The following is a 71,677-nucleotide window of genomic DNA, read 5'->3' as shown; positions in this document are numbered from 1 at the left end:
TGGGTCGGGGACAGGGTGAAGTCTAGGACCAGTGTCAGGTTTACGGTCAGGATCAGGTATTGGTTTAAAGTACACATTCGGGCCAGGGACAGGGTTAGGTAGTGGTCATTGTTAGGTTCATGGTTAGGTTAAGGGTCAGGGCCAGTGTCCGGTTTAGGGTCAGGGTCTGGTATAGGCAAAGTTCAGGGTTAGGGTTATGATCTTAGTCAGGTATAGGGTCAGGGTTATTGTTAAAGTTTAGGGTTAGTTTTATGTTTAGCGTTAGGTTGACGGTTAGGGTTAGAACTTGTTAGGGTCAGGGTCCGTGGTAGGGTTTGGGGTTTGTGTTAGGGTTAGGTTCAGATATAGGATTCGAGGGAGGGCCCATGTTAGTGTCAGGGTCAGGGTTACATTTAGGGTTTGACTAGGGTTCAGTCTCACAGTCAGGGTCAGGTTTAGTGTTCAGTTGATTGTCGGGGTCACTGTAAGGGTCAAGGTTAGGTTATCGTCATGGTCTGGGTCAGGGTCAGGGTGAAGTTTAGCACCAGTGTCCTGCTTAGGGTCAGGTTCAGGTATTGGTTTAAAGTCCACATTCGGGTCAGGGACAGGGTTATGTAGTGGTCAGAGTTAGTGTCAAGGTTACGATTAGGGTCAGAGTCAGGGTCAGGGCCAGGGTCAGGTTGAGGGTCAGGCTTTGGTATAGGGTCAATGTTTGGATCAGTGTCACAGTTAGGTTTTGGCAGTAGGGTTTGGGATTGGGGTTAGGGTTAGAGTTAGAAGTAGGGTTATGGTTAGGGTTAGGGATAGACAGCGGAAGGTCAGGGTTAGGGTTTTGTTTAGGTTAGGGGTTAGTGTTAAGGTCAGGGTCAGCATGATGTGTAGGTTCAGGGTCCTTTTTAGGGTCACGGTTAGAGTTACCATTAGGTTTAGGGTTAGGGTCAAGCACACTGTCACGTTCAGGGGTAGGGTTAGGGTCCGGGTTAGGTCAGCATCAGGGTTAGGATTAGGGTCAGGGTCAGGGTCCTGGTTAGGTTTGAATCATGGTTTTGGTAATGTCAGAGTTAGGTTTAGGTTCAGGGTCCACATCAGGGTCAGTGTCAGGCTTAGGTTAGGTTTAGGGTTCAGGTCAGGATCACAGTCAGGGTCAGGGACAGGCTCAGGGTCAGGGCTTGGGTTAGGTTTTGGGGCAAGCTCACATCAGTGTCAGGGTCAGGGTTAGTGGTTACTGTTAGGATTAGCCCCGCTCCTGTGTCATGGACCCGTCCTTCAGGGTCTCAGGATAAACCCTGGGCAGAATGGTATAGACCCTACACCCGATCCCACTTAACCAGCCTTAAACTGGGGTGTGAACATGACTTGCCCACGAGACATCTACCCCCCTCATCAGCCTGATCCTGCCTGGGGCATCTCCACCCAGGATGGCATGGCCAGGTCCTCTTTACACACAGACACACAGACACCCAGAGGCACACACACACACACACACACACACACACACACAGAGACAGGGAGGAGACCTAGGGCTACACAAGCGGATAAGAGGTGTGGGACTCTCTGACTCTGAGCCCCCTGGTGTCACCTTTTAAATTTATTAGCCAAAGAGCCTGAGGTGATGGGGAAACCTGATATGACCTGCCAGGTAGGGGACGTGTCAGGCGGGCCAGCTCTCTTCTCCCTGCATCCTCTCGGCTTTAGTACAACAGAGAACATGTCGCTTCCTTTAGGTTGTGCCTAGAAATGAGCTGGGCATGGCGGTTTTCTCTGTAATGGGGTGCCTGGATATGTGGGTTCCAATTCCCTTGGGCTCGGTCATCACGGAAGTGAGGTCACCACTGCCTTGGGGCTCCTTACCGAACTTCCTGCTCCACCAGAGCTCTCTGAGCCGCCGGTCCCCAAGCTGCTCAAGGCTCACACTCCACTCAATGCAGTGCCCATCCTGTGACTCCCATACAGCCTCCCCACAGCCCCTGGGAGGCCTGCGTGCAGCTGTTTTCCCCGTTGGAGGGAACAGAGCTGGTTTTAGACCAGGTTAGTGTTAGGGTTAGGGTTAAGAATGACTTAGGGTCAGGGTTAGGGTTAGACGTCTTTGGGGTCAGGGTTAGCGTAAGGCTTAGGGTAGGGGTCAGGGTTAGGGTTAGGTTCATGGTTAGGTTAGGGTCAGGATCACAGTAGGTTCAGGGTTAGCGTTACAGGCAGAGTCAGGCTCAGGGTCAGTGTTAGGCTCACAGTTGGGTTTAGGGTCAGGTTCAGGGTCATGGTCAGTTTTAGGGTCAGGTTCAAGTTTTGGTTTGGGGGCAAGGTCATGTCAGGTCAGGGTTAGGTTTGGGACAGGTTTAGTGTCAGGGTTAGGGTCAGGATCAGGGTTAGGTTCATGGTTATGGTAAGGTCAGCTTTATGTTTAGGTTCTGTTTTATGAGTAGATTCAGGATCAGGGTTAGCTTTAGGGTTACTAATCTGTTCAGGCTCACGGATTGGGTCAGAGTTAGGTTTACAGTCAGGGTTAGGGTCAGTGTTAAGGTCAAGGCCAGGGTCAGTTTAAGGTTAAGTTCTGACATAGGCAAACTTCAGAGTTAGGGTTATGATCAGGTTCAGGGAGAGGGTCAGGATAATTGTTAAAGTGGGGTTAGGGTTAGGGTTAGAGGTAGGTTGAGGGTTAGGATTAGACCGGGTTAAGGTCAGTGTCAGGGATAATGTTAGGGGTTAGTTTTAGGGTTATGTTCAGCATTAGGTTTCGGGTCAGGGCCCGTGTTAGTGTCAGGGTCAGGATTACGTTTAGGGTTAGAGTTAGGTTCAGGCTCACATTCAGTGTCAGGGTTAGTGTTAGGGTAAGGGATAGGTCTGCGTCAGGGTTAGGATTAGGGTCAGGGTCTGGGTCATGGTGAGGTGTTAGTCATATTTTCGGTAATTCAGAGTTAGGTTTAGGTTCAGGGTCCACATCAGGGTCCTTGCCAGGCTTAGGTTTCGGTTTATGGTTCAGGTAAGGATCACAGTAAGGGTCAGGGTCAGAGTCAGGGTCAGGGCTTGGGTTAGGGTTTGGGGCAGGCTCACAGTCAGTGTCAGGGTCAGGGTTAGTGGTTACTGTTATGGTTAGCCCCGCTCCTGAGTCATGGACTCATCCATTCAGGGTCTCAGGATAAACCCTGGGCAGAAGGGTGTAGACCCTACAACTGATCCCACTTAAGCAGCCTTAAACTGGGGTGTGAACATGACTTACCCACTAGACATCTAACCCCATATCAGCCTCATCCTGCTTGGGGCATCTCCACCCAGGATGGCATGGCCAGGTACTCTTTACACACAGACACACAGACACCCAGAGGCACTCGCACTCATACACACACACACACACACACACACACACACACACACAGGGAGAGAGACAGGGAGGACACCTAGGGCTACACCCATAGATCAGAAGGTGTGGGACTCTCCGACTCTGAGCCCCCTGGTGTCACCTTTTGATTTTATCAGCCAAAGGGCCTGAGGCGTTCGGGAAACCTGATATGACCTGCCAGGGAGGGGACGTATCTGGCGGGCGAGCTCACTTCTCCCTGCATCCTCTGGGCTTCAGTACAGTAGAAGAACGTGGTGCTTCCTTTAGGATGTTCCTAGATAGATCTGGGGAGGGCGTTTCTCTGTAATGGGATGCCTGGATACGTGGGTTTCCAATTCCATTGGGCTCTGTTGTCAGGAAAGTGAGGTCACGAATGCCTGGGGGTTCCTTACCAAGCTTCCTGCTCCACCAGAGCTCCCTGAGCCGCCGGTCCCCAAGCTGCTCAAGGCTCACACTCCACTCAATGCAGTCCCCATCCATTGACCCACATACAGCCTCCTCCCAGACCCTGGGAGGCCTGGGTGCAGCTGTTTTCCCCGCTGGAGGGAACAGAGCTGGGTTTAGACCAGCTTAGTGTTAGGGTTAGGGCTAAGAAAGACGTAGGGTCAGGTTTAGGGTTAGACATCTTTGGGGTCAGGGTTAGCATAAGGCTTAGGGTAGGGGTCAGGGTTAGGGTTAGGTTCATGGTTAGGTTTAGGGTCAGGATCACAGTAGGTTCAGGGTTAGCGTTACAGTCAGAGTCAGGGTCAGGGTCAGTGTTAGGCTGATGGTTAGGTTTATGTCCAGGCAGGGTCATGGTCAGATTTACGGTCAGGTTCAAGTTTTGGTTTGGTGGCAAGGTTCATGTCAGGGTCAGGGTTAGGTTTGGGACAGGTTAGGCTTAGAGGTAGATTGAGGGTTAGGGTTAGACTGGGTTAGGGTCAGTGTCAAGGATAATGTTAGGGGTTTTTTTAGGGTTAGGTTCAGCCTTAGGTTTCGGGTCAGGGGCCATGTTAGTGTCAGGGTCAGGGTTACGTTTAGGGTTAGAGTTAGTGTCAGGCTCTCATTCAGTGTCAGGTTTAGTGTTAGTTTCAGGGTCAGGGTCATTGTTTGGGTCAGAGTTAAGTTTATGGTCTTTGCCTGGGTCGGGGTCAGGGTGAAGTCTAGGGCCAGTGTCAGGTTTACGTAGGATCAGGTATTGGTTTAAAGTCCACATTCGGGTCATGGACAGGGTTATGTTGTGGTCATTGTGAGGGTCATGGTTAGGTTTAGGGTCAGGGTGAGGGTGATTTAGGGTCAGGGTCTGGTATAGGCAAAGTTCCGGGTTAGGGTTATGATCATTATCAGGTATAGGGTCATGGTTATTGTTTAAGTTTAGGGTTAGTGTTAGGGTTAGCGTTACGTTGACTGTTAGGGTTAGAACTTGTTAGGGTCAGTGTCCGTGGTAGGTTTAGGGGTTAGTGTTAGGGTTAGGATCAGCGATAGGATTCGAGGAGGGCCAGTGTCAGCGTCAGGGTCAGGGTTACATTTATGGTTCGAGTTAAGGTCAGGCTCACAGTCAGGGTCAGGTTTAGTTTTCAGGTCAGGGTCGGGGTCACTGTTAGGGTCAAGGTTAGGTTTATGGTCATGGTCTGGGTCACGCTCAGGGTGAAGTTTAGCACCAGTGTCTGGTGGAGGGTCAGGTTCAGGTTGGTTTAAAATCCACATTTGGGTCAGGGACATGTTTATGTAGTGGTCAGTTTAGTGTCATGGTTTGGATTAGGGTCAGTGTCACGGTCAGATGAAGGTCAGGGCCAGGGTCAGGTTGAGAGTCAGGCTTTGGTAGAGGGTCAATATTCGGTTCAGTGTCATACTTAGGTTTTGGTGGTAGGGGTTCGGATGGGGTTTGGGTTAGATTTATAAGTAGGGTTATGGTTAGGGTGGGTGAGACAGCATAAGGTCAGGGTTAGGGTTTGGTTTAGGGTAGGGGTTAGTGTTAGGTTCAGGGTCAGCATGAGGTGTAGGTTCAGGGTCCTTATTAGGGTCATGGTTAGAGTTACCATAAGTTTAGGGTTAGGGTCAATTCAAGTCACGATCAGGGTTAGGGTTAGGGTCGGGTTAGGTCAGCGGCAGGGTTAGGATTAGGGTCAGGGTCAGGGTCCTGGTTAGGTTTGAGTCATGGTTACGGTAATGTCAGAGTTAGGTTTAGGTTCAGTGTCCACATCAGGGTCAGTGTCAGGCTTAGGTTTAGGTTTAGGGTTAGGTCAGGATCACAGTCAGGGTCAGGTTCAGGGTCAGGGTCGGGGCTTGGGTTAGGGTTTGGGGCAGTCTCACAGTCAGTCAGGGTCAGGGTTAGTGGTTACTGTTAGGGTTAGCCCTGATCCTGGGTCATGGACCCATCCGTTCAGGGTCTCAGGATAAACCCTGGGCAGAAGGGTGTAGACCCTACACCCGATCCAACTTAACCAGCCTTAAACTGGAGTGTGAACATGCCTTGCCCACCAGATATCTAAACCCTCATCAGCCTGATCCTGCTTGGGGCATCTCCACCCTCGATGGCATAGCCAGGACCTCTTTACACACAGACACACAGAGGCACACACACACACACACACACACACACACACATACGGGGAAGAGACCTAAGCCTATACAAGTGGATCAGAAGGTGTGGGACTCTCTGATCTGAGCCCCCTGGTGTCACCTTTTGATTTTTTTAGCCAAAGGGCCTGAGGCATTGGGGAAACCTGATATGACCTGCCAGGGAGGGGACGTGTCAGACGGGCCAGGTCTCTTCTCCCTGCATCCTCTCAGCTTCAGTACAGCAGAAGAACATGTCGCTTCCTTTAGGATGTGCCTAGATAGAGCTGGGGAGGGCGTTTCTCTGTAATGGGATGCCTGGATACGTGGATTCCAATTCCGTTGGGCCCTTCGTCAAGGAAGTGAGGTCACCACTGCCTGGGCGTTCCTTACCAAACTTCCTGCTCCACCAGAGCTCCCTGAGCCGCTGGTCCCCACACTGTTCAAGGCTCACACACCACTCAATGCAGTGCCCATCCTGTGACCCCCATACAGCCTCCCCACAGCCCCTGGGAGGCCTGCGTGCAGCTGTTTTCCCCGCTGGAGGGAACAGAGCTGGGTTTAGACCAGGTTAGTGTTAGGGTTAGGGTTAAGAAAGAATTAGGGTCAGGGTTAGGGTTAGACGTCTTTGGGGTCAGGGTTAGCATAAGGCTTAGGGTAGGGGTCAGGGTTAGGGTTAGGTTCATGGTTAGGTTTAGGGTCAGGATCACAGTAGGTTCAGGGTTAGCATTACGGTCAGAGTCAGGGTCAGGGTCAGTGTTAGGCTCTCGGTTAGGTTTAGGGTCAGGTTCAGGGTCATGGTCAGTTTTAGGGTCAGGTTCAAGTTTTGGTTTGGGGGCAAGGTCATGTCAGGTCGTGGTTTGGTTTGGGACAGGTTTAGTGTCAGGGTTAGGGTCAGGGTCAGGGTTAGGTTCATGGTTATGGTAAGGTCAGCTTTATGTTTAGGTTCTGTTTTATGAGTAGGTTCAGGATCAGGGTTAGCTTTAGGGTTACTAATCTGTTCAGGCTCATGGATTGGGTCAGAGTTAGGTTTACAGTCAGGGTTAGGGTCAGTGTTAAGGTCAAGGTCAGGGTCAGTTTTAAGGTTAAGTTCTGACATAGGCAATGTTCAGAGTTAGGGTTATGATCAGGTTCAGAGAGAGGGTCAGGATAATTTTAAAGTGAGGTTAGAGTTAAGCTTAGAGATAGGTTGAGGGTTAGGGTTAGACTGGGTTAGGGTCAGTGTCTGGGATAATGTTAGGGGTTTTTTTAGGGTTAGGTTCAGCCTTAGGTTTCGGGTCAGGGGCCATGTTAGTGTCAGGGTCAGTGTTACGTTTAGGGTTAGAGTTAGCGTCAGGCTCTCATTCAGTGTCAGGTTTAGTGTTAGTTTCAGGGTCAGGGTCATTGTTTGGGTCAGAGTTAAGTTTATGGTCTTTGCCTGGGTCGGGGTCAGGGTGAAGTCTAGGGCCAGTGTCAGGTTTACGTAGGATCAGGTATTGGTTTAAAGTTCACATTCGGGTCAGGGACAGGGTTATGTTGTGGTCATTGTGAGGGTCATGGTTAGGTTTAGGGTCAGGGTGAGGGTGATTTAGGGTCAGGGTCTGGTATAGGCAAAGTTCCGGGTTAGGGTTATGATCATTATCAGGTATAGGGTCATGGTTATTGTTTAAGTTTAGGGTTAGTGTTAGGGTTAGCGTTATGTTGACTGTTAGGGTTAGAACTTGTTAGGGTCAGTGTCCGTGGTAGGTTTAGGGGTTAGTGTTAGGGTTAGGATCAGCGATAGGATTCGAGGAGGGCCAGTGTCAGCGTCAGGGTCAGGGTTACATTTATGGTTCGAATTAAGGTCAGGCTCACAGTCAGGGTCAGGTTTAGTTTTCAGGTCAGGGTCGGGGTCACTGTTAGGGTCAAGGTTAGGTTTATGGTCATGGTCTGGGTCACGCTCAGGGTGAAGTTTAGCACCAGTGTCAGGTTGAGGGTCAGGTTCAGGTTGGTTTAAAATCCACATTCGGGTCAGGGACAGGTTTATGTAGTGGTTAGTGTAGTGTCATGGTTTGGATTAGGGTCAGGGTCACGGTCAGATGAAGGTCAGGGCCAGGGTCAGGTTGAGGGTCAGGCTTTGGTATAGGGTCAATATTCGGTTCAGTGTCACACTTAGGTTTTGGCGGTAGGGTTTGGGATGGGGTTTGGGTTAGATTTAGAAATAGGGTTATGGTTAGGGTGGGTTAGACAGCATAAGGTCAGGGTTAGGGTTTGGTTTAGGGTAGGGGTTAGTGTTAGGGTCAGGTTCAGCGTTAGGTTTAGGTTCAGGGTCCGTAGAGGGTCATGGTTAGAGTTACCTTTAGGTTTAGGGCTAGCGTCAGGCTCACAGTCACGTTCAGGCTTAGGGTTAGCGTCCGGGTTAGGTCAGCGTCAGGATTAGGATTAGGGTCAGGGTCAGGGTCCTAGTTAGGTTTCAGTCATGGTTACGGTAATGTCAGAGTTAGGTTTGGGTTCAGGGTCCACATCAGGGTCAGTGTCAGGCTTAGGTTTAGGTTTAGGGTTCAGGTCAGGATCACAGTCAGGGTCAGGGTCAGGGTCAGGGTCAGGGCTTGGGTTAGGTATAGGGCAGGCTCACAGTCAGTGTCAGGGTCAGGACTAGTGGTTCTGTTAGGGTTAGCCCTGATCCTGGGTCATGGACCCATCCGTTCAGGGTCTCAGGATAAACCCTGGGCAGAAGGGTGTATACCCTACACCCGATCCAACTTAACCAGCCTTAAACTGGGGTGTGAACATGACTTGCCCACCAGATATCTAAACCCTCATCAGCCTGATCCTGCTTGGGTCATCTCCACCCACGATGGCATAGCCAGGTCCTCTTGACACACAGACACAGAAACCCCGTAGCACACACACACAAGCACACACACACAGAGCAGAGACAGGGAGGAGACCTAGGGCTACACTGGTCGATAAGAAGGTGTGGGACTCTCTGACTCTGAGCCCCCTGGTGTCCCCTTTTGAGTTTATTAGCCAAAGGGCCTGAAGCGTTGGGGAAACCTGATATGACCTGCCAGGTAGGGGACTTGTCTGGCGGGCGAGCTGTCTTCTCCCTGCATCCTCTCAGCTTCAGTACAGCAGAAGAACATGTCGCTTCCTTTAGGATGTGCCTAGATATGAGATGGGCATTGGGGGTTTCTCTGTAATGGGTTGCCTGGATACGTCGGTTTCAATTCCCTTGGGCTCTGTCATCAGGGAAGTGAGGTCACCACTGCCTGGGGGCTCCTTACTGAACGTCCTGCTCCACCAGAGCTCCCTGAGCCGCTGGTCCCCATGCTGCTCAAGGCTCACACTCCACTCAACGCAGTGCCCATGCCGTGACCCCCATACAGCCTCCTCCCACCCCCTGGGAGGACTAGGTGCCGCTGTTGTCCCTGCTGGAAGGAACAGAGCTGGGTTTAGACTAGGTTAGTGTTAGGGTTAGGGTTAAGAAAGACTTAGGGTCAGGGTTAGGGTTAGACGTCGTTGAGGTCAGGCTTACCGTAAAGCTTAGGGTAGGGGTCAGGGTTAGGGTTAGGTTCATGGTTAGGTTTAGGGTCAGTAGGGTCACGGTTAGCGTTACGGTCACAGTCAGGGACAGGGTCAGTGTTAGGATGACGGTTAGTCTTAGGGTCAGGTTCAGTGTCATGGTCAGATTTAGAGTCAGGTTCAAGTTTTGGTGTGGGGGCAAGGTTCATGTCAGGGTCAGGTTTAGATTTGGGACAGGTTTATTGTCAGAGTTAGGGTCAGGGTCAGGGTTAGGTTCATGGTTATGGTAAGGCCAGCTTTATGTTTAGGTTCTGTTTTATGAGTAGGTTCAGGATCAGGGTGAGATTTAGGGTGACGATTCTGTTCAGGATCACTGATTGGGTCAGAGTTAGGTTTACAGTCAGGGTTAGGGTCAGAGTTAAGGTCAATGCCAGGGCCAGTTTTAAGGTTAAGTTCTAACATAGGCAATGTTCAGAGTTAGGGTTATGATCAGGTTCAGGGAGAGGGTTAGGATAATTGTTAAAGTGGGTTTAGGGTTAGGGTTAGAGCTAGGTTGAGGGTTAGGGTTAGACCGGGTTTGGGTCAGTGTCAGGGATAATGTTAGGGGTTAGTTTTAGGGTGAGGTTCAGCGTTAGGTTTCGGGTCAGGGCCCGTGTTAGTGTCAGGGTGCGGGTTACATTTAGGGTTAGAGTTAGGGTCAGGCTACCATTCAATGTCAGGGTTAGTGTTAGGGTCAGGGTCAGCATCACTGTTAGAGTCAGGGTTAGGTTTATAGTCTTTGCTGGGTCAGGGTCATGGTGAAGTCTAGGGCCAGTGTCAGGTTTACGGTCAGGTTCAGGTATTGGTTTAAAGTCCACATTCGGGTCAGGGACAGGATTATTTAGTGGTCATTGTTAGGGTCATGGCTCTGTTTAGAGTCTGGGCCAGGGTCAGATTTAGGGTCAGGGACTGCTATATGCAAAGTTCCAGGTAAGGGTAATGATCATAATCAGGCATAGGGTCCGGCTTATTGTTTATGTTTAGGGTTAGGTTTAGGGTTAGAGTTAGGTTGAGGGTTAGGGTTTAGCCCTCGTAGGGTCAGGGTCCGTGGTAGGGTTAGGGTTTAGGGTTAGGGTTAGTTTCAGCGATAGGATTCGCGGAGGGCACGTGTTAGTGTCAGGGTCAGGGTTACGTTTAAGGGTAGAGTTAGGGTCAGGCTCACATTCAGTGTCAGGGTTAGTGTTAGGGTCAGGGTTAGGGTCAGTGTTGGGGTCAGGGTTAGGTTTATGGTCATGGCCTGCGTCAGGGTCAGGGTATAGTTTAGGGCAGTGTCAGGTTTAGGGTCAGGATCAGGTTTGGGTTGGGAAAAGGTTATGCAGTAGACAGTGTTACTGTCATGGTTAGGTTTAGGGTCAGGGCCATGGTCAGGTTAAGGATCAGGGTCCCTAATAGCAATTTTAAGGGTTAGGTTTAGGGTCAGTGCCTGGTATAGGCAAAGTTCAGGGTTAGGGTTATGATCATAGTCAGCTATAGGGTCAGGGTTATTGTTAAAGTTCAGCGTTAGTGTTAGGGTTAGCGTTAGGTTGATGGTTAGGGTTAGAACTTGTTAGGGTCAGGGTCCGTGGTAGGTTAGGGGTTAGTGTTAGGGTTAGTTTCAGCAATAGGATTCGGGGTAGGGCCTGCGTTAGTGTCAGGGTCAGGGTTACATTTAGGGTTAGAGTAGGGTAGGCTAACAGCCAGGCTCAGGTTTAGTGTTCAGGTCAGTGTCGGGATCACTATTAGGCTCAGGGTTAGGTTTATGATCATGGCCTGGGTCAGGGTCAGGGTGAAGTTTAGAGCCAGTGTCAGGTTTAGGGTCAGGATCAGGTATTGGTTCAAAGTCCACATTTGGGTTAGGGACAAGGTTATGTAGTGGTCAGTGTTAGTGTCATGGTTAGGTTTAGGGTCAGGGTCAGGGTCAGTTTTAGGGTCAGGGTCTGGTAGAGGCAAAGTTCAGGGTTAGGGTTATGATCATAGGCAGGTATAAGGTAAGGGTTATTGTTAACGTTTAGGGTTAGTGTTAGGGCTATAGTTAGTTTGAGGGTTAGGGTTAGACATGTTTAGGGTCAGGGTTCGAGGAAGGGTTAGAGTATAGTGTTAGGGTTAGGTTCAGCGATAGGATCTTCGGAGGACCCGTGGTAGTGTCAAGGTTAAGGTCACGTTTAGGGGTAGAGTTAGGGTCAGGCTCACATTCAGTCTCAGGGTTAGTGTTAGGTTTGGGTCAGGGTCACTGTTAGGGTCAGGGTTAGGTTGATGGTCATGGCCTGGGTCAGGGTCATGGTGAAGTTTAGGGCCAGTGTCAGGTTTAGCGTCAGGATCAGGTATTTGTTAAAGTCCACATTCGGGTCAGGGACAGGTTTATGTAGTGGTCAGTGTTAAGGTCATGGTTAGGATTAGGGTCAGGGTCAGGGTCAGGTGAAGGTCAGGGCCAGGGTCAGGTTTAGGTTCAGTCTTTGCTTTATGTTCGGTTCAGGTTCACAGTTAGGTTTAGGGGAAAAGTTTGGGATGGGGTTAGGGTTAGAGTTAGAAGTAGTGTTATCGTGAGGGTTAGGGTTAGACAGGGTAAGGTCAGGGTGAGGGTTTGGTTTAGGGTAGGGGTTAGTGTTAGGGTCAGGGTCAGTGTTCGGTTTGGGTACAGGGTCCATATTAGGGTCAGGTTTAGGGTTACCTTTAGGTTTACGTTTAGGGTCAGGCACACAGTCAGGGTCAGGGTTAGGGTTAGGGTCAGGGTTAGGTCAGCGTCAGGATTAGGATTAGGGTCAGGTCAGGGTCCTGTTTAGGGATGAGTCATAGTTAGGTTATCTCTGACTTAGGTTTAGTTTCAGGGTCCGGATCAGGGTCAGCATCAGGCTTAGGTTTAGTTTTAGGGTTCAGGTCAGGATCACGGTCAGGGTTAGGGTCAGGGTCAGGGTCAGGGTTCGGGTTAGGGTTTGGGGCAGGCTCACAGTGTCAGGGTCAGGGTCAGTGGTTACTGTTAGGGTTCTCCCCGCTCCTGGTTCATTGTCCCCTCCCTTTAGGTTCTCAGGAAAAACCCTGGGCAGAAGGCTGTAGACCCCACACCCGATCCCACTTAGCCAGCATTACACTGGGATGTAAACATGACCTGCCCACCAGGCATCTAACCCCTCATCAGCCTGCTCCTGCTTGGGACATCTTCACCCACGATGGCATGGCCACGTCCTCTTTACACACAGAGCCACAGACACCCAGAGGCACACACACACACACACACACACACACACACGGGGAGGAGACTTAGAGATATACCGCTCAATTAAAAGGTGTGGGACTCTCTGACTCTGAGCCCCCTGGTGTCACCTTTTGATTTTATTTGCCAAAGGGCCTGAGGCGTTGGGGAAGCCTGATATGACCTGCCAGTGAGGGGACGTGTATGGTGGGTGAGCTCTCTTCTCCCTGCATCCTCAGGGCTTCAGTACAGCAGAAGAACATGTCGCTTCCTTTAGGATGTGCCTAGAAATTAGCTGGGCAGGGGGGTTTTCTCTGTAATGGGGTGCCTGGATACGTGGATTCTAATTCCGTTGGGCTCTGTCGTCAGGGAAGTGAGGTCACCATTGAATGGGGGCTCCTTACCAAACTTTCTGCTCCCACCAGAGCACCCTGAGTGCGCCCATCCCCTAGCTGCTCAAGGCTCACCCACCACTCCATGCCCTGTTCATCCACTGACCCCCACACAGCCAATCCCAGCCCCTGGGAGTCCTGGATGCAACTATTGTCCCCGCTTCTGGGAACAGAGATGGGTTCAGACCGAGTTAAGGTTAGGGTTAGGGTTAGGGTTAGGGTTAGGGTTAGTGTTAGCGAGAGACTTAGGGTTAGGGTTAGGGTGAGACATCATTGGGGTCAGGGTTAGTGTTAGGGTTAGGGTAGGGGTCAGGGTTAGGGTTAGGTTCATGGTTAGGTTTAGGGTCAGGCTCACAATAGGGTCAGGGTTACCATTACTGTCAGAGTCAGGGTCAGGGTCCGTGTTAGGGTGACGGTTAGGTTAAGGGTCAGGTTCAGGGTCATGTTCAGATTTAGGGTCAGGTTCAAGTTTTGGTGTGGGGGCAAGGTTCATGTCAGGGTCAGGGTTAGGTTTGGGACTAGTTTAGTGTAGGGTTAGGGTCATGGTCAGGATTAGGTTTATGGTTATGGTAAGGTCAGCTTTAAGTTTAGGTTCTGTTTTATGAGTAGGTTCAGGATCAGGGTTAGCTTTAGGGTTACTAATCTGTTCAGGCTCACGGATTGGGTCAGAGTTAGGTTTACAGTCAGGGTTAGGGTCAGTATTAAGGTCAAGGCCAGGGTCACGTTTAAGGTTAAGGTCTGACATAGGCAAAGTTCAGAGTTAGGGTTATGATCAGGGTCAGGGAGAGGGTCAGGATTATTGTTAAAGTGGGGTTAGAGTAAGGCTTAGAGGTCGTTTGAGGGTTAGGGTTAGACCGGGTTAGGGTCAGAGTCAGGGATAATGTTAGGGGTTAGTTTTAGGGTTAGGTTCAGCGTTAGGTTTCGGGTCAGGGCCCGTGTTAGTGTCAGATTCAGGGTTATGTTAAGGGTTAGAGTTAGGTTCAGGCTCACATTCAGGGTCATGATTATTGTTAGGGTCAGGGTCAGGGTCACTGTTATGGTCAGGGTTAGGTTTATGGTTTGCCTTTCTCAGGGTCAGGGTGAAGTCTAGGGCCAGTGTCAGGTTTACGGTCAGGATCAGGTATTGGTTTAAAGTCCACATTCGGGTCAGGGACAGGGTTATGTAGTGGTCATTGTTAGGGTCATGGTTAGGTTTAGGGTCATGGCCATGGTCAGGATTAGGATCAGGGTCTCTAATAGCAAAGTTCAGGGTTAGGTTTAGGGTCAGTGTCTGGTATAGGCAAAGTTCAGGGTTCGGGTTATGATCATAGTCAGCTAGGGTCAGGGTTATTGTTAAAGTTCAGCGTTAGTGTTAGGGTTAGTGTTAGGTTGATGGTTAGGGTTAGAACTTGTTAGGGTCAGGGTCCGTGGTAGGTTAGGGGTTAGTGTTAGGGTTAGTTTCAGCAATAGGATTCAGGGTAGGGCCCGCGTTAGTGTCAGGGTCAGGGTTACATTTACGGTTAGAGTAGGGTAGGCTAACAGCCAGGCTCAGGTTTAGTGTTCAGGTCAGTGTCGGGATCACTATTAGGCTCAGGGTTAGGTTTATGATCATGGCCTGGGTCAGGGTCAGGGTGAAGTTTAGAGCCAGTGTCAGGTTTAGGGTCAGGATCAGGTATTGGTTCAAAGTCCACATTTGGGTTAGGGACAAGGTTATGTAGTGGTCAGTGTTAGTGTCATGGTTAGGTTTAGGGTCAGCGCCAGGGTCTCTGAAACAGAGACACCCAGAGGCACACACACACACACACACACACACACACACACAGGTATACTATGCACCCATCAAAAATGAAATATTTGCATTTGCAATGACTTGGATGGAACTAGAGGGTATTATGCTAAGTGAAGTAAGTCAATGAGAGAAAGGCAATTATCATATGATCTCTCTGATATGAGGAATTTGAAAGGCAGGTTAACGGGTCATGGGAGGTAGGGAGGGAAAAAATGAAACAAGTTGGGTTGGGGAGAGAGACAAACCATAACAGACTTAATCTCACAAAACAAACTGAGGTTTGCAGAGATGGAGAGGGTGGCTGGGTTCTGAACATTGGGGAGGGTATGTGATATGGTGAGTTCTGTGAAATGTGTAACACAGATGAATCACAGACCTGCACCCTTGGGGCAAATAATACATTATATGTTAATTTAAAAAAATTTCACCTGTGCTTTATGCAGTCTTGGGGAGGCTGGGCACACATATAAACCCAAATAGTGATTGTTCCCCCTAGACCAATAGGACCAATCAGAGTCCCGCTGGGATTGATATGTAAATGACAGGAAGACAAAGTTCTCTCTTTAGGCCAGTGACTGGTCTTGCTGGATGGGATTCAGGAGCTGGCCATGACCATCTTCCTGGACACTTGAAGAGTCTGACCAGAGAAGAAAGCAGCCATATGGAGATGAGTAAACATGAGACATGGACAAAGAGAAAAGTGTTTTGCCATTTTCCAGCCCCTAGTTCTTGATTCTGAAATTTTAGTTCTGCAGCTCTTCTTTTGATTTTTTAAAAAGTTCTTTTTATTTATCTGACAGAGATCACAAGTAGGGAGAGAGAGGAGGAAGCAGGCTCCCTGCAGAGCACCTGGACACCTGGACACCACCCCTACAGGAACCTGGACATTCCTTTGTTTTTTGTTTGTTTGCTTCCTTTTCCCTTTTGGTTCCTCCAGTTTTCTTTGGATTGCTGCCACTTGCAAGCAAAGGGTCTTGTAAAAATACCACACCAAGGAAATTCACACGTCCTTAGGAGCTATTGAATAAGTTCCTGTAAGGGAAGGACACAGTGAGATGCACATTTTAGAGTGATCATCTTAGAATAAGTTTAGAGGATGAATTGGTGTGAGGAGGGGAGGGAAAGGGGCATATTCCTGAAAATGAGATGACAGGTTGGAAGGTCGTTATGGTCATTCTGGCAAAGTATGGTGAGTGCCTGAAACAGAAGAGAAAAGGGGGCCGAGGAAAGATTAAACTTACACAAGGTGAGAAGACTAATGAGATTTTATGAAATCTGAGTTTGTGAATTCGGATATTGCTAGGCTTTTAGCACAATTACTTTGGGATCTAATCTTCAAAAATATTTAAATATCTCTGGTGGTGACAACACCATCGTCTTTCCAGTGATTAAGAACTCTGAAATCTTAATCTGGCCTGGGCTGTAGAATGTCAGCTGCGGCTTGAGCACAATGAAAAGCCGTTGAAGGGTTTTACACTGGTGGGTGGAGGGTGGTCATGGGATTCCTTTTGCATTTTTAAAATGTCATTTTTGGCTGCTGTGTAAAGAATGGATAGAGAAAAGGCAAAGATAGTAACAAATCATTCTCCAATATTTACAAAACATCTACTATGTGTCAGGTACTGTTCTAAACCCTAAAGACAGAATAGTTAACAAGAGACAAAATAAATTTGATGTCCTCTTGGAGTTTTCATTTTAGTTGTTGAGTGAGAAATGAAGCAAATAAATACACATACATATCAGGGGTTGATGTGGGGTAGGAAGGAAACTAAGCTGAGTGAGTGGACATGGGGTGTGGGGTTTAGGGGAGCAGGTTGGTATTTTCTATGGGACTGTATCAGGGAAATCTCCCTCATTTGAGGAAATACCTGGAGGAAATTAAGGAACAAGCAGTTGTGCTGTTTGGCGAAGAGCATCCCACACAAAGCAAACAGTAAGCCCAAGGTGGGAGCACATCTGGTGTGTTTAAAGAATGACACAGCGACCAATAATGCTGGGCAAAAAATGAGCAAGACGGCAAGTGGTAGGAGGTAGGTAAGGAAAGGAAGGTAGTGGGGTCAGATCACATAAAGTCTTGAAGGCCATTGTAAAGATTTGCCTTTAACTTTGTGCCAGATGAGAAGAGCTTGGATGGTTTTGAAGAGGCTTGACTTGATTTAGATTAGAAAAGGATCGGGGCGCCTGGGTGGCTCAGTGGGTTAAGCCTCTGCCTTCAGCTCAGGTCATGGTCTTGGGGTCCTGGCATCAAGCCCCGCATTGGGCTCTCTGCTCATCAGGGAGCCTGATTCTCCCTTTCCCACTGCCTGCCTCTCTGCTTACATGGATCTCTCTCTCGCTCTGTCAAATAAATAAATAAAATCTTAAAGAGAAAAGAAAAGAATCACTCAGGCTGCTGTGTGCAGAACGGAATTGCGGGGTTGTGGGGTGGGGATGCTTCTTGCATTAATGTAGACTGAGATTTCTATACTGCTGACATTTGGGGCCACATTAATTTTTGTTATGGGGAGCTGTCCTGTGCACTGACCACTAGATCGCAGGAGCGCCCTTTCCCACTCTCAAGTTGTGACCACGAAAAGTGTGTCCAGACCCTGTCAAAATCCCCTGCGGAGGAGCAGGTACACAAAACTCTCCTGGTTGAGGACCAATGATCTGGGTGAGAAGGAGTATTGGCCCAGACCAGAGCAGTAGATGCAGGGGTGGGGAGAAGGGGGGAGATTCTGGGTGTATATTGAAGACAAAACACGCAGGATTTGTAAATATATTAAGGGTGGAGTGTGCGGTAAAGACAAGAGTTGGGATGATTTTACAATTTTGGGGGCCTGAGGCCCTGGAACAGTGACGTTACCACTTGCTAAGATGGGAAAGATGACGGGAGAAGCAAGTTTGATGGGCAACAGGTGTTTGGTTCTGGAGATGGTGGCTGAATCCACATGGGGATGCCCAACCAGCAGCTGAACACATGAGTCTGGCATTCATGGGTGAGATCCAGGCTGGAGGCACAAATATGAGCACTGTTAGGACATAGGTTCAAGCCCTGAAAAGAAGTGGGCTTACCTACGCAGTGAGTATGGACAGAGGTGTGTTTGGCAACATGATAAGGCAGCTTCATGATATCTGTCCCCTGGTATTTGTCCTGTGAGTATGGATGGGAGTGTGTATGGGACTTAGGACTTGCTTTTAACCAGTAGAATTTGACAAGGTAAGAAGATGTCACTATTATGATCTCATTATATTAAATCAGACTGGTTTACTGATTGGAGTGAGAGGCTGTCCTGGACTTGAAGAAGCAAAGAGCCAAATTCAGAATCACCTGTGGAGAGAGTTATATGGCAGGAAACCGCAAGCAGCCTCTGGGGGCTGAGGATGGTTTCCAGTTAATAGCCTGGAGAATCTCTCTGGCCCACCCCAGCATGGGCTGCCCCCCAAATCACACAGCTACAAGGAAATGAGTTCTTCCAACAACCCGAGTGAGTTTGGAAGCAGAGCCTTCCCTAGTGGAACCTGCAGGTGAGAACACAGCTTGGTGGGCGCCTTCTCTCCTCCTTTGAGTGAGACCCAGAGCCGAGGACCCTGGTTAAGCTGTTTCTGGCCTCCTGACAGCTAGAGATGGTAGGATAGTAAACTGAGCTGTTTAAAGTTACTAAACTTGTTATTATTTGTTATGAAGTAACTATTAAAAACAAAACAAGAGGCCCAAAATGGAGTTGCTTATGCTAAGCCCCATGTCTCCCAAACCAGACTTAATTATGATTTCAGCTGTCCCAGAAATGGAATCTGAGCCCAGGCAAGCAGACACCACCTGATCCTCACTCCCTCGGACTCCTGCCATCCCCAGAAGCCAAGTCACCTGGCCATAACCAACCTGCCTTGTTTGCCTGACGTGACTTCCTTGCTCCTCCTCTCTTCTGCCTATAAAAGTCTTTCATTTTGTACTGCTCCTCCGAGCTCCTTTCAGTCTGCAAGCAGGATGCTGCCCATTTCGTGAATCATTGAATAAAGCCAATAGGTTCTTTAAAATGTACTCAGCTGAATTTTTTTTTTTAACACAACAGAAAACTCAAGCAGAAGGTCCGAGTCCCAGAGCACAGGACTGATGTCTAAAGGTCAGGAAGCTCAAAAAAACCCAGCCAGGAAAGGAGCCATCATCACTGACTAGTGTGGAAGAGGAAGGGAGAGCCAACATCACGATGAAAAAGAATATTTCCAGAGAAGTGGAGGGACTTCTATGTCTATAGGACTCACAGGTTGATTCATTTAGATCTGAAAGTTAATCATTGGATCTGGCAACTTGTTGGTGATTAGCGATCTTGTAAAATATCTGTGTAGGTGTAGTCGTGGGACCAATGACTGTTAACAGTGTCTGAAGTGCAAAAAAAATTTCAGGGTTTGGATTCAAATGGGAGCAATGGATATAAAGAGCAGTGAGCAAGTCTGACTTCTGTTTTGGAGATCAAATCAGTTGGTTTTGCTGATGGATTAGATACGAGAAAAGGGAAAGGGGGGAATTTTATCCCAGGGGCTGAGGCTTTAGCCAGTAGGAGGTGGGGATGCTGTTTACTAAGATGGGGAGACTGGGACAGGAGCACGTGAGGAGGGAGCAGGATAGAAATCATGGTGAAAATAAGACTCCTGTTACATATTCATGGAGAAATATGCTGCAAGCAGCTGGCCATGTGATTCTCAGCTCCAAGGGTGGATTAGGATTAAAGATGTTAACTTCAGAGCCTTCAGCTTCTACAAAGAACTTAAATCAATGATGCTGAATGGAATCAGCCAAAGCAGTGGTTTTAAAACTGGGGCTGGGAGGCAAGGAGTTTTGCTCCCAGGGCCGATTGAACAATATCTGGCGACATTTTTGGTGGTCACCACTTGGGGGGGGTGCTGCTGGCATCTAGTGGCTAGAGATCGGAGATGCTGCTAACTGTCCTGCAGAGCACAGGACAACCCCACAGCAGAGAATCACCCACCAGGTATCAATAGTGCTAGGTTGTGAAAGCCTGATCGAGGGAGAGAAAGAGAGAGAGAGAGAGAACGCATAGCTACAGAAGACCCAGAATCAAGCTCTTCAAAGGGGCAGAGATGAAATAGAGAAGCAAATTGAGAATACAGGTCCAGGATGGTAGGAAGAGAGAACCATGTGATTAAGAGGGCACTAAGGAAGCGGGAACCTAGAGAACACCGAGTACATCCACGTTTGCTAGTGATAGGCGTGTATGGTGCATGGACCGCCTATGAGAATTCACACACCTTGCACATTTTTAAGTGGACATCTGAAACTTTTTAATCATAAACTTTTCATCACAATATATGTATATTTTATTAACTAGGTGTTGAAAATATTAAACATTTAAAAAATGAGATAGAGGGCACCTGGGTGGCTCAGTCACTAAGCAGCTGCCTTTGGCTCAGGTCATGATCCCAGTGGCCTGGGATGAAGGCCCACATTCCTGATCAGCAGGAAGCCTGCTTCTCCCTCCCCCGCTCTCCCTACTTGTGTTCTGTGTGTGTGTGTGTGTGTGTGTGTGTGTCTACCAAATAAATAAATAAATCTTTAAAAAGAAAAGGAGAAAGAAAAGGATCGACTTCATTGGAATAACATTTGCCTGCTACAAGTTGATTTTTTTTTAAAGCAGAACAGTCTCATTTTCTGTTATTTTATTTCCCAAACCATACTAGAATGGAATGAAACCATTAAAATACTTACTTGTGCTTTTCCCTATTATGTCCCTAAAAATATATAGTTTAATTTAAATATGAAGGAATGAGTGTCACTAACCAAAACTGATTGTTATTCTGAGCACTTCCAACATCTGCCCTAATCCCCTTTCCGATGTTAACTTTTACCCTTAATAAGGAGAGTAAGCTCTAAAGGTGGAGCCCCAGGACTGCCCACAGAAGGGCATTATTTGAAACAAAACTGGTATTTCAACTTTGGTATCAGCCCAAGTCCTACACTCTAATAAGATCTGAGAGGAGTGTCTTGATCTTCCAGGAAGGAGAGGAGTATCCTGATATCAGACCCAAGAATGGGCATATCACCTATCCTACAGAGTACACATGGAGTTTGGATCTGGAAATGGACTCCCTTAAAATGATCTGCACATAAGGATTCTTTATAGAGATTTTTCAACTACCCTTTGGGACATGGTACCCTACACCCACAGGTGTAGACAAATATTTTACAAGCTATGCTGGGAATGAGGTGGGGAGAGAAATATGGAGGTTGTTATAGGAAGGTAGAAGGTTAAAGGAAGTCTTTGTTTTGGGTTTTTTCCTTTTGTTTTTAAGAAAAAGGTCATTTGTCTTCTGACTGGAAGGATCCATTGGAACAAGAACTTGATATTGGCCCTGGGAGTGGAGTCCTGGAGAGGGTTGGAAGGAACAAATCCCAGGCACAAGGAAGAACAAACCCTAGCTGGGGATGTCTGCTCTTCTCAATAAACCTGCTCTGTCTTCAACACTTTCTGTGTTTCTTGTACATTTCTCCAATTACCATGTAAATTCCATGATGCCAGGGACTTTTCTGTCGTTTGCCACAGATTTACAAACACTCAGGGCAGTGTGTAGCTCTAAATGTCTAAAAACAAATTAAAAATGGATACAAATGTAGGTATAGATTTGATTGGGTGGTGGTAAGATAAGGGAATTCCTGCACAAAGGGCTTTTATTTTCTTGAAGTGTGGCACTAGTGATGAAGTTTTGGAACACAGGTGAGGTTTGGTGGGGTGAGGTCCAGAGCCGATGACCAAGAAAAGGATTCTTGAGATGTCTTAGGCGCAAATGGTGGTTTTATTAAAACACAGGGACAGGACCCAGGGGCAGAAAGAGCTGCTCAGACAGAGGCATGGTTGACTGGGAGCTGAGGAAGGTGAGGACAAAGGGGGTGTCCAGAAGGACTGTCATATGCTAAAGAAGAATTTCAGGATAACGGAGACCTGGTTATTGTCAAGTCAAGGCTGTTTTTGCCTCTAATGAGGGAAAGCATGAAGACAGTCGGGAGTTTCCTGGAGATATGTTACATTCCTCCTATCACACATCCTTGTCAGTGGCCTTTGGGCTTAGAAGAAATTCAGTTTTATTACACTTCCCTCCCCCTTAGCCTCCCTCAATTTTATGGAGGGGAGGGTGATGTTAGGGCTTCCGGAAACTGAGGTATGGGTGTCTGGAAGTCAGGCTATTGATGAGAAAGCTTCTTCTTTCCTCGTAAGTCACTAGGACATTCGTAGATGGAGGGATACTCCTGTCCTGCAGGACTGGGATCTCTATCAGTTAAGCATCGTTTTTCCTTTAGGGCAGCCAGGAGTGCATGAGGAATGTTACACATATGGCATGGGGAGAGGGTGTAGGGTGCCAGTTTCTGCTTTGTCCTAAGCTTGCCTTCTGCTCCCTCTTCCCTAGGACAGGAGCTGGGAGTGAGGTGACATAGTTCAGAAGAGGTGGGGGTAGGGATTGTTGAGGCAAGTCTTGAAGGAGGGAAAGCAAACTCACCGGAGAGACAAGGGAGTTTGAAGCCAGGGTTGAGTATCCACTGGAGAATTGTGGTCAAGTGTTTTAAAGTACAGCAAGTTTGCTCAGCTGTATGATTCCTTCCTGGTTTCTGGTGCATGCCGCTGGCATTGGTAGAATCATTTCTAAAGAAACAAAGCAAAAGAGGATAAGCCATTCTTTCACAAACGATGATGAATCAAGTTTTGAACATGCTGGGTTTTGAGGCACAGGTGGGGCATCAGTGAAATAGCATGAGTAGGTAGTCAGTTACACGGGCCTGGTGGGTAGGAAAGAAACAGATGGTCGTGTATCAGTGGGAGAGATGTTGGCTAGGGAATGGGAGCTGAAACCAAGGGCACAGTTGATATCACTACAAGAGAGGGTAGCTTGGAAGAGAAAGGTTAACTGAACCCCCGGGGAAACCCTGATGGGAATGTCACATGCATTTCTCAGGCATGCCAATGTTGACACAGATTACTGTAACTCCTGGGGGCCAGAAGCCATGTCTTTGAGATTCATTCATTCTCTGCCTCTGGCATAGCGTGGGCTAAAATTCATTCCGATTTGATTTCATTGCACTTTTCATTTACCAGAATCTTGTCATGGTTTGCTAGTGTATCATTTTCTCGAAAAGATTAAATAAGGACCATTTTACAAATATGAGATGAATGCCTGATGGGATTTTGTTTAATTCATTCATTAGCTCGGGAACCACTAAGATGTTACCACCACTTCAAGCAAGAATCTCAAGGCAGACACATATACAATCAGTAATACTTAAACGAATTTGCTTTGATAGATGCAAATAGATATGCAAATAGAATGCAAATGGATGCAAAACTGCCTTCTACCAAAGGAAAGGGGGTCAACTGTACTTCCAGTGGACAAAATTCATTTACATATAGCTAGACAAGATCATCTGCATCCACATCAATTATGTACAATCTATAGAGTTGCAAAATAGCTCAAAGATAAGAAAGGCACAGAATATCCCATAGAATTGGTCAGCCCAGAAGGGTACATGAGACAACACCTGTTTTCCCTTGGAAGACACTATAATCTTTTAGGTTCATTTCAATGTCTTTCGTGATTTTGCCTATGCTTTAAAAGAAAAAAAAAAGTTACCCTTATCATTCTTATTAGTTTGAAAAAAAAACTAATATAATACTAGTCTGCTATAAAATACACATGGAAGAATGTTCTGGCACTATCATACCCAATTTGGGGTACTAACTGATTAGGAAGATGAGGCAGAATTTGGGAGCCCGTAGGATGAGTCTGTTTCCGGTTGGAATGGGAAACATTTAAGAATCAAACTAAATGATCTCAAATCCACTCTGGAATGAAACAGGATATAAGGAAAATACAGAAGATGTTGAAATGGACCTGTTGGCTCATTGTGAGCTTTCCTGGTCGAATGGAGACCTCTACCATGATGCTTGTCCTCCATGTCCCACCCGTCCCATACCTGCTATCCTGGCACCAAAGGGCCACCAGACTTTAGGCTCAGTCTGCAGTTCCAAATGGAAACCCTCTGGTCCCACAGTAGTGGACAGGATGACTCTGGTTGCTGGTGGAAGCGTCAGCTGCTTTAGTCCAACAGTTCAAGAGAGGATCAGAAGAGCATAATGACGATATTGGAAAAAAATGCTCGGGCGAATTTCCAGAACACAATATTTCTCTTTGCAATTTTTGAGTGTTCTGTAGCCAACCTGCCAAAAAAAATGTGAAAACTATAAATATAGAGGAGTAGGAAGGAGAAATGAGGACCTGTCACAGTGCCAGCGAAAATAGGGAACTGAGAATCTTCCAGAGATTCAGAGTCAAAGGGGGTTAATATTTACTTAGAAAAGAAGTCATGGGCACAAGCTCTAGGATGAAATGAAGGCAAGAGAGGCAAGTTAGGGAATCGAGAGAGAGAGAGACTTGAAGATAAAAAAAAGTCAACTTAAAGTCTCATTCCTCATTAAGGAAAGTACAGATCAGAGAAGAGGGGAGAGACTGGGATATAGTTGATCGCCAATTGTGTCTGGCTCTGATTAGAAGCTTTGTATCCACTTTTTCATTTCATCTTGCAGCCTGTTTCCTGGATTCCAGCTTCTATTTCCTATGAAATAGGTACCATCACCAAAGACGAGAGTCAAACATGTAACAGTAGTCAAATCTTTAACAGCGCGGACAACTAACTAACCAAAACCTGGCCCGGGGACCCCTGCAGAGTCAAGTGTTACACGCCCAGTGCCTGGGTCGCGAGGCCATGGTAGGGATCTTGGGAAGGGCTCAGGGTAGGGAGACATACAGCAGTTTCTGGCCAGAGGCTAGTCACTAAACTTTGTGTGGCTGAAGGGGTGTGTGTACCAGCTGAATGTCAGCTCCCAGATGAAACTGAGGGAAATGTCCTTTGGGAAGGTTTCCGCTGACTCTCTGCCTTTCCTTCATCCTCCCCAGGGTGTTCCATTAGCTTTTGGGGTCTGGGGTCTTGCCTGTTGCTCCTGGCTTTGGTGGGCCACGCCACTGCCACAGCCAGGGCTCCAAGTGGCAGTGAACTGTATGGGGTCTTGACTGTTCCCTCCCGACTCTCGGAAGGAGAACAGGCAGCAGGGATTTTCATTCTTTGTTGGCACCTACTCTCTTCAGCAACCCCAAGATCAGTACCCCAGGCTGCACAAGCTCAGGTTCATGTCTTTACCAAAGGCCGGCAATAATTTCAGAAAGGAATGACAATGAAGGCAAAAAATAGTTCAACTACTCGCTCATCTGGACTTCTAGGGCAGGTGGGGTTCCCAGACAACTTTGTTCCGTCGGTCTGGCACCCTTGCCCCCCCCCCTCGGTGCCTTGGTGATGAGTGTGGGCCTTGCTGTTTGCGCTGCCTGAATTTGCCCTTGTCGCTTATTAGCACTGTGGCCCTAAAAGTCTGAGAGGCTAAAAGTCATGCCTCTCAGAGCCAATCAGAATAGCTTATTAGACCTATTGATTCTGGCATAGTAGGCCTGTGCGGAAATCTCTCTTCTTCATCCCTCCTCCTTCTCAGTCTTCCCCTCCTCCACCTCTTCCTCCTCCTTCTTTGATGTGTAAACCAAGGTATTTGGGGAGCAGGGAATGATGTGATGTTTGGGATTTACTTTAAAATATATTCCAGACCTCCCCTCTCCCCCAAAAACAAAAATACAGGCACTTTGGGGGCAGTAGAAGGAAGAGGGCCTATGAAACAGTTGGGGAAGCAGAGTGATAAGTACTCGGAAGGGCCGGGATCCTTCTGCTCTACACACTTTGGTGTATGCTTGAGAATTTTCATAATAAGAGTAAACAAACAAAGACCAAATAATGAGGCTTTCATTCCCTATATCCAAATGACCACAACAGGGCATAGAATGCACTTTCATAGTTGCTCCCCTAGCAATTTATTCTGATTCTCCAAATAAGATTCCAGCTCTCATCCTACCTGTCATAGTCTCTGGATATTGACTGGGAACGTTTTCCTAAACAAGGCCTTGCTAGGCCCACTGCTAGGGAATGTATTGTTTCAGATTCTGTATTCAGGTTTTAAAGATTTTTTTTAATTTATTTATCAGAGAGAGAGGGGGAGAGAGCGAGCACAGGCAGACAGAATGGCAGGCAGAGGCAGAGGGAGAAACAGGCTCCCTGCTGAGCAAGGAGCCCGATGTGGGACTCGATCTGAGGATGCTGGTATCATGACCTGAGCCGAAGGCAGCTGCTTAACCAAGTGAGCCACCCAGGCGTCCCTGTACTCACATTTTTTTAAAAAAGTGACCAGTTTCCCGTTTGGAGTGACTGGAATGTAAGACTCACTGTAAGCCATTGTCTTGCTGCATCCCATCCCTTTCTAAGGACTGCTCATGCTATCTCTGGGAGATCACAGCATTGGGAGGGGCAGCCCAGGCCTGGGCTATTACAGCAAAGCTGCAGCCTGAAGGGCTTGCGTGAGATCTGTGGTTTGAGCTGTCAGAGTCTCACGGAGAAAAAAAAGAGAAATGAATCATCATTTGACCATGACATTCCCACTAAAGGGGAGGACAGTGGGAGAAAGAGCAAGGGAAGAGGAAAGAAAAATCTCAAAATAAATGTGGGGTGGACGGCAGGAGGAGGAGGGGGTCTCGGAAATTGGGGGCAGGTGTGGCGATCGAACCAACGCTAGCCACAAACACACGATTCCGCCCATTAGTCTAGAGCGGACTGGACATAAACATGCTCGCACATCCACTTGTCGGCTGCGTTTTGTCAGCCGGCCAGTAGCGAGGTGATTCTTTAAGAGCTCTGAGAACCTAAACTTGTGGCCATCCCGCAGCTGAGCTGAAGTGGAGCTGGGACCGGCCCAGACGACCCGAGGCTGCCAGCTGACCACCTTCCTCCCTACAGATCGCTGGAGCCAAGCTCAGCGGGGGAGAAGCCATGCTCGCGGGTGGGTTCCAGGGCTAAGGGCGGAAGCCGGGTTACCACAGAGGCCTCCGCGCCCAGGCGGCTGCAGCGGCGGCGCTCGGGACTGGAGGCCTGACACCCGGACGCGCCCCCCGCTCTGGACAACCGGCCGCAGAAGTAAAGGGCCAGCATCCCGCCACGGCTATGCTTCCCGCGGGACAATCTCGGGAGAAGGTCCTGGAAGAGGTTCGGAGGCCGATTTTCCGAGGGAAACGGCGAGGTGGGGAGGGAGCGCCCCTGACCCTCCCCGCCCTCCCTTCTCCCGCTCACCAGGCATCAACAGCGTCGGGGCTGCCCTGCAGAAACGTAGGCGAGGTTGTAGTGTCGCCGTCCGCCGCATGGGGGCAGCATCACCTGCTGGCTCGTCGGTAGGGCCTGCGCGCCTCTCTTGGCGGAGGCAGGCGGGGGCGGGCCTGCAGCGTCCTCTTTCATTGGCCGGGCGGGGGCGTTGCCATGTTGGAGCAAGCGGTGCCTTCTGTGCGGTGGAAACGCCATGGCTTCACTGGTAGCGTCGGGGAGCGCAGCCTCCTACCTTTCCTCCTCGCTCGAGTGTCGGTGCTGAGAGGCGGCGGTTGGCGGGATGGAGAGAAGTAGGATGAACCTGCCCAAGGGGCCGGACTCGCTCTGCTTCGACAAGGACGAGTTTATGAAGGTGCTCGCCTGGGCTCTGCTACCCGGAGCCGGGCCATGGGTGGCCTGCCCTCCTTGGACCTCCGGGGCCTCTCCTCGGGCTTCTCCTGCGGGCTTCCTGGGCCGTCCCCGCCCCGGCCGGGTCCTCGGCGGGGACCTCACTGCACTTCGCAGTGAGTCTCTTGGCCTCGGGTGGGCTAGGTGCAGCCTGGAGAAAGCACTCCTGTGAAATCGTGCACATTGAATGAAAAGGCCTGAAAGTTCAGGGCAAGTGGTTTTGAGCTAAACGTAAAAGCCCCGGACCGTAGGACCCGCCTCTGGTACCGTGCGGCACAGTCAGACTGCCGCTCCCCCGGCCTGACAGAAGCCTCCCAGTGCCTTGTGCCTAGAAGCTGAGCGACTGTGTGTTGAACACATCTCTGAACACACGTACTTACCAGGAATCGGGTCAAAAAGGCACTTAACCTAACGTTTATGCCTGACTTTGGTCTTAAGCTCCCGGAATGAGAAATCTGAAAGACTGTACTGTCCTTACTAGTTCTGGTCCAGTACAAAGCATACCAAGCTCCTTTTCTAAAGTTGCCCTACTTCTCTTGGTGAGGTCAGCCTGAAGCTGGCAGCAGATAACTGTAGGACATAAACTTACAGAATAGAAATTTAAACTGAAAAGACTTTACTGACAGGAAAGGTTCATCAGACATAGCCTTGAAAATGTCCCAAGGTTTGAATCAGAGCCAGGAGGAGCTTTATCTGTTTTCTGTATCCCTCTGGGTCTGTACTTAAACTATCAAAACGTATATGTTTAATTTCTAAGGATTGGGATTTAGTAGATGGTTTCAGTGTTAAAAAGTTTTGGCTCTATAGGTACCTAAAATTCTGAAAAGAGTTTGAATTTCTTACTTTTTTATGGCTTCAAGTCATAATATGTTTTTTTCTTTTTTGGGTTAACCAGCTAGTTTCTTTTTGATACTTGCATTCAGATCACATCTCCCAAACTCTGGCTTTAAAAGTGCTTATGTCTGGATCCTCTGCAGTGTGGCCATATCATTTTTAATATGTAGGGATGCCTAGACGAAGGTATATTGTACTCTTGTTCTTCTATGGTGATGTTAAGCCACTGTAATAAAAGGTGTAAATTGAATGGAGTGTCTGAAGGAGAGCACAGAGTGAATTCTCGGATCCAGAAACCTTTTGTTAATGAAGGACACGTGATGAGGAGAGAGGTCATTGGAAGAAGAAAAGGCACACACACAGACTTAAAGAACCTCAAAGCACGGAAGTCTCTCTAGCTTGTCTGTCTTTGGACTTCGTCAGGCTTTCTTTGGGCCTAACACTAGCATTTTCTCGCACTTCCTTGCCCCGCCATCTTTCTCACTCTGAGCTGACAGAATGCCTTTGGTCAAAGCAGCTTCGGAAAATAGAAATCTCAAAATAGCACTTCTAAAGTAGGACTTAGAGGTAGGAAGAGAGCAAACTGGGAAAGTGGCTAGAATGCCAGCAATTCCATATTCTTTGAAGGCTCTGACATTTTTGAATATAATGTACAATTTGTAGTGTTAATGAACGTGACCCCTTCATACATAGAAGGAAAATACATGGAACAGCTGTTCTGTGTAAAGTGGTATTGATCTTCTATGTGGGAGCTGGAGATAAAGGTTATATGCAATTTGTGTTTCTGTCAGAGAGATGTTTTGTTAAGTTACAGTTCCGAGGCAGAAATGAGTGGAGAGCTTGCTGTCGGGGTTGTATTTCTACATAGGTGTCTTGTTTGGCACATTTTGGAATGAGACTGAGATGGTAGAAAGGGAGAAGGGGTGGGGCTGCGGGTTGCACCTTGGACACTGTATACATTGAGGGGTCCACGTTGATGCAGTCTTCACCGTAGAGCTGCAGTCAGGTTTACAGCAGGAAGTTGCATGGTCGTATCTGTTGAGTTCGAGCTGACTGGTGGCAGGAGACTACTTAAAAAGTCATGTTTATGAGATCTAATGAGAAATAGAAGGGGAAAGGTATGCAAAAGAGGTAGGTGATCAAAGTGCAGGAATGGCAGATGGGGAAGGGTCACCTGGGGCAGAGGCACTGGCAACATCATACTTTGTCGGCTTAGAAATATGAAAATCCTTTGGGTTGACAGCCAAATAATAGATGAGCAGGACATAAGGTATTGGTAGTACGGGGAGAAAGTGGCATAACAGATAAATTAGACCATTTACATGGGTGTGCTATTGACATCACATGTAGCCTTCCTCTTCCATCTCAACATATGACTTCATCTCCAGTCGTACAAAAAATTAGCAGCCATCCCACGGGACCTCCTCCATCCTGCTGATCATGATCCCATTCTTGTATTTGTCCCCTTCTCCTCCTCGCCTGGTATGGGGAGGGGCTCTCCTTCCTCCTCGGGTTCAGTCTCCACTCTGGCACGGAACCATGCCCTACCGCCCTTCCAGGAGCCTGCGAGGATCCTCTCCCCTGCACTCCTTCCCATCATGCGCTCCTGTTTGATTCTCTCCCACTTGACTGCCCCACCTCTAGGTATTGCCCTGTCACTGTCGCGCATCACAGCCAGTGCTCAGGGGTTTACTTGACTTTCCTACCTTCCACCCTTCAGGCCCTGTCGTTCCACTAAAGAGTTCTTACCAAAACTGTTTCTAAGTCAGCGCACCCGACCTTTCTCTGTCTCCTTACTCGACATCGCAGTAGACCAAATGCTCTGCATTGCTTCCTGTGTTTCTTCTACCTCTCTGATGTGTCTCCTGTGCAAAGTCATGCTCCTGGTAGCCACTGAATGCTGATTATGGGCTCAGCCCCATGTTCCTTTCTTTCCCTAGATGACCTTTTGTGCAGCTTCATGACCACCTATCAGCAGGTCAGGCAGATTCCTGTCTCTGGCCCACACGCCTCCTGAGCACCAGTTCTGTGTATCGGACTTGCTGACCTTTCTTCTCGGATGTGTCTGTGGCCCCTCAGACTCATCAGGTTCAAGACGGAATTCATGAGCATCTCCTCCACTGAAAACCACCTTTCTTATTCTATTGCCTCTCTCAGTAAACACTTCATCCGTTTAGCCTGGAGTCGGGAAACCAGAAGTCAACTCCTACTCTGTCACCTTTCCAAAATCTAGTCTGTCACACCAAGTCCTGTGGATTTCGCTTCCTAAACCTCTTGAGTCCATATACATCTTTCCATCTCTTCTCGTACCCTTGCAGTGCGCCCTTGCCATCACACCGTAGAAGCTTCTCACCCAGTCTCCATGCGCCTTCCTTGTCTTTCTGGCCCCTGGTCTACACTGCAGGCAAGCCACTCTTCTCAGAATGCGGATGTGATCTTGTATGTACCAGGTGACTGGTCAGTCCACCAGCTCTTGAAAAACCATTTTCCCACGCACTCGAACGTATTTCAAAGAGAATCAGTCCCCCATGGGGTAGTTTTCCTTGGTAGACAGTTTGTTTCTGTGCTGAGCCAGTCTGCCTCCTTCGAACTTCTCTGTGTCAGTTCCTCTCTGGAACTTGTGGCTTCGTTGGCACCCCGGGTAGCTACATGATGACCTTTTCCATGAGAAGTGAAGGCAGGAGCCCTCTGGACGGTGAATGTATGTACCCTCATGTTCCATAGGTAAAAGAACCGTGTGTGGGGGTGGGGGGGTAAGTCCTTGAGGCTCCTCCCTGTTCTAATTGGGTGAACTGGGAATTTTGAGACAGGCAGCAGGTCCTGTGTGTCCTTGTTTGCAGGGAGCATGCATTCTGATGGACAAAACGGAAAAGGGGAAGAATGAGCAGCTGCTCAGATCTGTTTGTACTGTGCTGGCTGATTAGCTGTGACCTGCAGATGTGGGTCCCATCCTCGGCTCTGCTCTCTGCCTGCTTATGTCTGACTTGGGGCAAATCACTCGCCTCCGGCCTTCTGTTTGCTTGTTAGTATAATGAGGTGGTGCTTATCTATGTGATCTTTGCTGGCTCCTCTGAAAAGACTACAGTCCATCCTGGCTTGCAGATAAGGAAACTGAGGCCTGAGGTGTGATGACTTCCTTTAAAGCCACACAGCTAGTTGGGGCCAATCACAGGCCAGATCTCCTGACCCCCACGCATCAGTCCTTGGAAATCCTACTGTAATATGTTCCTTTCCAGAGGCCACAGGTGGGAACTGAGGGAAGTGGGACAATCAGAACATTAAGAATAGCACAGAAGATGGCACAATGTCCGCATGCCTTGGCACCTGCATTTCACCAATAGGGCCACCTCTTACCTTAGAAGAAGTTCCCACAGGGCTGGTGATCTGGATGCCTGGCCTGGAGCTTAGCTACGGTAAATGGGACCAGAGGGAAGTGATGGCTTTTTGAGGTGGACTTTGTTGACGGCGGCTGGAGATAGCAGCTGACAGAGGAGGAAGAGGGAAGAGTGACAGACGGCAGATAGCCGCAGGCCCGCAGGTCAGCCACTGTTGCCCAGGGTCACCCATCCCCAGGAGCTGTCTTTGTATCACAGGAGCTGAGTGCTTACCCTGTGGGTTCTTAGTTCGATGTCACGTCTTGATGACAAGATTCCATTCTCTTCCGCATCAGTTTGAGACAGACACTGTAATGAAATTCTAATTAGCCAAATATGGAATGTAAGCCTGGAACTCATTTTATAGAGATATTTTCTTATGTGAACTACTTTCCCTGATGATAGAGGAGTTGTGACGATGTAACATCAGATATAGTTTTTCTGATTGGCACTTGTAAGAAGGGTTCCCGGCAAAAAAGAACTGTTTTTTTGTTGTTGTTGTCCTCCCTTTGATCTTTTCCATTCCTTTTTTTTTTTTTTTTTTGTCTTGTGAGCGGTCATCTGATTTATAAAAAGATGCAACAAAAAGTAAAATGGTACAAGATAATCAGTTTCAAAACATAAAAAAATGAGTGTCTTTAGCCATAGCTCAGAACAGAGGAACTGGGTAAGGAGAATTGCTTGTATGAACTGGCAACAGGAAAATTTGGTAAAGGAGAGCTGAGGAACTCTATTAAGACATAGGAGTGAGGGGCTCCATCATCATCTGGCATTCGCTCAGTGTCGTCTATATGGTTAGAGATGTCCATGATGGGAACTCCAGCAATCTTCTGGGTCTGGGTCAGCTGATGCCACAGTGTAACACTCTGAATTACTTCCATACTGAGCAGTCATCTGCATAGTTTGTCTTGTGTGTACGTGGTAATCGTTTGAATCTTGGCTCTTTCGCAATCCTTAGAACCTCTTGATACTTTCACCCCGGTTTCTCAGTTTCAGCCATTACACAGTCAGTTGTACAACTGGTACACTTGGCACACAGCCCGTCCATCATTGACCGGTCAAGTTTGGCCTAAATAGAAAAGTTGATAAAGTCAGTACCAACCAGGATGTGGTAAGTCGGCCCAGCTGTGTGTTTATATTGGAAAAAGAAGGAGGGATGTTGGGGGACTTCTCTTTCCTTGAGTGCATGGGATCCTTCTTTTCTTTCTTTTTAGGTTTTAATCTGTCCTTCTCTCGGAGAAGGATCTCAGAGCTAAGCATTCGCTTCCTGGTCACATACTTTCTTGCTTTCTCTTGCTTCCCCATGTTCACACCATTTATGGGATATACAGGGACATTTATTCATCTCTGTTGTCCATTGTTTTCAAGAATGGTTGGAAACACACACATATGTGAGCTCACACAATCTTTCTATGTCTTTCAACCCCTATGTAGTGTGCAGATTAGTGCTTAACTATTTTGGTTTTTTGTCTCGATGAAATGGGACATGTTTCAGGGCAGAGCTCATAAATTTCATATGCCCTTTTAGTACTTCTCATCATTACAGAGTGATGGTTCTGGGGGATTCTGCTTCTCGTAGAGATAGTATATAGTGATTTTATAAGTCCATGTATCTGGGAAGGAGTGTTTTACTTCTTGGCAGCTTAGAGAACTTCAATCTTTCCAAATTCCATGTAATTTTCATAGCATTAAAGCTACTAATTTCAGATTATTGGTAAGTTTTAAATGATTAATTCCCAGGTTACGTTGAATTAGTCTTTGTTTGCCATCCCTGATTGCAGCTAGTTAGTAAAGTAGCTAAACTTTTAAACTCTACTTGGTTTTAATTTTGAGTGATGTCACTGCTTCTCTCATGGTTAATGGTTCTTAATTACCTGCAGCTTGTCTGGTTTGCTCATTTATTTTCCTGTGTTCCAACACCTCTTGTGATCTCCCAACTTCTGGCCTTTTGGGGGATTTGTACTTGAACTGGGTTCAGATAGGAAATACCCCTGAGTACAAAGAGAAGATATTTTTCTTCTAACTTCACTATCTCCTATTATTAATGTATTACATTGTTGTGGTACATGTGTTACAACTGATGAACCAGCATTGATACAGTATTAATTAAAATCCATGGTTTACATTAGGGTTCACTCCTCTTTCTAGAGTTCTGTGGGTTTTGACAAATGTATAATGATACTTACCTACTGTTGGTATCTTACAGCCTAGTTTAATTGCCTTGAAAACCCCTGTACCTCATCTATTTGTTTCTTCTCCTCTCTCTGCACCCTCCTCGCTCACCCCTCAGCCCGGGATCTTTTGACTGTCTAGAGTTTTAACTTTTCAGAGGCACCTGGCTGGCTTAGTTGCTAGGGCATCTGACTCTTGATCTCAGGGTTGTGAGTTCTAGCCACCACATTGGGCATAGAGATGACCTAAAAAATAAATAAAAATAAAAATGTTGGTTAATTTTTACCTTTTCCAGAATGCCATAGAGTTGGAATCATATAGTATTTAGCCTTTGAGACTGGTCTTTCACTTAGCAATATGCATTTAAGGTTCTTCGAAGTCTTGTGGCTTAATAATTCATCTTTTAATTGTCGAATAATCCATTGTGTGGGTGTGGCACAGTGTACCTGTTCACCTACTGAAGGAGATTGGATTGCTTCCAAGTTTTGGCACTTCAGAGAATAAAGCTGCTGTAAACATCCGTGTGCAGGTTTTTGTGTGGACACTAGTTTTAAGCTCTTTTGGGTAAATACAAAGGAGCACAATTACTGATCTTATAGTGAGAATGTGTTCAGTTCTGTGAGAAACTGCCAAGCTGTCTCACACAGTGCCTCCCAATTTGCATTCTGACCAAACAGTGAATGAGAGTTCGGTTGTCCCACATCCTTGCTAGCATTTGGTATTACTAGTGCTTTGGATTTTTTATATTCTACGTGATATGTAATAGTACCTTGTTTAAATTTGCAATTTCTTAATGACATACAAAGTTGAGCATCTTTTCAGATCCTTTTTTTTTCTTTATTAAAGATTCTATTTATTTATTAACAGCACAAGCACATGGAGAGGTAGCAGCAGGCAGCGGGAGAGGGAAAAAAGCAGGCTTCTCTCTGCCGGGGGCCCAGTGTGGGTTTCAGTCCCAGGACCTGAGCTAAAGGCAGATGCTTAACTGACTGGGTTTCCTAGCCACCGCTCTTTTCACATTTTTAAATTAGGTTTGATTTCTTGTTGCTACTAAGACATCTTTATATTATATTTCTTATTTAAAGTCCTTTACCATGGATGTGTTTTGCAAATATTTTCTCTACTCTGTGACTGGTCTTTTCATTCTCTCTCTCTCTCTTTTTTTTTTTTTTTTAAGATTTTATTTATTTATTTGTCAGAGAGAGAGCGAGCAAGAGTGAGCACAGGCAGACAGTGGAAGACAGAGTCAATGAGTGAAGCTGGCTCCCTGCGGAGCAAGGATCCCGAAGTGGGACTCGATCCCAGGACACTGGTATCAGACCTGAGCCGAAGGCAGCTGCTTAACCAACTGAGCCACCCAGGCGTCCCGTCTTTTCATTCTCTTAACAGTGTCTTTTACAGAGAAGTTTAATTTTAACAAAGTCCCTCTCATCCATTTTTTTTTTTCGTAGATCATGCTTTTGGTTTTATATCTGAAAAGTCATTGCCAAATCCAAGGATCCCTACATTTTTTCTTATGTCATCTTTAAGAGCCAGTTTTTTTTTTTTTACGTTTAGGTTTTGTGAAAGGTGTGAAAAGTTTTTTTTTTATTCTTTTCATTTGTTTGTTTTTTCTCTTATCAATGTCCCATTGTTCGGTTCCATTTGTTGAAGACTGTCCTTGCCATTGAGTTGCCTTTGCCTGTGTGTGTGGATGTTGTTCTGGGCTCTCCACTCTGTTCCAAGCACCTGTCTCTTTTGCCAGGCACCTTCTGTCTTAATCACTATAGCTTTAACAGTAAGTCTTGAGATTGGGTGGTGGCAATCCTCAATTTCCTTTTTTTCCCCGCTCTTTAATATTTTGTTGACTACTCTGGGACTCTTGGTTTTCCAGTTTTCCATCCAAATTTTAGAGTCAACATGTTGGTATCCACAGAATAACTTCCTGGCATTTTGATTGGGATTGCATTGAGTCTGTCGATCAGTTTGGGAAGAACTGTCCTCTTAACAGTATTGAGTGTTCTTACCCAAGATTATGGACTTTCTTTCCACTTCACATCTTACCTTGCTTGTTATCTTTCATCAGAATTTTATACTTTTTCTCATATAGATCTTGTGCATATTTCGTTAGATTTGCACCTAAGTATTAAATTTTTTTGGTATGCTAATGTAAATGGTCTTGTGTTTTTAACTTCAAATTCCACTTGTACATTGCTGGTATTTACGAAAGCAATTGACTTTTTAAATTTTTTAATTAAAATTCAATCTCGTTAACATATAGTGTACTTTTAGTTTCATGGTTAGAATTTCGTGATTAATTGATTGCATACAACACCCAGAGCTCATCCCAACAAGTGCCCTCCTTAATACCCCTCACCCAGTTACCCCAACTTTCCCCTCTCCAGTAACCCCCAGTTTGTTTCCTGTAGTTAAGTCTCTTGTGATTTGCCTCCCTGTCTGTTTCTATTTTTCCTTCCCTTCTCCTATATTCATCTGTTGTTTCTTAAGTTCCACATGTGATTGAAACTATATGGTATTTGTCTTCCTCTAGTTCCATCCATGTCCTTGCAAATGGCAAGATTTTGTTCTTTTTGATGGCTGAGTAATGTGTGTGTGTGTGTGTGTGTGTGTGTGTATACCACATCTTCTTTATCCGTCCATCAAGTGTGTGTGTGTATACCACATCTTCTTTATCCATTCATCTGTTGATGGACATTTGGGCTCTTTCAATAGTTTGACTATAAACATCGGGGTGCTTTTGCCCCTTCAAATCACTTTGTGTACGTTGGATAAACATCTAATAGGGCAATTGCTAAGTTGTTGGGTTGTTACATTTTTAACTTTTTGAGGAGCCTCCATACTGTTTTCCAGAGTAGCATTCCCACCAACAGTGTAGGAGGATTCCCCTTTCTCCACATCCTCGCCAACATCTGTTGTTTCCTGACTTGTTAATTTTAGCCATTTTGACTGATGTAAGGTGGTGTCTCATTGTGGGTTTGATTTGTATTTCCCTGATGCTGAATGATGTGGAGCTCTTTTTCATGTGTCTGTTGGCCATTTGGATGTCTTCTTTGGTCTGTTCATGTCTTCTGTCCATTTCTTGACTGGATTTTTTTGTTTTTTGGATGTTGAGTTTGATAAATTCTTTATAAATTTTGAATACTGGCCCTTTGTCTGATATATCATTGGAAAGCAATTGACTTCTGTATTTTAACTGTGTATTGTGCAGACTTGCTATAATCACTTGACTAGTTTCAGGAGGGTGTGGGTGTGGGGTATGAAGTCTTTGTATTTTCTGTAGAAAGTCATGTCATCTGTGAACCAAGTTTTATTATTTCCCAGGTTGTATACCTTTTGTTTCCTTTTCTTACCTTATTTCATTAGTTTGGCCTTCCAGTATAGTATTGAATAGTAGTAGTAGGAGGGACATCCTTGCCTTGATTCCCTGTCTTCTATTTTCTCAGTATTAATATCATGTTAGCTGTGGATTTTTGGAGATATTCTTTATCTAGTTGAGGAAGTCCTCCTATTCCTAGTTTCCTGAGGGTTAATAATGAAGAGGTGTGGATTTTGTTAAATGTTTTTTTTTCCTCCCTTCATTGATATGATCATGTGATTTTTTTTTCTGTTGATATGATGGATCACATTGATTTTCTAATGTTGAACATTTTCTAATGTTGCATACCTGGAATAAATCATACATGAACCTGGTGTATAATTTTTTAATATAGTGTTGGCTTTTATTTGCTAATTTTTGTTGAAGATTTTTGTGTCTGTGTTCATGAGAGATACTAGTTTGTAGTTTCTTATCTTGTAGTATTGGTTTTGGTGTCAGGGTAATAATGATCTCCTAGAATGATTTAGGAAGTATTCCTTCTAGTTTTACTTTCTGGAAGAGATTTTAGAGAATTGTGTAGTATTCCATAAATGTTTGGTTGAATTTACAGTGATTGGGATTGTTAGCAGTAGCCCTCCCTTCTTTCATCTGATATTAGTAATTTATGTCTTCTACCTTTTTTTCTTTGTTTGCCTGGCTAAGGATGTATCTGTTTTATTGATGTTTTCAAAGAAACAGACTTGGGGTTTATTGATTAAAAAAAAAATTCCTGGTTTTAATTACATTGATTTCTGCTCTAATTTTTATTTTTTCTACTTCCTTTAGGGTTCTTTTTTTTAATGATTTTATTTGACACAGAGAGAGTCAGTGAGAGAGGGAATACAGGCAGGAGGAATGGGAGTCAGAGAAGCAGCCTCCCTGAGCAGGAAGCTCTGATGCAGGGCGCTGTCCCAGGACCCTAGGACCATGTCCTGAGCCAAAGGCAGATGATTAACCAACTGAACCACCCAGGAGCCCCTCCTTACTTTAGATTTGATTTTGTTGTTGTTGCCTAAAATGGAAGCTAAGATTATTGACTTTAATCTTTTTTTTTCTAATATTTGCATTCAGTACTGTATTTTCCCTTTAAGCAGCATTCCACACATTTTGCTACATTGTATTTTGTTGAGACTGGTCTCCTGTCATTTAGAAGTGTGTCATTTAATCTCCATGTATTTTGGACTTCTTCAGCTATCTTCTGTTACTGATTTTTAATTCCATTGCGGTCTGAGAACATACTTGGTATAATTTTTATTTTTAAAAATTTGTTGTGTTTTGTGGCCCAGAATTATTCTGTCTTGATGAGTGTTCCATGTGAGCTTAAGAAGAATGTGTGTTGCACTATTACTGGGCGAAATTGTCTGTGTACATCTGTTGTACGGTAATTGATGGTGGTGTTAAGTGTGCCATGTCTGGACTGAATGTCCACATCTGTCAGATCCTTGTTGCCCTGCTGCTGGATCGGCCCATTAATGATGGAGAAGTGTTGAAGTCACCAGCTGTGATAATGGAATTGTATATTTCTCCCTGCAGTTCTGTTAGGTTGTGTCTCACCTGTGTTGATCAGGCACACATACGTTAAGGATAATTGTGTCTTCTTGGTCAGTTGATTTCTTTATCATTATGTAATGCTGCTCTTTATGCCTGATAATTTTCCTTCTCTGAAATGTGCTTTGTCTGAAATTCATGTAGCTACTCCATTGTTCCTGTGATTAGTGTTACTTTGGATTTTTTTTAATGTATCCTAGCATTTAACTTGTTGATATTTAAGTTGTTTCATTTTTCATCAAAATATAATTCACAAAGCATAATAGTTGCCATTTTAAAGTGTATTCTTCTCTGGTTTTTAGTATATTTACTGTGTATATGGTACATACGTCACTTCTGTCTAATTCCAGAATGCTTCCATCACCCGAAAAATAAACCTCTTAGTTCCAATTCTCCCCTCCCCTTATTCCCTGGCAATTATGAATCTACTTTCTGTTTTTATGGATTTGCCTTTTCTGGAACATCTCATATCTGTGGAATTGTATAACACGTGACCTTTTGTGTCTGGCTTCCTTTAACCTGAGAGTAGAATGTTTTCAGACTTCACTCGTGTTGTAGCATGTAACAGTTTATTCCTTTTTATGGTTGTGTAAGAGGCTCTTCCACATTTTACATATCCATTCATCAGTTGATGGACATTGGGTATATACTCTTTTGGCTGTTATGAGCAGCGCTGCTGTGCACATTCATGTACAGGTTGTGGCAGTTGTTGTCAGTTCTGTCGGTGTCATACCCCTAGACGTAGAACTGCTGTGTAATTGTACGTGTGTAACTTCTTGAGGAGATACCGAGCTGTTTGCTGCCTTAGCCAAACTATTTTACATTCTCACCGACAATACAGGAGGGTTCCAGCTTCTCCGCCTTCTTGCCAGCACTTTTCTTCTTCTTTTTTTCTTTTTCTTTTTCTTATTTTACCATAGTTGTCCTAGTGGGTGTGACGTGGCATCTGCATGTGCTTTTGATTCGCATTTCCCCAATGACTAAGGATGTCGAACATCCTGACATGTGCTCTTGACCGTCTGTGTATCATCTTTGGAGAAATGTCTATTCAAAAGTCTTTGGCTTGTTTTTAAATTAGGTTATTTGTCTTTTTGTTGTTGAGTTCTAAGAGTATATTTGCATATTCTGGTTATTAGGTCCTTGTCAGACAAATGATTTGCAGATACTCTCTCCCATTCTCTGGGTTGTCTTTTCACGTTCTCCGTAGTGTCCTTTGACACACGAAAGTTTTTATTTTGATCAAGTTCAGCTTATCTAATATTTCTTATTGCTTTGTGTATCATGTCTAAGAAAGCTTTTCCCGATCCAAAGTCATACAGATTTTCACCTGTTTTCTCTGAGTGTTACAGTTTTTACTCTTACATTTAAATCTTTGATCCATTTTGAGTTATATTTTGGTGTATGTGTGACGTTGATGTTCCAAGTTCATTCTTTTGCATGTAGATATTCACTTGTCCCAGTAGTAGGCACTCGAAAAGACTGTTTTTCCCCCCATTATGGTCTTAGCATCCTTGTGAAAAATTAGTTAACCGTAAATGTATGGGTTGTAAATACTTTCTTTTTGAATACTTGGGAAATCTACACTATAAAGTAAAACCATTCCTAAAGTAGTAAAACCATTCTGGGTTAAGTGAAATGGGTCTCTATTATGGCACTGTGAGTTTGGGTTTGCTTTTCACAGCAAACGCTGCCTAACCCAGTATTCACAGATGTTCCGAGTTATTTAGTCATGTGTTATGCAACTTTTGTTTATCTGAGAACAAATGCATAAATGGTAAGTTGAGTACTAATATTACCTAATAGCATTTGTTCACTGAGGCTAAGTTATATGATTTATTTATTTATTTAAGATTTTATTTGAGAGTGAGAGAGTGCGGGAGCAGGAGGAAGGGACAGAGGGAGAAGCAGGCTCCTTGCTCAGCAGAGCGCCTGATGTGGAACTCAAACCCAAGAGACTGGGTTCATGACCTGAGCCAAAGGCAGATGCTTAACCAACTGAGCCACATAGGCACCCCAGTTATACAATTTAGAATGCCATCATGAAGTTCAAGAACTTCAACAATGTGTAACTGAGGCAGGGAAAGTGATCGACCTAAAGGTATACAGTTGGTGAGTAGGATGGCCAGGATTATGAACCGAGACCCCCTCCCGTGATGTACTACATAACTATGATGTAAGGTCTGAGATGGTCTCAGGAGAGAAAGGTCCAGGCTAATTTGGTCACCAGTGTAAGAAGCAGGTGGCTTTCTGTAGATGACTGTGAAATTACGGTTTGGTATGAAGTCCTTCTCTCTGACACTAGCAGGGTCAGTCTTTGGTTGATTAACTAAAAAAGTCAGTTTAAACAAGTACTCTTAGGGAATGGTTCATACAGTTTTTAGCATTTTATTTGGAAAACATATATATACATTTATTCTCCATTGAAACAGTGCCAGGTCTTTTCTCTGGAAACTGGCCTGCAGATTAGATTTCTGAGTTATCACAGCACTTGGGTCGCTCAATAGGTTAGGCATCTACCTTCGGTTCAGGTCATGACCTCGGAGTCCTGGGATGGAGTCCCGCATTGGACTCCCTGTTCAGCAGGGAATCTCCTTCTCCCATTGCCCCTTTCCCTGCTCATACTGTCTGTCTGTGTCTCAAATAAATAAAAAGAATCTTTTTAAAAAAAGCTTTCTATGTTGTCTTTTTTTGCATTCAGTTTCAGTTTCTTTAACTGAATTGAGTGAGACTCCTGTGATCACTCCCTCCCTGCCTGGTACTTGGTCATCTCACCCATACCTAACTTAGCAAAAATTTTCTTATTGATTTCTTTGTATCAAACCTTTCCAAAGTAGCTGTGTTAGTTTTCAAAAGAACAGTGATTTGCAGTCATATTTTGTTGGTTTACATAGTGTTTAATGAAGCTGTATAATTACGAAGTAAGTGTAGGTGTCCTTAACTAGTTTGGGAATCATCACATTTGATTCTTGCTGACTAAACAGGTCATGGAGTAGCAGAGTCACAGGGGAAGTAGATAGTAATTTATTGCCTCTAAGCATATAAGCCTACCCGGGTATCACAGAAATGTAAAGGGGAAACACAGGATAGCTAATCCTGTGAGACCAATACTTGGAAATAGGTTATGAAAGATTTGGAACATCTGTTCAATGGGACACTCAGCATGCACATAAAATATTAATAGAAATGTATGTGTTTTACGTAAAGACATTCAAGTTATATTTTTAGATGGGAAATTTTTTTTAATAGAATGGGTTTTTATTTTTTATGTTTTTATTCTTTTTTAAGATTTTATTTATTTATTTGACAGAGAGGTCACAAGGAGGCAGAGAGACAGACAGAGAGAGGGGTGAAAGTAGGCTCCCAGCTAAGCAGAGAGCCTGATGTGAGGCTTGATCTCAGGACCCTGAGATATGACCTGACCTGAGCCGAAGGCAGAGGCTTAACCCACTGAGCCACCCAGGTGCCCCTAGTTGGGAAATAGTTTAGAAGAGCATGAATATTTGTGTGTGTGTGTGTGTGTGTGTGTGTGTGTGTGTGTACACATATGTGTGTGTACACACATACATAGTGAAGGTCTGGGGTTTCCATTCAAGATGGTGGCATAGGAGGATCTTGAACTCATCTCTTCTATGAAATACACACTGAATCTATAGCTCCATATGGAAAAATTTCCCGTTGAAAAAACCCTACAACTAGCTGAGTGACTCCTACACATTAGGTGAGTAAGGAAAAAAACCTATGTTGAAGTAAGAATCAGTCTTGCCATAAACCCCACCCCTGGTACAGCGACCTGGGATTGGGAGGGTACTCAAAACCCCAGGCTTCTCCCTGAGGAGCAAAGTGTTTGAGCCCCACTTCTGGCACCCCAACTTCCAAGACGTACATCTAAGAGACAAGACCCCAAAACATCCAGCATTGAAAGCCATCAGAGCTTGCACCCATGAGACCCACAAGGCTATAGCAAACTGAGAAACAGTTCTTAAAGCAGTCATGCGAGTAGACTGACCCACCCTGGAACTCAGCACAGAAGCAGCAGACTGAAATGGGTTCAGATTTCTGTAAAAGAGGCTCATTTGCTTATCTTAAAGCCCTGAGGGGCATGCATCTAATTTAACATGGATCTGGGAGCCTAGTAAGGTATTCTCCAAAGATGGAGCTGATGGGTACCATCTTTGCGCTGCCCCTATACCTTGCTTCTGCTTTCTGGTATCTCCTGGAAAGGAGCTTGAATGCTCGTATGATGCCCCGAGGTTTGCAGTTGCTACCCAGGGTATACCTCTAGATCACCTGGCTCTAGAGGCCAGCAGGACTCACACTCACGGTAGTGAGTATCACAGTATTTACAACAACCAAGACTTGGAAATAACTAAAGTGTCCACCAACGGGGTGAATGGATAAAGAAAATGTGTGTGTATACGATGGAATATTACTCAACCATAAAAAGAAGGAAGTCATGCCATTTGCAACAACATGGATGGACCTTGAGGATATTGTGCTGAGTGAAATAAGTCAGACAGAGAAAGGGAAATACTGTATGATCTCCCTCACATGTGGAATCTAAAAAACAAAACAAAATGAAGTCATAGAGAACAGATTGGTGGTTGCCAGAGGCGAGGTTATGGAGGAAATAGATGAAGGGGTCCAGTGGTATAAACTTCCAGTTAATAAGATAAGCCTTGGGGATGTAATGTACATCATAGTGACTGTAGTAAATAATACTGTGTATCATTGTATATTAATTTTATTATTTTTTATTAGAAATATGTATTATTAGCCCCAGGGTTACAGGTCTGTGAATTGTCAGGCTTACACACTTCCCAGCACTCACCGTAGTACATACCTTCCCCAATGTCCACAACCCCACCACCCTCTCCCTACACCCCTCCCCCCAGCAACCCTCAGTTTGTTTTGTGAGATTAAGAGTCTCTTATGGTTTGTCTCCCTCCCAATCCAATCTTTTTTTTTAAAGATTTTATTTATTTATTGGACAGACAGAAATCACAAGTAGGCAGAAAGGCAGGCAGAGAGAGAGGAGGAAGCAGGATCCCTGTTGAGCAGAGAGCCCGATGTGGGGCTCAATTCCAGGACCCTGTGATCATGACCTGAGCTGAAGGCAGAGGCTTTAACCCACTGAGCCACCCAGGTGCCCCCCTCTGAATCCAATCTTGTTTCATTTTTCCTTCCCTACCCCCACACCCCCCACTTTGCCTCTCAAATTCCTCATATCAGGGAGATTGTATGATAATTGTCTTTCTCTGATTATTTCACTCAGCATACCCTCTACTTCCATCCACGTCATTGCACATGGCAAGATTTCATTTCTTTTGATGGCTGCATAGTATATTATATATATATATATATTTTAAGATTTTATTTATTTATTTGACAGAGATCACAAGTAGGAAGAGAGGCAGGCAGAGAGAGAGGAGGAAACAGGCTCCCTGCTGAGAAGAGAACCTGATGTGGGGCTCGATCCCAGGACCCTGGAATCATGACCTGAGCCGAAGGCAGAGGCCTTAACTCACTGAGCTACCCAGGTGCCATATATTATTATATATTTAAAGTTGCTAAAGCTTAAGAGTTCTTAGCACAAGAAAAAAATGTGTATGTTTGGTGATGGATGTTAACTAGTCTTAGGGTGATCATTTCACAACAGATAAAAATATGGAATTTTTATGTTGTACGCCTGAAACTAACATGTGTCCATTATATGTCAGTTTCTTTAAAAAGTAATTGATATTTTATTTTTTAAAAAATTATTTATTTATTAGACAGAGATCACAAGTAGGCAGAGAGGCAGGCAGAGAGAGAGACAGGGAAGCAGGCTCCCTGCTGAGCAGAAAGCCCAATGTGGGGCTTGAATCCATAACCCTGGGATCATGACCTGAGCTAACGACAGAGGCCTTAACCCACTGAACCAGCCAGGCACCCCAAAAGTAATTTATATTTTAAAGAGAAAGACTAGGGCACCTGAGTGTCTCAGTCAGTTGAGCGTCTGCCTTCGGTTGAGATCTTGATTTCAGGGTCTTGGAATGAACCCTGGCATCAGGCTCCCAGCTCAGCAGAGAGCCGGCTTCTCCCTCTGCCCCTCCTCCCACTTGTTCTCTCCATCTCTCTCTCTCAAATAAATAAAATCTTAAAAAAAAAAAAGTAAAGAGAAAGACCAAAACAAAGTCTGGAAGGATGTGAATCGCTGTGTTTAATAGTAAAGAAAAATAAACATTAACAGTGCTTAACTGCAGAGCATTAGAGAGTGGGTGATTTTTTTTTCTCTCTCTTACATAAGTATTTCTTTGTTGGTTGAAAGTTTGACAGTGAACATTTGTTACTTTTAAAATTAAGAAGAAAAAGCTGTTTCTATTTTGAGAAGAGCCTCTTTGAAATGTATAATTAAAAGAAATAAAATGCCTGTAGAGTTAGGCAACTGGAGAGAATGGTCTTGGTGAGGGGCCCCCTTTCCCATAATCTTAGGAAGTGAGCAGACCCCCTGATGTCCCTGTGTGTGTTCCCCTGCAGTAATACGGCCTCTTATTCTTTCTCTGATCTTATTTTTCTATGTAAAATGTGGTATCAGTGCAATCATTTTTTCTTTCTGGTTTGATTTTCAGGAAGATTTCGACGTCGATCACTTTGTGTCTGACTGTAGGAAGCGTGTCCAGCTGGAGGAACTAAGAGGAGATCTGGAACTCTACTATAAACTTCTTAAAACAGCCATGGTCGAGCTCATCAACAAGGATTATGCAGATTTTGTCAACCTTTCCACAAACTTGGTAAACCTGAAATTCACAAGTCCTACACACAAACACACACACACACACACACACACACACACACATTGTCTCTCTCCTTCATATTTATTAAAAGGGCAGAGTTTTTAGAAACCTTTCTGTTGATTACCCCACCAACCCCACCAGAAACTTGAAGAAATTACCAATTTCATTAATAAAAGAACTAAACTTTTTGGAATACATTTTTTGTTTGTTTTAGTTTTATTCATTTAAGGTTGCTCTAGTTTGATTATGTTTCAAATTCATTAGTCAACAGTGAAAAGTAAAGGATAATAATACCCAAGGGGTTGTTTTATTAGTTGCTAAGTGATTACCCTGAAGTCTTCCTTGATTTAGACTAATTTGTAGGAGCAAATGTCCACCACTCTTACAATGTTTAATTTACTCCCAGGTATATCTGTTAGCCAGAGCTAGGTTGAGGGAACATTGGCCAATATTGATATTTTAAAAGTTTGGTTTTATAAAAATATAAGAATGATTTGCAGTGAGCTTATCAATTGTTTGTAAAAGCTGTTTAGAAATGTTGAATTTTGTTACTTGGCAGAAAAGTCTCCTTGTTGATGCTTCATTTTGTTTTAAATCTGTTTGTCCAGAGAAGCACAGAAAGTTGCAGCTCCGTGGGAATTTCAAGAAGCATTAAAATTAATGATGCACATTTGCTTTTGGGAAATATACCACTAAGATAAATATCCCAATAGGATTAAAAACCTAGAAAATTTTACTTCTGTTTAATTTCTATTATTCTCAAGGCTTATAATAATGTTTAAGAGAGACGTAGCCCGTCAGACTTTCACATCAGCTGGCTGAGTATCATCAATTACAGACAGAGAACTGTTCACCTTCTGTGAAAATTTTTCACATTCATTTAAAATGTCATCTAAAGGCAAATTGTTCTTAAGGAAACTTTCGTTTCTCATGACTTCCCTTATTTTTATAGTTCCATGTATTTCAACAGATTTTTTTCATATTCTATGAACAACATTAATGGCCAAATAACACTTCTGTTGTTTAGCTAGTTATGTAGCAAAATACGGTTGTGCCAAAAAAATAACAAATCTGGTACTGCTTTGATCGTTAAATAGATACATCACTATTACTCCTTATCGTGATGTGTTTGTGCCAACCTGGTTTTGCCTTTAGGTTGGCATGGACAAAGCCCTCAATGAACTTTCTGTGCCTTTGGGACAGTTACGAGAAGTTCTGGTAAGTCCCCAATTAATGAAAACAGTCTGCTGTGACGCCTGTTGTCCTCGTCGGCTTTTCTCTAAGAATTCTTTTCATCTGTTAGTTTGGTGGTACTGGTGGTTGTATTTTAACGGTTCATGATTATAATATTCACCTTCAGAAGAGTTGTAAATGATTTTGTTTTTGCATATGCTAAAAACCTAAAAAAACATGTTCGATTTGAAGAAGACATATTCTCAGAGTAGACAACCTTAAAATGTCAGGGGAGAGGAAGCATATTTCCAAATTCAACTTATTAATGCCACTTTGGTCATATGTAAGTGGTTTCTAACTTACGAATGACTTGTATTTTAACAGTTTGTAATCTTGTAAATATCCCCCCCACTCCATGTAATCTACATGTGGTTAGGTTCCTGGGCTGATCTACAAAAACTGTGTAATCCCTAATGGAACTGAAGGATAATATAAATAAAATGTAATACTTAATAAATGTTACATTTGCATGTTCTCTCAGAAAAATCTCTGTTGTGGGAATGGGACTTCCCACCTCTAAGCTATTGGGAATAGGAACTCCACCTGGGTGAACAGTGGAGGGGCAGTTGTGGCATCACTTCTAACAGAAAACTGTGCTGCCCTGTCTCCCACCCCGTCCCCCCCCCCGTCTGTGTCTGGTGCCCTGACTTACGGCCTCTGTCCGTTCTGATGCCCTGTCGTAAACTTGTCATAAATGACACCATCCTTCCTTGTGTGTCTCCTCTAGCTTGAGTGGCCTCGTGCATCCCTCCCCTAAGACAGTGCCTGCATCCTAGAGAGAATATAAGGAGAACATAATTTAAGGGAAGACACAGTACATGGTTAGAACCAAGAAAAATGCGGAGTAATGGAAATACCAGTGCTGAGAAGCCTAGGGGAGGGGCAGGCAGGAAAGAGTTCGTGAAACAGGTATAAATCTTGAGTTGTGCCTTGAAGTAGCCAATACTTTCCATGGTTTATGTCTCTTTTGAATTTTACAAAATCTTGTTAAAGGTACTTTTCCTTAGAATGGAAGGGATTTTCGTGGTCTTCTGCTGGATTCCACACCAGCCACTGTGGGGCTCTCCCAGTGCCTCCTTGGTGTGCCTCTTCCTCCCGGGGCCTCATAGTGGTGTTGTTTCCCAAGCCTAGCCTTCCTTTGGCCTCCCACTCTTCTCTCCCTGGAGGTAGATTTGCTCTACTCACACAGGCTCCCGTCCCACCTCACCCCCTGCCATCACCATATCCCCTCCCTTTTCCATGGCCTGTTTTTATGGCCACTTTGGTCCTGCTCAGGCACAGGCCTGACCTGCCTTTCTGGTCCCAACTCTGCAGCTGTTCTGTGAGATTCTCAGACCTCTGAGGGATACGACTATATCTGTCTTCATTGTATCCCTCTGGGCTGCCACAATACTGACATCCAGGAGGTGTTTCATAATTTTGATGGAGTGAATTAATTCACCTTCCTGTGGAATTTTTGTGATATGCCTACTTCATTCTAGTTGTTTCTGTTAACCTTTGTTTTGGCCCTAATTCCTAATTATCTCTTTATTCATTAGCTTCTGGACATGTTTCTCTACCTCTGTGCTCTGCCTTTTTTCTGGTCTTCTGTTCTTCATTCTTGATTCCTGGTATTTCCATACCCACATTTCATCATCATGCATCAGTGCTTTGACATTCTCTCGTTCTCCAAAATATGCAGAATCTAAAGACCTCATCTCAGTGAAGTTGGCCCTCCATTCCTATTTTTGCTTCTCTCCAGAAGGAAGCCTGCAGTGCACATGGCTGTGTGCCTGTCTGACCCTGCCCCTGAGTGTGTGTGCACTTACATCTGCTCCCCATCCCCTCCCCACCTCGGCAGCTGTGTACACATGGCTTTCAGAGTCCGATTCGAGCCCCGTCGCATTTCCAGACTCTCCTGTACTTTGCTTCATATTATCTGTTCTCCATTCTAAGCCCCCTCGTCCCCATAACTTTCACTATATATGTGTCATTCTTCTTCTGGCCATGCGACCCTGCCTTCGTGTCATTATGCCCCCAGATCATGAGTACCCTCAACAGTAACTATGTCTGGTATATCATGTTTTTTTTTTTTTTGTCAATATCTGCATAGTACTGGTGCACAGGTATTAAGTTCTGTGGAATTGAATGAGATGTAGGAACTTGATAATGTGACAAAACAATGTCTGTAATACGTTTTATTTTTTATTTTTTCAAAGAGTCTCAGGTCATCAGTCAGTGAAGGAATTCGGGCAGTAGATGAACTAATGTGTAAACAACAGGACATAAGGAAGAAAAAGGTACCCTCCAGTAGATTTCTTATGCTGCATGCCAGTTGAAGCCCTCTCCTCTTTTCTCCACGAACTTGTCAGCACTATTCAGCTTTTTTTCAAAGCTCTCACGCATGTGCATTTTATGCATTACATCACGTTATCTACCTGAAATAATAAGACAGAATTTCAGAGGTACCCACACAATCTCAAGATCACCCACTTTTTCCAGAACAAGAAACTGTGATAACTGTTGTCGGTGCAGCGCTTGACAGTTAATGACTGTATAAATTGTCAACGGCCTTGTAAAGAAAATAGGCCTATACTAGAGACTAGGGGAGAAGTGGGATTTCCAAAGCAAACTCAGGATTCTGCCGTAGGTTTGTTGTTATTTTCTGATCCTGTGTTCTTTATGTTCTGGTGTTCACTTTAATTTTTTCGATTCCCAGTAGTTAGCATGTGATGTTGGCTTAGTTTCAGGTGTGTGAGACAGGCAACGGCTCTGTACATCTGAGGGCTCACCCCGGGAGTGTGCCCCTTAGTGCTATCTCCAGTTTCAAGAGTCCCCAATGTCATTCATGATCATAACGATGTAGGGGCACAGCGGGCATTGGGATTCTGGGCTTCTGACTCTCGCCTGCTGTTCTGTACTATGTATTCTATGTGTATTATTAGCATATTTGTTAAAATCTCAGTGGGGAGAAAGCCTGTTTGAGGGACCTTCTGTTTAATTCGCCTCTGGATCTCCTCACAGCTTTTGTCCAAAGAATGCTTGTCATGCGCTTCCAGACAAAACAGTAAGCTTTATGAGAGCAGGGTGTATTTCTTGCTTTATTTTCTCGTGTCCCCCTCCTCCCCCACTCCCCGTAGGAATGAATTTTGAGCTCCCAGGGGTGTTCAGTAACTATTTATTGAATGGATGACTTTGTATTTTTTTGTTCTTTAAGGATGAGAGTTTTCATAATGTCCCTCAACCTCTTTGATAATATTTGTAGTGTAAAAGATCTTTAATGATTTGGTGCTTGGCCATATAGGTATATGCACATGTAAACTGAGAGAGTCAGTACGATCGGAAGCCAAAGTTAAAACATGAATAAAGGGCCATAAGAAAACAAATGGAGGGGCGCCTGGTGGCTCAGTTGGTTAAACGTCCGACTCTTGATTTTGGCTCAGGTCATGATCTCAGGGTCATGAGATTGAGCCCCACATTGAGCTCTATGCTCAGCAGGATGTCTACTCGAGATTCTCTCTCTCCCTCTGCCCCTCCCCTGCACGCGCACATGCAGTCTCTCTCTCTCTCAAATAAACAAATCTTTTTTAAAATATAGGAAAGAAATGCCCATAGAAAGAGTCAGAATGGGGAAAAGAAGAAATAAGAGTATAGAATATGAGAAAGAAAAGTCTAGGTTTTTTTTTTCTCTATAAACTTGCAATAGAATATGGAAGTATGCTTATTCTAGAACTAAGATTTGCATTCTTGAGAATTCTGTGTTTCATAGAAATATTCAAAATATAGCATGCCCTATATATTTGAAGTTAACTTTTGGTCTTATATTTTCCTGCATTTAGCATGGGAAATAAAGATGATTAAGAGTAAAGATGGTGACGTTTTTTCTTTGCTTAATTTTTATTTTTATAGATGTGTGTGTTGAGGCTTATACAAGTTATTTGATCAGTTGAAATGATTGAAAAAATCTTAAATTCACAAAGTTCTAAAGAAACCTCTGCACTAGAAGCAAGCAGGTAAGCATTTTTTTTTAACTAAGTAGCACATAAATTAATACTTCACATCCAGTCTAATTAGGCGTGGACGGCTTAGGTAGAATTCATTTCTGAACAAGAAGAAAATCCAGGTTTGTGGCTAGAATGTAGCTCCAGGAGAGTGGAGAGCATGAAATGGTGAAATCTATAACACGTTCCTATAAACCCTTTGGTTATAGACCACAGTTCCAACACGTCATTATGCTTGCAGTGGAAAAGTATATTTGGAACCACCTTCCCTGAGGACTAGCAAAGTCCTGTTGATCTTTAAGGCATACCTACCATTCATCTTGGTTTTTCTTCATCTCATTTTTTTTCCTAGACATGCCCAGAGTATTACCATTGATGTATTTTGCACCAGCATTATATTATTATGAAACAGTATAGGGCACATCCAGTTGAAATTTACAAACAGGAAAGAAAAAGCTTATGAAATAGGAAAAAGATGATGGCTCTCTTTGTTATACTGTGATTGTCTTGTTCCCTTCCTGGTGTGAATTTTCAATCAGCCAGGGTAGATGAGTGACTCAGAAAATGAGTAGTTAGGTCCTTTCAGCACCGTGAGACACACAGTGGTGCAGTGGGAGTAGCCCGGGCTGGTTCTGCACATACCATCTGGGCTGCCTGCGTCAAGGTCGCCTGGTGCCCTGCGTACCCTGCGTGCCTTGCGTGCCCTGCGTGCTCTGTTGTGTGAGGCTAACAGTCCCTCCCCCTGCAGGCGGAGTTAGGTTTCTAAATTTTAGGAATTAAAGTTTTAGATTTGGAAGGAACTTAACAGACCATATGCTCCACATGTCTCATGATGGAGATTAAGAACGGACACATCCCAAAGGAAGCGATTCTCTGGTCCTAGGTCTCTAGGTCTCTAGGACCTTCACATCAAGGCATTCAACTAAGTGGTCAGCCTCCACTGTGCTTGTGTCTCTAGCCCGTTGCACTCGTGCTTCTGCCCCGGTTCGTCCACACTTAGCAGACAGTCTGTACGCGGCCCTTCTGCAGCCCGTGTGTCTCCAGCGGCTCTGCTTTGCTGTGGCCCTTGGCAGCACCTGCAGCCCCTCCAGCCATGTCCACGTTCGGCCCCTGGGGAGCTGGCCCTCCAGTGTTCTTCCCGTCTTTGCTGTTGCTGCTGTGCTCCTCGGATAGAAACACCTCAGTGAGCTCTGTGTCTACAATCCTGTCCCTTTGCAGCACTGTCCTTGATAAACAGACATTGTGCGCTTTCTTACTCAGAATTACCTTGGAGGACTTTTTTCTCCAGAAGAGCAGCTCTGAGCTCTGGAGTCAGGAAAGCCAGAGCAGCGTCAGTGCACGGTAAATCCATCATGCTCTGCTAGGCCCAGAAATGCCGAGATAAGGATAAATAGGAAATGTGCATGGGATCAGTCAGTAGAGGTTGGGATTAGGCTTCTGCATTGGTCGTGCCGAGCGCCTGCCTTCCCTCCACACCAGTTCTGATGCTCTGGGACGGGGCACACTGTGGCAGGTCTCCAGACATTTTTGGGTTCCCTTACAGTGTGTTTCCTCACTACCTGACTGCCCATCCTCAGATGTGGGATGCCTCATAGAGCCCAGCAGGGGCTTTGGGGCCTTTGTTGTGGTTTTTTTTTTCTTTCTTTCACTGTTCGGCTTCCTTTTGAATGGGGTTGACGCTTTCTAATGTGGGGGGCAAGAGGGAAGTGTATCCAGTCCACTTGATGGCAGATGCACTGTGAGTGATTTCTCACCAGCTCCCGGAGCACCGAGCTTGCTCTTTCTGCCATTGGGTAAATGTAAACTTGGAGTCCGCTGCTCTGAGCGATTTCCCAGGTTGCTGCTAGGCGGTCAGTTTTAGCTGATTGAGGAGACAGCAGTAGTTCGTACTGGGGAGGTACTTGGGAGGGAGAATGAGGCAGGCAGAGAAGAGGGGGATTCGCGTATGAAGGGTAGGACAGGGCAAGAGAGAGGAGGGGGTTAGAGAATGGGAGAAGAAGGGAGAAGAAGGGCACGAATGGGAGAGCCCGAGGAACGTGGTGGAAACATGCAGTTGTACCCACACTGACCTAAAATAGCTCCATCCCCTTGCCTGGGCCCTGTGGCCTGGGCCAGGCTGTGTCGGTGGCTTCTATGACCTCCCCGCTCCTCACCCCTCGCACCTGTGGCCTGCTGCACAGACAGTTTGTCCTGAAAATTGATGGCATGCAGGTGCAGGTGCCTGAGCGCTGTAAGGCATGGGGGGCAGTGCGGGTGGCAGGTTTTAACTTTGGGAATTACATTTCTCTAATTGTCTCTACAAGCCCTCTCTGGACTAGACAGATTTTGGAGAGAATTGCCACAGAATTTAACCAGTTACAGCTTCATGCTGTTCAGAGCAAAGGCATGCCTCTTCTGGACAAAGTAAGACCAGTAAGTGTTGGTTTCGATTTTCAATTTGCTGTTTGCGAATTTCCTGGATGATTTTGGTTTGACCTAGCATTGCCCCTGATAATTGCTTCTTTACAGGATTTTGAAGCTAGCTTTGAATTTTTTTTTCAGTATCTCCTGCTTGGGACCCTTCTTCCATTATGTCACACTAGATAGATTTTGTGTAAAGACACAAGCGTAGTCTCCAAACTATGCAAGTAAAATTAATTCTGAATTTCATGTAACTTGACACATCATATGATGTAGTCAGAGTTCATTTATCCAAAGCCCTTGACTGGGTTTAAATGCATGTTTGTCAGATTTACTCCGTAACTTAAGAGGCAAATAACTTTTTGTCGTTCCGTAATTGTCTAAACTTCACTTTGATGAAGCCGACTTACTTTCAACGAAATCATACTGAGAGGACGCCTCAGTGGCTCGGTCAGTTAAGCCACTGCCTCTGGCTTAGGTCATGATCCCAGGGTCCTGGGATCGAGTCCCACCTTGGGCTCCTTGCTTGGCAGGAAGCCTGCTTCTCTTTCTGCCTATGCCTCCTTATGTGCTTGTGCTCTCTCTCGACAAATAAATAAATAAAAACCTTTAAAAAAGAAAGAAAGAAAGAAAACAATCATGGGGAGAAGAGATTCATTGTTATTCTCTAGGAAATGTTGGGATTTTAATCTTACATATATTCTGGTAGAATTAGAGGCTCGATTTATATATATAACACATATGTATATAAATTATACACATATATTTGAGCTTTTAGAAACTGTTGTGCCTGGACCTTCTTTACTGGTCTCTCTGTTTTTGCAGCGTATAGCCCACATTACGGCCATGCTGCAGCAGTCCCTGGGAGGCCTGTTGCTAGAAGGGCTTCAGACTTCCAATGTGGACATCATACAGCACTGCCTTCGGACTTAAGCTACATTTGACAAGACACGGGATGCAGAGGCGTTAGTTGGTCAAGTACTGGTGAAACCGTACATGGATGAGGTTTGTGCCCCCATGCACCTCATTCCACAAACACAGAGCATCTAATCTGGCTTCGTTTCTTGACTGGGTGCGAGAGAGCTCAGGGCTCTTCCTTGAAGATGCTCTTAGTTCCTGCTCTTCTGGATGTAAGAAAAGGTTGGTCCCGCTTGGAGCCCATCAGCATGGCAGGAATCAGGCATGCACTCTAGTCTCTTCCAGTGATGCCATAACTCAGGGATCATCTTAATTTAGTAGGGGTGAGGGACTTGCCTAGGAAGAAGGTATGGATCAGAACATTTTCAGGTCAATTTCCATTTCCATAAGTTATACGTTAATGAAGTTGCCGAAAAGCGTGACCCCACCAAGGTGCCCGTGCCCACGGGAGGAGCTGGAAGACAGCTTTGTGCACAGGGAAAGTCTGTGAGGGGAGGCATCTTCGCAGAATTGATGTGGCTTAAGTCTTGAAGACCATGGGGGAGTTTGCCAGGCTAGGAAGGTGGGAGGGAGGGAATATTCAAAGATAAAGGGCTGTGAAGGGCGAGTTAGCGGGGTAGTACCTTAAGTCCGGAACTTGGTTACCCAGTGTTCTTGACCTATAAGGATACAGTTAAATACAGGGAGTATTTATACTCTGAGCGGCCGGAGTATGGGCTGCACCATGTGAGACTGCCAGCAATCAGCAGCTTCCAACTTAGAGAGCGTTGGTTTCATCTAGTTCAGGCTGACAGAAGTCATGAAGCCAGTCTCAGCATTTGAGGGCTTTCTTCCAGTCACCTGCCAGTGCGAGTGCTCTTTCTGTCCAGGAAGTATAAAGCTACCCACCATGACTTCAGGATGAAAGGCTTCCAGTTTTAAAACGAGACAGTATCCCAGTGATAGAAGTGAAATTGAAGGATTAATTTCAGTAATCTTCTCAGCTTCATTAAGACTACTAAAAGTAAATGATCTGTCAGTTCTTTGTATGTATCCTATTATAGTTCATAGCTCTCTCTGTGGGGGTGAAAAAGATCACATTATTCTTTGTCACTAAATGAAAACATTTTAGTTATTTAATTTACGCCCTTTTCATTGAACTGAATCTAATATGCTAAATTAAGGAAGTACTTTACGTTTCCGTGTCGTTAAATGAACTGTGGCCACGTTTGTATTTTAAGTTTGTATGCTTGTCATTCACCTCCTGCAACTCAGCCTCACCAAAAAAAATAAAATACTAAAGCAAAATAAGATGTGTTTTCTTCCATCACTTTCCATCTCAGCCCTTTCCCTGTTCTGGAGACGGTAGAGGATAAGGCCAGGGTGAAGATGGTACAGAGCTGTTGTCTGCAGATACAGTATTTCGCTTTTAAGCTCAGAAGGGAAGCAGATGAGTGTGTATGATGTTTTAGCTTCAGGCCAGTCTCTGTCCCTCAGCCTCTGTGTCCCCCAGGGTTGGAGCAGTATTCCCAAATCCCGGGACCCAGATTTTCATGCCGTTGTTACTTACGTCCTGTTTAGAAAGCATACTGAGTGGGGAGGAGGAAGGACGTAGTGCATTTGTAAGGTTTACTCGATTCTTTTCTCTGTAGTGTATAGTTCATACTTCTCTTGTAGGTGCTTTAAAACAAACAAAAACACAAACAAACAAACAAACAAATAAATAAAAATAAAACGCTCTTCCTTCTGCTAAGTGATTGTAGAGCAGATCGTTGAGTCTCATCCGGACGGCCTGAAGATCATATATGCTAATAAGCTCCTGGAGTTCGTTCCTCACCACTGCGGCCTTCTTCGAGAGGTCACAGGAGGAGCCATCTCAAGGTGACGTAAAATGCTGTGTATGCACCTGAGCTCAGTTTAGTGACCACCTGTCACCTCCTCATGTGCCGCTGATCCCTGGCTGTCCTGTCTGACCCGGGAACGTGGGAACGTGTGCTCTTCCCTATTTGTTACCAGTGCTGTGAGGCAGGTGTCGCTTGCCTGGGTTTACAGGGAAGGGAATGAAGAGTGGGGACGAATCTCAACGGTGACATTTGTGTGACTCCAGAGCCTCTGCTTTTCTCTTGTCTATACTTTCTCCTTAACCAGGTTCAAAATCAGAATTGGTTTCCTTCCATTATTGTGATGTCATCATAGGTCTAGAAATACCAATTCATTTTAATTCAACACGTTTTATACTGATGGCAATTAAAGTCATGTTCGGTTTTCCCTCCCTCTCTTATTTCATTTCCATGGCTTTCCAGTTCTGTTTCATGAATATCCCATTACCTTCCACTATCTCCGTCATCCCAGTCCAGACCTTTGTCGCCTTTTGTTCGAGGGTATCGGCCTCTCCCCACCTGGTCTCCCAGCTCCACCTGTCCCTCTTCATTGCAGCCCTCAGCTGTCCCACCTGCCCAGAGCTCTGCAGCCTTCCTGAGTCGCTCGTGGCTTCTCATCGCCCACAGAGGAGCATCCAGTCTTCCTGGCGCAACCTGAGACCGTTGGTGCTTGAGTCCTAGTGGTTCTCCGCTGTAGAACTTTCTACTGTGGAACTTTCCCCCATACCACTATGGTTCCTGGCCAGACAGGAGCGCTTGACCTTCCCTAACACACCTGGTACAGAAGATCCCTGACTTCACCTTGGTTCAGTTTATGGTTTTTTGACATTTTATAATAGTGCAGAAGTGATATGCATTTAGTTTGTATCTTTTCCCAGGCTGGCGATCTACAGTAGGGTCCCCTTTTGTAATGCTGGGCAGGGGCAGCGAGCACAGCCCCCAGCAAACCACGTGATCACGAGGGTCAGCAACCAACACACTTGAACCCTCCTGTTCTGGCTTTCAGTGCAGTGTTCAGTAAGTTACATGAGATACAAGACATTTTATTGTGAAATAGGCTTTGTGTTAGAGGATTTTGCCCAATTGTGCAATACTGTAAGTTTCTCAACACATTTAAGTTAGGCGGGGCTAAGCTCTGATGTTCAGTCGCTTAGGTGTTTTCCATGCATTTTCAACTAAAGAGATTTCCAGCTGAACAATGGGTTTATTAGAAGCCGAGGCCATCATAAGCTGAGGAACATCTGTCTATACTGTGCGCCTCTGTGTTTTCCTTCATTGCTTCCTGTCTCATATCCCTTTGTCTTTCTGTTGATCTGTCACTCCACATGAAGCTCCAGTCAAATACAACTTCTTTTTTTTTTTAGGTTATTTATTTATTTACTTATTAGAGAAAGCATAAGCAGAGGGGGAGGCAAAGAGTGAAGCAGGCTCCCCACTGAGCAGGGAGCCCGATGTGGGACTCGATCCCAGGACCCTGAGATCATGAACTGAGCCACCCAAGCGCCCACAGGCTATGGTTATTTCAAGAAAAAGTCCTATTTGTGAATTCTTCATCTAGTAAAGATGAATTAAAATCAGAAAGTCAACTCTGCCACCTTTAAAAACCCAGGAACAAAAAAAAATTCCACGACCAGGTATAACCCTATCCACAATAAATTACTTTCAATCCAGTCCTGAAAACTAATACAGAGTAGGAAGAAAGCATTACAGAAAAATTTTGTTTTCATTAGTCAAGCTGGAAAATAACGGGCCTTACACGAATGCCCTTAAGGAAGACAGTTCTTATAGTTTTATGTTGATGGAAACTAACATTACATTCGAAATGCATGTTAAAACCATGACTGTAGACTAACTACCACTTTCAGTCATCAGAAGATGAAAAATGGTCAAGAGTCACCAAAACTGAATCCTGGTTCCTCCTGGAAAATGTGTTCCTAAATATTTTCCCCTTGAACTACTGTGCTCTTTCTGTATCTTACACAGCAGACACTGCGATGCACAAACCCATCCAGAAGGCCTTTGAGGGCTGACAGCCTGCTGGAACAATGAGGAATTCACCCGGGTTTCTGCCTCTCTGCCGGGCCCAGAAAGTTCTGTGTAACCCAGATGACATGTCATGAGAATACAAGTGTGCCTCACACCGTACGTATCACCTCCTCAGGGTAGACACCAAAATCCATGTTTGTATATGAAAATCCAAGATGCGTACAGAAATCAAGAGTGATTCTGTCATCTTGAAAGAAAAACACACTGTTGCGCTGCCACATGCCTTGTTTCTCCTCGAGTGACTGCAGGAAGTAGGTATTGCAGTCAGAAGTCTCAGAAAGAAAAATTAGAGTAAGGGCAACACCTGAAGTTTACTCCTGAAAATACTTGGAGAACGACTGTGACCAATAAACCAGGGCTTAGTTCATGAGACTATGTCAATGAGCTTATACAATCCCATGTCCTGGTCAAACCCTCATGTCTGGGAGATGGAGGGACGTCTTCATCTTCCAGAGCTACTATTAGGGAAAAAGGTGGAGACAATACTGACTGAGTCCCTCCTTCAGCAGGAGAGCCAAAAACACCTTGCCCCTCCATAATCCCAAATGAAAATAAACATCTCGGGGCGCCTGGGTGGGTTAAGCTTCTGCCTTGGGCTGGGATCGAGCCCCACGTCAGGCTCTTTGCTCAGCAGGGAGCCCACTTCCCTCCTTCTCTCTCTGCCTGCCTCTCTGCCTACTTGTGATCTCTGTCTGTCAAATAAATAAAATAAATAAAATCTTTAAAAAAGAAAAGAAAAGAAACATCTCATTTTACTAGTGTGCAGCAGTGACTATGCAGGAGAAATTATTATTATATTATTATTAGATGATATTATTATTATTATTATTGTACTATATTGTTAACCTTTTGAATTCGGACACCTAAAATTTTTAATAAAATATGAAGGCCTTTTTTTTTTTTAAGATTTTATTTATTTGAAAGACAGAGATCACAAGTAGGCAGAGAGGCAGGCAGAGAGAGGGGGAAGCAGGCTCCCCACTGAACAGAGAATCCTATGCGGGGCTTGATCCCAGGACCCTGGGATCATGACCTGGGCTGAAGGCAAGAGGCTTTAGCCCACTGAGCCACAAAGGCGCCCCATGAAGGCTTTTTTTTTTTTTTAAAGATTTTACCTATTAATTTGACAGAGAGATCACAAGTAGGCAGAGAGGCAGGCAGAGAGAGAGAGAGGAGGAAGCAGGCTCCCCGCTGAGCAGAGAGCCCGACGTGGGACTCGATCCCAGGACCCTGGGATCATGACCTGGGCTGAAGGCAAGAGGCTTTAGCCCACTAAGCCACCCAGGCGCCCCATGAAGGCTTTTTTTAAAGAAAAAAAAACTTCAGACTATATCTTTATCCTAGAAGTTCCCACTACAACTGGCTTCTGTCTTGGCCAACATTTAGCCATTCAGATAAAGTCCGTATTTAGTGCTTCATGTGTATGCATGTGTAAAATAAGAGGACAGTCATAAATCTTTAAGATTGTGTATAATAACCATGAAATAAGGATTCTTGATACACAAGGTCTCGTCTGGGGAAAACAGCTGGAGAACAGTATGCAGTTTTCAAATGACGGAGGGGAAATACGCATTCGGTTATGAGAAAGGGAAGGAGAACAAGACCAAATATTAATAAAATGGAAAAAAGCTTTTTCTGCCATCTTTCCGTGCCGCAGTAACAGTGTGAACAAATGTCCCACAGATGCCCTCAAGAACATTAACACTGCTGAAAGGGGGGGCAAAGGCCAGGTTCTTAGGAGGCCATGCACCAAAGTCATCGTCCCGTTTCCTCACTGTAATGACGAAGCATGAGTACATGGGCAAATTTGAAATTATTGATGACCACAGTGCTGGGAAAACTGCTGTGAAACTCACGGGCAAGTTAAACAAGTGTGGCATGACCAGCCCTAGACTTGTATAACTGAAAGATCTAGAAAAGTGGCAGAATATTTCCATCCCCTCAGTTTGGTTTCATTGCATGGAAAAATTCTTCTGGCATCATGCACCAGGAAGAAGGAAGAATCCAGGCAGGAGGGAAAATCCTGGGATTCCTTTTTCCTAGAAATATAATATACATGGCACGTGAAATTCCTCAATGGGAAAAAAAAAAAAGGAAAATAAATTACAGTCACCTAATGTTTGACAAGGGTGCCAAACAATTCAATGGGGGTAAGAACAGTATTTTACTCCCAAGCAGCCACATGCAAATAATGAAACAGGAGTCCTGCCTCACACCATACAGAGAAAATAACCCAAAATGCATCAAAGACATAAATGTAAGCATTAAAATGATAAAGTTCGGGATGCCTGGGTAGCTCAGTTGGTTGGACGGCTGCCTTCTGCTCAGGTCATGATCCCGGAGTTCCTGGATCCAGTCCTGCATCAGGCTCCAAGCTCCACAGGGAGTCTGCTTCTCCCTCTGACCTTCTCCTCGCTCATGCTCTCTCTCATTGTCTCTTTCTCAAATAAATAAAATCTTTTAAAAAATAAAAATAAAGTAAAATGATAAAGTTTTCAGAAGAAAACACAAAGGGAAATGTTAGTGGTCTTGAATCTAACAATGGCTCCTCAGCCAAACACCAAAGTCAAGCAACTTAAAAAAAATAATAAATAAATGGGACTCAACCAAAATATCCCAGTTTTGTGCTTCCAAGGACCCCATTGACAAAGTCAAAAGACAAGCCACTAAATGGGAGAAAATATTTGCAGGTCATATATAAGGAACATGCATTCAGACTGTGTGAAGAATTCTTACAACTCAAATAAAAAGACAACCAAGTTAAGAAATGAGCAAAGAGGGGCGCCTGGGTGGCTCAGCGGGTTAAGCTGCTGCCTTCGGCTCAGGTCATGAACTCGGAGTCCTGGGATCAATCCCCGTATCAGGCTCTCTGCTCAGCATGGAGCCTGCTTCTTTCTCTCTGCCTGCCTCTCTGCCTGCTTGTGATCTCTCTCAATAAATCTCTCTCAAATAAATAAATAAAATCTTTTAAAAAAATGAGCAAAGAACTTGAATATACATTTCTCCAATATTCAAATGTATACATTAATATATAAACGTATATATAAATATATTTTACATTATCATATATTTATATAAACATATTTATGTAAATATATTTACATTCTTAAATATGTATTTAAATATAAATAAAATATGAAATATATATATTTAAAGATACATATAAGGTATATATAAAATATATGGGACAATAAGCACGTGAAAATATGCTCAACATCACTAATCATTCGGGAAATGCAAATCAAAACCATGGTGAGATACCACCTCCCACCCTCGTGGATGGCTACTATCAAAAAACCCAAAAGCAGGTGTTGGAAGGATGTGAAGAGCTGGAACCTGTAAATTGCTGGTGGGCTTGGAAAATAGTGCAGCCACATTAGAAATGGTTTAGTAGCTCCTCAAAATGCAGAACACAGAGTTGCCATATGACACACCAATATCACTCCTGTGTATAGAGTCAAGAAAAAAACTATGCCCACACAAAAACTTGTGCATGAAGGTTTCGGGTTTATTCGTAATAGCAAAAAGGTGAGAACAACCCAGATGTTCATCAACTGATGAAGAGATAAATAAAATGTGATCCATTCAGCCAGTGGAATATTATTCAGCCTTGAAAAGGAATAGAATTTTGATATGTGCCACGACACAGAGGAGCCTTGAAAACATTCTGCTGATTGAGAGAAGTCAGTCACAGAAGACCACATACTGCATAATTTGATTCATATGGAATTTCCAGAATAGCTAAATCTACAGAGACCGAAAGTAGATTAGCGGTTGCCTAAGACTGGTGGTGATGGCTAAAGTTTTCTTTTGAGGATGATGAAAATGTGTAGGTAGTTCAGTATAGTATAGTTAACTATAGTGAAAGCCATTAAATTGTCCACATTAGATGGTGAGTGGTATGGCCTGTGAATTATATCTCAATTAAGCTGTCATCGAAAAATGCAAAGAACTTCTATATTTATCAAGTAGAAAAAGAATGAACTTGATTAAAAACATCAAAAATGGGGAAAATAAAAACAAACAAAATAAGATGGAAGGAATAAAATCATGACTGTTTATCATTAATTTAAATGTGTACAGACTGACTTTTTCTATTAAAGCACCTATCAGGGGGTTACAGATCCACGCTGTTCAAGAAACATACTTAAAATGCAAAAGGGATTGAGAATGTATCAGGTGAGGAGATACCATGCAAAAGAGAAAGCCGGAATGGCAAAATTCATCGCAGACAAGTTGGGTCTAAAGTTATAGGTACTAAGATGAAGAGGGACATTTTTAAAGGCAGAGTTTGGAAAGAAGATGTAAAAGGTATAAGCAGGTATACATCTAACAACATAATACCTAAAGACTCTAAAAATGCAATAACAAGGTAAAATTTTAGCTTTTCAAATGGGAGTATCTACTAGAAGGAGGGAAAAACAAGGACACACAGAAAATAGACATCCTGGGGCGCCTGGGTGGCTCCGTGGGTTAAAGCCTCTGCCTTCGGCTCAGGTCATGATCCCAGGGTCCTGGGATGGAGCCCCGCATCGGGCTCCCTGCTCAGGGGGGAGCCTGCTTCTCCCTCTCTCTCTGCCTGCTTCTCTGCCTACTTGTGATCTCTGTCTGTCAAATTAATAAATAAAACCTTTAAAAAAATGCTGTTTTGCAGGGAACCTGGGTGGCTCAGTCCTTAAAGCGTCTTTTTTCCACTCAGGTCATGATCTTAGGGTCTTGGGATGGAGGCCCACATTGGGCTCCCTGCTCAGCAGGAAGCCTTCTTCTCCCTCTCCCACTCCCCCTGCCTGTATTCCTGCTCTGTCTCTCTGTCAAATAAATAATTTTTAAAAAAGAAATACTTTATTAAAAAAATATATGTAAAATGCTATTTTGCCCTCTATCCTGGTAAGATTGAACACATTCCTAACAAGAGACCTTCCTTGACTCCGTGATAAAAATTTAACATTGTCTTAATGAATCCTCACAACATCCGCCTCCCCAACCCTTCTCAGATGTTACAATTAAGGTTCAGTGAAGTCCAAACACTGGGCCTGAGGTAATATACCCAGTATGTGGCCTCTTGGCATAGTCTAGCAGCCCAAATTGGGGGCGAGGGTGTTTGAGTGTTGTTGGCCAGGATGAAAAAGCTGAAAAATGAAAAGAAGGGTAGTCTTGCTTTTTGGCCCAAAAAAAGAGGATTTAGAAAGAAAGAAACCTGTCGCCCAAAGAAGGAGGCTCCCCACTGATCCCGGCTGGGCAGGAGTCAGAGCAGAAGGGAAACTCCCATCACCAAGGAGAATGGGCTTCTCCTTCATACAAAAGCATAGGATCCCTCTCACCTGATATGTTTCTGTCCCCTAGTCATCCCCCTGTGCCTGCCCCATAATAGCATTCACAGGAAATGGCTGAGAGATACATTCAACTTGCAGAATTATAGCAAATAAAGTAATCTTTGACCCATCCTGGGAGCTTCTGATTACTAAGAGGGGCCAAGCCATCCTAGGGCAAGTGCACTCATTTCAAGAACCAGTAAAATTACTCCAAGAGTATCATAAGGGCTAGTGATCATGACTGGTCCAGAAATATTTCTGGGAGTCCCTCTTAACATCCCTCCCATCATTTCTTCTCATCTCCAAGGGAATGGTACTTAGGTATTCTGAAAGAAATATGCATGACTAGTAAACTGTGTGTGACCCATGCTGCCTAATTCATCCCTCACCAGCAATTAACACTGATGGTTTGAAGGATGGCTACTCCCCTGGCAGGGCAAGAGCTGAAGCAGAATGTATGGGGCGAGGCGGTTCTTCCCCCTGGATATAAATAATTAAACCCAGTAGCCACCCTTCCTGCCTGGCCACTGTCATTTAGGTATGGCTGATTATCCCTAAATGGGAATGAGATGGGGGCGGGAGTGGGGGAGGGAAGCAGGTGACGGTCAAAAAAACTACAGTAGCTGCCACTGAGGGTCCAACCTGGCATTAGACTGAGCTCAAGTCCTGATTCCATCATATACGAGCTGTATGAACTTGGAAAACTGAGTTCAACTCTCAAAGCATCTGCTTTGCCCCCCCTTGGAGTGAGAATAATCAGTAGTATTGACTTCACAGGGCTTATTAGGAGGATTAAATTAGATACTGTTCATTTAGCACAGTTTCTGGCCTATAGAAGGCACACATAAAAGTTGATTATCGTTTTTATGGACCTCCAACTTTAAGCCTTCTATAAAGAACCAAATGATATCTCTGAAAAATACCAACTGCCTACAAGGTTGTAGGGAAAGTGGTATCTATGTTGACCTGATTAGAAAAAAAGTGGAAAATCTCTCTTGTTTAAGCCTTGTTGAAAATTTTCTAAATTCTGTCCGCTCTTCTGCTTTAGTAATTAGAACAAACGTTGGAGACTCGTGGTTTTCTGATAATTGAGTTGCTCGTTGTAACGCAGGGCAATTCGACATTAGTGTTTATTTAAAAAAATACCCGCAAATGAAGATAAATGGTGAGACGTGCACTAAATTTGATGAAAATCCTGACGTGAGTGTTTCTTCTTGGGGATTCTCTCTCTCTCTCTTTTTTCTCCTATGATCTGAGAGCGGATTACATTCTACTTGGGTGATGGCTCAGGTCAAATGTGTGGTTTTGCAGGTGCCTAGCCTTTCACAGACAATCTTGGAAGAACCATCATTGTCTCTGTAAGAAAACGGACGGAAAGATGTGATTTTAACACTCAGCCTACAACAGTTCAACAATCTACCAATGTGAATTTAGAAACGCTGAGCAGGTCCCCCTTCTAGTAAGGAATATCTCTTCCTTTTTCTTATAATACCTGAGTTTCTACAACTGAGCAATCTACTCTTTTGTGTAAAACAGCTTCCCAGGATTGTTTCTCCTTTAAACGCAAGTGAACTTTGGGGATGGCACTCAGATCCCTTTATTTTACTGGACAACTGTGGAGCAGGGGTTGGGTGTGTTTCAAGAGGGAAAATATCCACAAGGGGACAGAAAAAAGACATAAATGTACAAAATCCCATTTTCCAAGAATATAAAAAGCTAACTTCCAGGGGAGCCTGGGTAGCTTAATTGCTAAGCATCTGCCCTTCAGCTCAGGTCATGATCCCAGGGGCCTGAGAATCCAGCCCCGTGTCTGGCTCCCTTCTCAGAGGAAAAACCTGCTTCTCCCCCTCCCACTCCCCCTGCTTGTATTCCCTATCTCATTGTGTCTCTGTCAAATAAATAAATAAAATCTTAAAAGAAAAATGCGAACTTCCAATATTTATTTTTTTTCCTTTGCTCTAAATATCTCAATGTTCACTTGTTGAAAGCAATTGATTGAAGCCCTGGGAAGAAGTGGTAGATTGAAGCACTCATCAGAGTTGTTTGTGCTGCTTTGCAGGGGTCTGGCTGCACTAAATTATTTCAAGAAGTATTAATTATCTAAGTCACTCGGAAGAAGCCATTTACCTATTTGATTTTCTTTTTTTGAAGAGAATCTTTTTTTTTTAAGATTTTACTTATTTGTCAGAGAGAGAGAGGGAGCGAGAGCGAGCACAGGCAGACAGAGTGGCAGGCAGAGACAGAGGGAGAAGCAGGCTCCCTGCCGAGCAAGGAGCCCGATGTGGGACTTGATCCCAGGACGCTGGGATCATGGCCTGAGCCGAAGGCAGCTGCTTAACCAACTGAGCAACCCAGGCGTCCCCCTATTTCATTTTCTGTGGTTCTTGATCCTTCCCCCAAATTCTCACAGGCCTCCGCAGCTGGCACAGAGTCCGCTCCCATAACTATAATCCCTGTCCCATACTCTCACCTCCATCATACATCATACATACCTGATACAACCCCACCTTGGTAAAAACCCAACCCTCTGTCCACCCTACATCTGCCCCTGGCAGCTGAAGGTGGTTGGTGAGAAAAGCAACGATGCTGGAAGCTTTCACATTAAGTTTTTTTTTTTTTTTAAGATTTTATTTATTTATTTGACAGAGAGAGATCACAGTAGGAGAGAGGAAGGGATGAGATCACAGAGAGAGGAAGGGAAGCAGGCCCCCTGCTGAGCAGAGAGCCCAATGTGGGACTCGATCCCAGGACCCTGAGATCATGACCTGAGCCCAAGGCAGCGGCTTAACCCACTGAGCCTACCAGGCGCCCCTTTCACATTAAATTCTCAGACACAAATCCAAGTAAGTTTCTCTGACCGACAGAATCTCCACTCTTCTCATGAAATATTTTGACTATTTCACATCTTCTTTCCTCCAACCTTAAGCCAGGGCTTCTCAACACTGGCCACACTTTTGAATCACCTGGAAGACTTTAAAACACAGGAGTGCCCACCTCCAGAGGATCTGATCTAATTGGTGTAGAACCAATTAGATTAATATCCAATTAGGTTCTGGATATAAGTGTGCTTTTAAAATTCTCCCAGTGATTCTAATGTACAGCCATTTTGTTCAGAGTGAGAACTGAACACCTTCCATCAGATACAGCTGATAACCGACCATTCTGATGACTTCACTGAGAAAAGTAAATTGAGGGAACCTAGGTGGCTTCAGCTCAGATCATGGTCTCAGGGTCTTGGACTCTCGCATCAGGCTCTCTGCTCAGCAGGAAACCTGCTTCTCCCTCTCCCTCTGCCTGCCTCTCTGCCTACTTGTGATCTCTCTCTCTTTCTCTCTGTGTCAAATAAAAAAAATGAATAAAATATTTTAAAAAAAGAAAGAAAAACAAACTGGGTGGGTGTGTAGGTGGCTAAGTGGTTACGCGTGTGAATCTTGGCTCAGGTCATGAGCTCAGGGTTATGAAATCGAGCCCCACGTCAGGCTCCAATGCTCAGCGGGGAATCCGATTGAGATTCTCTCCCTCTCCTTCTTTCTCTTCCCCCTGCATGTGTGTGCTCCTGCTCTCTCTCTCTCTCTTTCTCTCTCTCTTTCAAATAAATCTTGAATAGAAAAATCGGTAAGGAAAGAAGACCCACAGAATCCCACTAATTTTACGTGGGTGGAACCCTTACTCCAATCCCTTCTGAGTGAGGACAAGCCCCTCCACTTGGGGTTTCTTCTCATTTCCCTGATCTCTGAGTATGAATGTGCTCCAGGACCCAACCTCAGACTTCTCCTCTGTCTACACTGAGTCCTTGGTGACTGTCCCTCTTCTCCCATCTGTCTCCTGATGACTGCACATCTCCACCTCCAGTCCAGATCTGGATTTTGAGCTTTCTTCCACTGCCTGCTTTCCAGATCTACCTAGATGAGTTAAACCCAACATGTTCAAAACCAAGCTCTTATTCTTCTCGGGCTCTGCTGGTCTTGCAATAGCTCAAACAGGAAACTGTAGAGTCATTCTTGATTCATCTCTTTCTTTCACTGCCCACGTTTAATTCTTTGGTAGAAGCTGTGGATTCTATCTTCAAAATATATTCTAAATCTGACCAGTTCTCCACACTTCAGTTACTCCCACTGTGGTCCAAAACACCGTCTTCTATAGCCTGAGTTATTGTAATAGTCTCCTATCTGGTCTTCTGGATTCCATTTTTGCTCTGTTCTAGTTTATTTTCCACTCAGCAGTTAAAGCAATCCGTTTAAGACAAAGTCAGACCTTGTTATTTCTCTGCTCTAAGATCTCCAATGGCTCCCCACTTCACTCAATACAAAATTCAGTCTTACAAAATTTAACACTCAACTTCCTTCTCAATTCATCTCCTACCTCTTCACTCAGCTGTCTCTGCCTCCGCTCACCAGCCTCCTTAGTGTTTAACAGAGTACAGCAAGTGTGCGCCTCCCTTGGGGGGTTGCACTTGTTTCCTCTTCTTAAATGTACCCGTCTTGTTCTCTGAATCCACTCAAGGATCTGCCAATGTCTTTTTATCAGAGTAATCTCCCCTAACTGCACACACAGCCAGCACCAGCACCATCACAATCAACATAGTTTCTGTCCCTCTCTACTTTTGACTTCTTGTCAACAGCTGACATATTATATATTTATTTATTTACTGTCTGTTCTCTCTCTTCTATTTGAATGCATGTGCTATAAAAATGGTATTTGTGGGGGCTTTTTTCCTGATTTATTCTGTGTTCAGAAGAGGATTTGATACATAATACTCAGTACATAATTGTTGAACGAATGAATGAATCAATGGAAATATCAGGCTATCTCAATCATAAGAGAGATTTCTCTCAAGCATTTTCTATAGTATTGCCCTATTTCATTCTCTGCACCTCTGGGTTGATTAGTAGATAAAATCATCATGTAAAATCAGTTTGAGCAAGGTTGGATCCTTAAGCTTCTATGTCACCTAGGACTCCAAATGTCATGGTGTACCATGCACATTTGCCTCCAGCATTCTCCCCCATATTTTGGTCATGGTTCAGCAGCTGTGGCATCGTTCAGCTTTCTTTTCCCCTCCCCTGTCTCAGTTCCAGGAGGTCCTCCTTGGCTTTGGGCCCCCTCCTTGTGGGTGATGAAGGCAATGTAGGGAGATTCAGCAGCTTCCCTGACTCACCCCTGCTTTCTCCATTCATACTGATCCAGTAACGCATAGCCTGTGCAGTACAGGGCTGGCCAGGTCAGTCTCTGCCACTTTAGGACCTCATTTTTGTTCCCTGCGGCAGCTTGGCCATTTGCAAAATCAGAAATTGTAAAAGTACAAACAGGAGACAATATGCCATATTTTATGGATTTTAAGATGCCCCTCCCCTCCCATTTTCTTTCACATCTCCAATGTCAGGAATTGTCTTATAGTTGGGGCTGAGCAGGTGGAAGTCCCTATAAAGTTACCACAGCTTGACCCTGTGCCATGTGGTTACTGCTCCTAGGGCACAACTGATCATCTACATCCCTTGGCATGCCAAGCCACAGGCCTTTTGAGGACCATTTAAAGAAAGAAAATAAACTGTTTATTATATGAAAATCTCAGATAAGGAAAAAAAAAAGAAAAAAGAAAAAGAGAAACCCCACCAGCATCAAACCAAGCAGAATTGAGGGGTGGCAATTTGGATGACCTCAGAATACTTTTATAAGAAGTGCAACATGCAAAACAATCTTGAGAAAGGAGAACAAAGCTGGAGGTATCAGTTTCTTGGATTTCAAGATATACTACAAAGTTATAGTAATCAAAACAGTAGGGTACTGGGAGAAAATATATGCATAAATCAATGAAAACAGGATAGAGAGCCCAGAAATAAATCCACAATTATATGGTCAATTAATCTTTGACAAAGGAGGCAAGTATATGTAACAGAAGAAAGTTTCCTCAAAAACAGTGTTGGGAAAACTGGAGAGCCATATGCAAAAGAATGAAACTAGACCACATTCTTTTACCATACACGTAAAGAAACTCAAAATGGATCAAAGATCTAAATGTGAAGTGTGAGGTGTGCCTGCCTTGCTCAGCCTGTACAGGATGTGACTCTTATTCTTGAGGCTGTGAGTTTAGGTCCCACATTCAGTGTAAAGCTTACTTAAAAAAAAAAATTAAATGAATAAATGAGAGACCTGAAACCATAAAACTCCTAAAAGACAATAAGCAGTAATCACTTGGAGATTGGTTTTAGCAACATTATTTGTGGGTATGTCTGCTTAGGCAAGGGAAACAAGAACAAAAATAAATTATTAAGACTACAACAAAATAAAAAGCTTTTGCACAGTAAGGGAAACCCGCAACAAAACCAAAAGTGAACCTACAGAATGGGAGAAGATAGTGGTGAATGATAAATATAATAAAGGATTAATAACCAAAATATGTAAAGAACACACACACACACAAAACCCCCAAAAAACCCAAACCCCAACATATAATCCAATTGAAAAATGGGCAGAGGACTTAATAGACATTTTTCCAAAAAAATACATGCAGACATCCAATAGACATGTGAAAAGATGCTCAATATCACTCATCACCAGGAAAATAAAATCAAAACCACAGGGAGATCTATCACCTTATACTTGTCAGAATGGCTAGTATTAAAAAGACAAGAAAGAACAAGTGTTGGCCAGGATGTGGAGAAAAAGGAACCTCTGTACATTTTTAGTGGGAATGTAAATTGGTGCAACAACTGTGGAAAACAGTATGGAGGTTCCTCAAAAAACTAAAAATAGATTTACCATATGCTTTAGTAATTCTAGTACTTGATATTTACCCAAAGGAAATAAAAACACTTGATTCAAAAAGATATATGCCCTCCTAGGTTTTCTGCAGCACTATGTATAATAGCCAGTATATGGAAGCAGTTCAGGTGTTTATCAGTAGATGAATGGGTAAAGATATGGTGTATATAGATATATAATGGAATATTATCCAGCTATAAAAAAGAATGAGATCTTGCCATTTGTGACAACATGGCTGGATCTAGAAGGTATTAGGTTAAGAGAAATAAGTCAGACCGAGAAAGGCAAATACCATATGATTTCACTTCCTTTTTTTTTTTCTTTTTAAGATTTTATTTATTTATTTGAAAGAGAGAGAGATCACAAGTAGGCAGAGAGACAGGCAGAGAGGCAGGTGAAGCAGGGTCCCCACCGAGCAGAGAGCCTGACTCGGGGCTCGATTCCAGGAACCTGGTATCATGACCTGAGCCAAAGGCAGAGGCTTTACCCCACTAAGCCACCCAGGGGCCCCTGTAATTTCACTTCTATATGGAATATAAAAAAAGAAAGAAATGAACAGACAAAAAAAAAAAAACCCAGAAATAGACTTTTAAATACAAAGAACAAACTGGTGGTTATGGGAGGGAAGGTGGATGGGGGATGGGTGAAATAGGTGAAGGGGATTAAGAGGTACAAATTTCCTGTTATAAAATAAATAAAATAATTTCCTGTTCTCATCTGAAGATAAAAAGTACATCATTGGGAATACAGCCAATGATATTATAATAAGTTTATATGGTGACGTGATGATATACTTACTGTGGTGATCACTGAGTAATGTATAGAATTGTCAAATTACTATGTTGTACACCTGAAACTAATTTAACATTGAATGTCAGCTATATGTCTAATAATAATTTTTTAAGTGCAGCATGACAGAAGCTCTGGATGGCTCAGAGGAACATATTGTGAGAAAAATCTGGGCACTGAAATCTCTCAGTTAGAAAGTAAATAAAAGTAGTGAGATTCTTAATGTGAGGTTTGGAAAAACGTTAACCAAAAATTTTAACTTTTTTTTTAATGTATGCATTAAGGCCATATGCAATAAAAATCTGTCTAAATACTTACCAAAGAGCTTTTTGAATACATTTAAATTAAAATATTAATGAAAGGAAAACATTGTATCATAGTTTGAATGGTAGCATTTTTTGTTTCTTATTAAACTATACCAGGAAAGGAGGCCAAGACTCAATGAAATATGGCTATTATCCCCAGTTTCACAAGAGCATGAACCTCTCTGGCTTAACAAAGCCTAAGGAATCTACTACAGTAATGGGTTGTTCTTACTACCCTGGAGCCTTTTGTGCAGACTATGAACCAAAAGCTCAATATTAATCTTAAAATTAATTATATTACAAAGTTGTATTATTTGGAAGATGTGTTCAAATGACTCAAAGTTAAAAGATCTCAGTATAATGCTGGTTCTATAATTATCTTCCCAGAAAACATTACTTGTAAAACTTAATGATGTAGAACCATAATCATAGCATTGAGTAGGAGGTTGCCAAGCAGATGGGAAAGTTTTTTGGTTGTTGTTTTCCAGTTGTTTTCTTCCCTTTCCTCTCCTCCTTTCACAAGGAGAATCAGCCACCTGTTTTTAAAGGCTGAAGTATTTTTACTGTTCTTGGTCGGAAACATTTGTTTAAACAAAGTAGCACTTGGTTGCTAAACCCTTGATTCTAAATGGACATAGCCATCTCATTTTTGTTGGGCCAGGGTTTGGATAACAATTTGATTTCCCAGTCTGTTTCTTTTGTGAC

The 71,677-nt window shown here is 44.3% G+C and overlaps 1 long non-coding RNA gene and 1 pseudogene across 1 annotated transcript; one reads left to right on the top strand and one right to left on the bottom strand.

The window, feature by feature from the left end:
- Window positions 1–32,158: 32,158 nt before the first annotated feature.
- LOC123394203 lies at window positions 32,159–32,825 on the bottom strand (annotated as a pseudogene).
- Window positions 32,826–44,078: 11,253 nt separating this feature from the next.
- LOC123394204 lies at window positions 44,079–55,018 on the top strand. Its single transcript, XR_006608952.1, has 7 exons — window positions 44,079–44,132; window positions 45,204–45,365; window positions 46,524–46,586; window positions 48,800–48,880; window positions 50,490–50,593; window positions 52,885–52,993; window positions 53,807–55,018. It is a non-coding gene; the product is annotated as an uncharacterized LOC123394204 (long non-coding RNA).
- The last annotated feature ends 16,659 nt before the right edge of the window (window positions 55,019–71,677 follow it).

The sequence above is a fragment of the Mustela putorius genome, unplaced genomic scaffold, assembly GCF_011764305.1.
Source record: "Mustela putorius furo isolate JIRA1106 unplaced genomic scaffold, ASM1176430v1.1 tig00001919_pilon_pilon_pilon, whole genome shotgun sequence".
Taxonomy (NCBI): Eukaryota; Metazoa; Chordata; class Mammalia; order Carnivora; family Mustelidae; genus Mustela; species Mustela putorius.
This window is presented reverse-complemented; position numbering and strand designations above follow the sequence as displayed.